The 70,436-nt window shown below is 46.5% G+C and overlaps 4 protein-coding genes and 1 long non-coding RNA gene across 5 annotated transcripts; 3 read left to right on the forward strand and 2 right to left on the reverse strand.

Moving 5' to 3' along the window:
- Positions 1–3,567: 3,567 nt before the first annotated feature.
- On the forward strand, positions 3,568–5,488 carry LOC101096931 (C-C motif chemokine 7). Its single transcript, XM_045044839.1, has 3 exons — positions 3,568–3,713; positions 4,447–4,564; positions 4,961–5,488. The coding sequence occupies exons 1-3, from the start codon at positions 3,638–3,640 to the stop codon at positions 5,064–5,066; spliced, it is 300 nt and encodes a 99-aa protein (XP_044900774.1). The 5' UTR covers positions 3,568–3,637; the 3' UTR covers positions 5,067–5,488.
- Positions 5,489–31,574: 26,086 nt separating this feature from the next.
- LOC109494108 lies at positions 31,575–36,271 on the reverse strand. Its single transcript, XR_002148686.3, has 2 exons — positions 36,154–36,271; positions 31,575–32,550 (listed from the first exon to the last, which is right to left on the reverse strand). It is a non-coding gene; the product is annotated as an uncharacterized LOC109494108 (long non-coding RNA).
- Positions 36,272–40,442: 4,171 nt separating this feature from the next.
- CCL8 (C-C motif chemokine ligand 8) lies at positions 40,443–42,503 on the forward strand. The gene is made up of 3 exons (XM_003996558.4): positions 40,443–40,597; positions 41,417–41,534; positions 41,943–42,503. Exons 1-3 carry the CDS (start codon positions 40,522–40,524, stop codon positions 42,046–42,048), a joined length of 300 nt encoding a protein of 99 aa, XP_003996607.1. The 5' UTR covers positions 40,443–40,521; the 3' UTR covers positions 42,049–42,503.
- Positions 42,504–51,054: 8,551 nt separating this feature from the next.
- Positions 51,055–52,948, forward strand: LOC101099760 (C-C motif chemokine 13). The gene is made up of 3 exons (XM_003996569.5): positions 51,055–51,594; positions 52,154–52,268; positions 52,710–52,948. Exons 1-3 carry the CDS (start codon positions 51,519–51,521, stop codon positions 52,813–52,815), a joined length of 297 nt encoding a protein of 98 aa, XP_003996618.1. The 5' UTR covers positions 51,055–51,518; the 3' UTR covers positions 52,816–52,948.
- Positions 52,949–54,666: 1,718 nt separating this feature from the next.
- On the reverse strand, positions 54,667–58,380 carry CCL1 (C-C motif chemokine ligand 1). The gene is made up of 3 exons (XM_003996570.3): positions 57,789–58,380; positions 56,473–56,584; positions 54,667–55,092 (listed from the first exon to the last, which is right to left on the reverse strand). The coding sequence occupies exons 1-3, from the start codon at positions 57,862–57,864 to the stop codon at positions 54,996–54,998; spliced, it is 285 nt and encodes a 94-aa protein (XP_003996619.1). The 5' UTR covers positions 57,865–58,380; the 3' UTR covers positions 54,667–54,995.
- Between the last annotated feature and the right edge of the window lie 12,056 nt (positions 58,381–70,436).

The raw sequence follows: 70,436 nt of genomic DNA on the forward strand, positions 1-70,436 counted from the left end.
ATTCATAAAGTTCATAGGTCCCCAAACAAACTCAACTTTAAAAACTCTTCTCCGAAGACATATTGTAATAAAACTGTCAAAAAAAAAAAAAAAAAAAAAACAAAGACAAAAAGAGAATCTTAAAAGCAGAAAGAGAAAAGAAACTTGTCACTTACAAAGGAACTCCCATAAGGTAATCAGAGGATTTCTCAGCAGAAACTTCACAGTCAGGAGAGAGTGGGATGGTGTCTTCATTACCATTTAGACCTGCCTTATAAGAAATGCTGAAAAGGGTTTTTTGAGCTGAAATGAAAGGATACTAATTAGTAACATGAAAACATATACATCACACTAGTAAAGGTAATTATATAGTCAAGTTCAGAATAGTCTAATACTGTAATATTATACTGCATTAACCACTTTACTATAAAGGCTAAAGGACAAAATTATTAAAAATAATAGCTGCAATAATCTGTTAAATGTTACACAATGTAAAGAGAGGTAATGTAGCATAACAAACATAAAAGGAAAGATATAAAGTAAAGGTTTTGTATGCAGTCAAACTCAAGCAACCAGGCATAAAATAGCTTGGTATATCTATTAGATGTATTATGTGAGCCTCATGATAGCCTTAGGCAAAAATCTACAGTGAATACACAAAAAAGAAAGAGAAAGGAATCAAAGAATACCACTATGAAAAATCATCAATTCACAAATGAAGGGAGCAAGTGAGATAGGAGAAAGGAACAAGGGAACTACAAAATAGAAAAAAGTAAGATGGCATTATCAAGTCCTTACCTATCAATATTCACCAAATGTGAATGGACTAAATTCTCCAGAAAAGGCATACTGTGGCTAAATACATTAAAAAATTATAAATAAGACCCAACTATATGCTTCCTACAGGAGACTCACTTTGACTTTACAAACACACATAGGCTCAATGTGAAAAGATGGGAAAGATATTCCAATAGAGAACAGGAATAACTATACATGTAGCAAAAAATAGACTTTAAGCCAAAAACTGTAAGCGACAAAGAAGATCATTATGTAATTATAAAGGGGTCAATTCATCAAGAGGATATAACAATCATAAATATAACTATACCCAACATTGGAGAAACTAAACATATTGAGCAAATACTAATGGATCAAAGGGGAAAAATAGATCACAATAATAGTAAGGGACTTTTATACCCCCTTCAACAACGGATAGATCAACCAAACAAAAATCAGTAAGGAAATGTTGGACCTGAAGTACTTTGGATCAAATGTACCTTACAGACATATATAGAACATTCCATCCAATCAAATGGAATGTATACAGAATGTACATTCTCCTTAATCACACACAAAACATTCTCCAATGTTACATGATAGATAACAAAGCAAAGCTTAGCAAACTTTAAAAAGATTGAATTCATGCCAAGTATCTTTTCCTAACACAATGGTATGAAACTATAAATCAATAACAAGAGGAAAACTGGAAAATATGCAAATATGTAAGGATTAAACAACACACCCCTAAACAATCAATGGGTCAAAGAAGAAATCCAAGGGAAATAAAAAATATCTTGAAAGTAACAAAAATGGAAACACAACCAACCAAAAGTTATGCAACACATCAAAAGCAGTTCTAAGAGAGATGCTTGTAACAATGGATGCAAACATTAAGAAAAAAAGAAAGATCTCAAATAACAAACCTAACTTTATACCTCAAGAGACAACAAAAAGGGCACACTCAGCCCACAGTTAGTAGAAGGGAGGAAGTAATGAATATCAGAGCAGAAGTAAATTAAATAAAGACTGAACAACAATAGAAAAGATGGACAAAGCCAAGGGCCTCTCATCAAGCCCCCTTTTCATTAATATCATCAGCGATTGGTTGATGAGCTTGTAGTGTGTGCATATAAACAAGGGCAGGTTGAAACAGCAAACGGACAATTGGTTTTCAAAATCTAGTCTTTAGATCCTTGAGATATGTATGAGAAGAGAGGTTGTGAAGACTCCTGTCTTAGCTTCCAACTGAGCAAGTCCACTTTGATTTTATTCATAAGTTTGGCTTCCCCTCTATTCTTTTTATAAGAGAGAGAGAGAGTGAGAATGTGAGTAGGGGAGAGAGGCAGAGTTAAAAAGAGGCAGAGAATCTTAAGCATGATCCATACTCAGCACGGAGCCTGACGTGGGGCTCAATTCCAGGACCCTGGGATCATGACCTGAGCCCAAACCAACAGTCAGACACTCAACTGACTGAGCTGCCCAGGCACCCCATCCCTTCTGTTATTTTACTTGTAATAATATTTTCATAGATAATCCGATATTTTAAAAACCACAGCATCCCATGATCTTATTAAGTGCTTTGTAGTTCAGATAGCCTATGAAACAGATAGTGGTTTAAAAACATGTCTGCAAATTCTTTTATGGTCCTCAAATTAAGAGATGTGGTCTATGTTCCCTAACTTTGTACCTGGGAGTCTTAAACCATCATGTAAAATATCCATATCCAGCTATGTGGAGGGACCACTGGAAAGATGGGGGTGGGGGGAAGAAGGTTCCATCTGATCCAATCCCCAGCTGTTTAAGACCTCCCAGCTCAGACACCTGACACTGAGTGAAAACCTTGAGATGACCCCAGTCTCAGCCACCATCCAACTACAATGATGTAAAAATCCCTGAGCAAGAACTACCTGGCTGAGCCCGTCAAGTCCCATATCCAAAAGCAAAATCAATTATTGTTCTTGCTTTAAATCACTGTTTTCAGATGGGTTGTTATAGCATTTAATTACTAGATATACAATTTTAGGTATTATTCTAAAAATAGAGAAGTCTACTTTTCTGCTAATGTCCTATTATCACATTCTTCTTTGGGTTTAAGAAAAGCCACCAGGGGGGTGCCTGGGTGGCTCAGTCGGTTGAGCGGCCGACTGAGCTCAGGTCATGATCTCGCAGTCCGTGAGGGCTGAGAGTTCGAGCCCCGCGTCGGGCTCTGTGCTGACAGCTCAGAGCCTGGAGCCTGTTTCGGATTCTGTGTCTCCCTCTCTCTGATCCTCCCCTGTTCCTGCTCTGTCTCTCTCTGTCTCAAAAATAAATAAATGTTAAAAAAAAAATTAAAAAAAAAAAAGAAAAGCCACCAGGGTTTAAAGCAGTAAAGGATTTTTTTAGTCCATTTTAAAGCCCAGCCAAAGTTTTACTTTCTCTGGAAACTAGGGTCCTGGAGATACTGTCTGAAAGGAAAATTGGGGAAATCCCTTACATTTCTTTGATTTGGTAACCCTACTTCCTTTCTTTTTCTACATAAAGCATTTCATTTCAAAAAAAAAAAAAAAAGGAACCCTTGGTAACAGTCATAGATCACACACTGCTTGGGCATAGCCAGCACCTCACCAACACGCCAGAGCTTGAATGGAAAGCAGGCCAGCATCAATCACATTTCTCTCTCATTTCCTAGTATGTTCCTCAGGGGAGGGCAATGGCTCAGCAGATTTACTATTCCATCCTATGATTCATTCAGAAGAACAAAGCCCTGTCATCCACTCACTTTCTTCTTATTCCTGTCTTTCCCTATAAAAGGCAGGCAGAACCCCCAGAGGAGCAGAGCAGCTGAGACCAGCTTGGAAACCTCCAGCTCTCACGCCCAAGTTCCTCGCTCCCTGCAGACATGAAGGTCTCCGCAGCGCTTCTGTGCCTGCTGCTCACAGCTGCTGCCTTCAGCCTCCAGGCACTTGCTCAGCCAGGTAAGCCCTTTTCTCCTTCCCTTTGAAGCCCATCACCCCATCTCTGGGTTCTCATAATCAGGAAAGTCAGAGAAGGACACGGAGTGAGGCGGATCACACAGCTGCTCCAGGGCAGAGCCTGGATGAGAATTCCAGCCGTGGACCCCAAATCCAGTCCTCCCAGGACTCCAGCTCTGTAATCACACCCTCCGTGTAGTTACTGCCCCGGCTTCTTGCAACAGGGGTTGGGGACTTGAATCATCAAAAAGAAGGGGACTCTGGTGGAGAGTGTGCAGGGTATCTCCAGATATGGTGGAGGGGAAAGGAGGAGACCCAGAATCTGGTCTATGCTTCATTCATCCCAGGATCCAGAGACAGGGTTCTGCAGAGGCTGCAGGTATCAGAGAAACTGACAACTAGGAACAGATTGCTCAGAGCCTAGAGGGGGACCTATAGCTGGGGTCCCCTTGACCTGAGGAACTGGACTATTCTATGAGCCTCTCCTAGAAATACCCAGATTTGTCACCAGTTCCTCTTCTCTTCTTAATGAGCTGTGGTATCCTTCCACTTTACAGTCCATGCAAGTGAGAGAGTTTCAAGACAGATTTAGGTACTTCAAGACAGACCTAGTCCTTAGAGATTTAGGGTGGGTGGCTTCCCTTTCCTTTGACTCCTCCTCCTTACTGTTCCCTACTTTTCAAATGAAAGTCCCAGCACACACCCTCAATAGCCTTTGTTGTTGTTGTTTCAACAGAGGGAATTAATAGCCCAACCACCTGCTGCTATAGATTTACCGTTAGAAAGATCCCCATCCAGAAGCTGAAGAGCTACAGAAGAATCACCAGCAGCTATTGTCCCAGGGAAGCCGTGATGTGAGTGATGTGAGTGAAGCCATGACCACCCACACCCCTTGATCTTGAGGTCCGCTCCCAGACAGTGGATTGGGTTCTATGATAAGACTGAGTTGGAATTTAACCCTCAGATGCTTAGACTAATCCAATCCCAGGAATTTTTTTTTATGGGAAAAGTGAATTCAAGAAAGTAAAGAGACTTCCCATTTTCAGCTCCCTGTCCAGACATTGGTTCAGATGTCAGTTCTTTCATCTAGGAGCCAAGATGGCTTCACCTAGGTCAGCAAAAACAGCTCCTTCCCCAGAGGCCCCTTCCTAACCTCAGGCTAATGGGCCAGGCAAGTTTTCCGTAGAGTAGGTTACACTCCCAAGCTGAATCTTCAAGGTGCTCCATCTAACTGCCCTCTTTACCCACAGCTTCAAGACCAAACAGGCCAAGGAGCTCTGTGCTGACCCCAAGCAGAAGTGGGTCCAGGATTTCATGGAGTACCTGGACAAGAAAACCCAAACCTCAAAGCTATGAACCTTCATGCCCACAATGAAGCCAAGTCAGTACTCGGGGAACAATTAATGTATATGCCCTGTTCTTTCCAACGTGCATTCTGAAATTATTCTATTACAATTCTAAGGAATATGAAATTTGTGTAATAATGTGAATCATGGTTTTTCTTAAGTAGTGTATTATGTCTTCTAAGTTGTTAATATTTTAATTTAATGGGCTCTGGAATTGGATGTGTTTCAAATGCAAACCTTTGGACACATGTCACTTCAGACGCTTCAAAACTACAGGGTGCTCCTTCCTCTCTACCTCACTGTAGTGTTGTGAGTATCTGTGCATGAATCAATGCAAATATACATATATTTAATTTTTAGGAGGGGATGTCCCTATGAAACATAATATTATTATAGAACTGAATATTTTTATATGTATAGCTCTTGAATTTTCACATAAAATATATTTTTGGATAAAACCTGACTTTGATGCCTTTTTAAAGGATAAGATAAAGCTTTCTCTGGAGTGCCAGAGAAAGGAGGGCCGGATTCAGAAGGTGCGGCTTGTGTTCTGGAGGAATGAGTATATGATAGACTCCGGGCTTGCCCCCAAGCTGGGCTCACCTGCATGTCAAGGAAAGTCAGCTTGGCTGGCGCCAGGGTTAGCCAGCTCCACAGCTCCAGATCTGACATCAGTTTCAGTCATTTGTTCAAATACCTTCTTCCTTTCCAAAGTCATTTCTTTTCTCACCATCCCATGCCCTACCCAGTGGTCTCTCCTCTCAGTTGTTGCATCAGCCTTGTGGCTGGTTGGTTTTCTTTCTTGTAATCAACTTTGAATCCAGAATAATGCAAGTATCCCCTGCATTAAGAAACCAGGGAGGGGATCAACAGATGACTCCAGAAGTTCCCTTCCACACCTAGGAACCACATGTCTTAAAGATATCTATCTCCAGAGGTTGAAGAAGACCAAAGAGGGTCAGGATCCTGTATCCAAGGCAGCATACTGACAAACCCTTGATAACTTCAAGCTGAGCTTCTTGGAAGGGGGGGGCAGTTTGCATCAAAATTGCAGTAGAAATCTCAAGGGGTCAGGAGAAGTCAGACACTTTGGTGGCAAGCAGACAATTTACTGGTGACTATTTGCTGCCATTGTTGATGCTCAGACCAAGGTCCAACAGCCCTTTCCCCCTCCTCCAGCCCAATAGTCCTCATCTCCAAACATCAATAAGGAGTATAATCTCAAATACCAATGGGGAATGACAGGAAGATGACCAGGGGTAGGAGGGAAATAGATGCGATCGTGCAATGAGACCCAGCAAAGTCGTGTGGTGCAGCCAGATACAAGCGGAGTGTCAGGTAGTAAGACAGGCAAGGAGAGATGTGTTCCGTGTGCCCAAGCCCAAACAGAATCTGATCACACTCTCTTTGTCAAGCCTATCTTTTCATTTTCAAGGAATGCTGAACTCACTTGTTCTCAATGGGCCTCTCTGGACCCAGAGTGTTAAAGAGAAATTCCAAACGACAACCAGGAACAGAAGCTGATACATAACTGGACATAAAATTTAATGGGATTCAAAAATCTGACTGGCTATACCACTCATGTGCCTGGTAAATTAGGGCAAGTTATTTTTCCTGACTGAGCCCGCATCCATGGAGATTTATAGTACATCAATGGCTCTCATGTTGGCCTTAATATCTCTAAGACATTAATAAAAAAGCAGATTTCTGGGTACCATCACCAAAGATTCTAATACAGAGTGTTGGGCGGGCAAGGTGCTCCTTCCGTCTTTGCAACTGGTTCCCAGCCCTGTCTGCTGAAGAGTGATGGGTACACTTTGAAGTTCCCTGATGTCCTCTTTCAGATCAATGCAGTCTCTGGGCTTGACCTATGCCTCTGGCTTAGACATGAGGAGTCTGAACTTTCCCATCCCCTAGACTTGAAATAGCAGAGGCTGAAAATGCCAACCACATGTTCGTGTGCTCGTCTACATTTTCCAGCCTACACTGTGTTTATTGAGGGGCCATGTGACTGGATTCTAACCGAAAAGGTGAGGACCAAAATGATGGAAGCCACTTCCCTATAAACAGCTCACACTTTAGGGCTTCTCTTCCTCTGCTGTGCTGACCTTGGAGGCAATGTGCTCCAAAAACCTCAGCTTTCAGATGGAGACAGCCCACATCCTTAAGCTGTCAGAGGAGAGCCACTTGGCCTACCCTGTTCAGTGACATGCAAAAGAAATAATCTTTCATTGGGTTAAGCCACTGCAGTTGGGACCCTGGCCTAACCCTGATTAATGGAGGAATCGGTACCATGATCGTGGGTTGCCAGTAAAAACCTAAAATGTGCAACATTGACTAGACATTTGGCAGAGGCAGTGAGGAAGCTATCTCAGGTTGAAATGATGGAGAATCTTGGTACAAAGTGCCAGAGTTGACGGCCTGGTCTGCTGAAATTGTAGCTCCAAGGAGAGAGTTTTAAAAATATGCATCCAGGGGCGCCTGGGTGGCGCAGTCGGTTAAGCGTCCGACTTCAGCCAGGTCACGATCTCGCGGTCCGTGAGTTCGAGCCCCGCGTCGCGCTCTGGGCTGATGGCTCAGAGCCTGGAGCCTGTTTCCGATTCTGTGTCTCCCTCTCTCTCTCTGCTCCTCACCTGTTCATGCTCTGTCTCTCTCTGTCCCAAAAATAAATAAACGTTGAAAAAAAATTTAAAAAAAAATATGCATCCATATTGCATATTTTTATGCATTGGTTGTTTTTCTCTGCACTTGTTAGGGTATTGCAAGAAAGAGATGAACTCAGGAAATAATTGACTGTTTTTATTAATTAAGTAATTAGTTAATTTTTGAGAGAGAGAGAGCACACGTGAGCGGGGGAAGGGACAGAGAAACAGAGGTAGAGAGAGAGAATGAATCCCAAGCAGGCTCAGCACTGTCAGTGAAGAGCCTGACATGGGGCTTGAATTCACGACCCATGAGATCATGGCCTGAGCTGAAATTAAGAGTCAGATGCTTAACTGACTGAGTCACGCAGCGCCCCAAGAACTGACTGGTTTTAACATAAAATGAACTGGAATAAAGTCCACAAATTCAGGATCTCACATTGTTGGAAAGCCATCTGTTTCTAGGCCTCAAACATTAAGAGAAGGTAATTTAAGGGGAAAAAGTAAAAGGATTTCAGTAATAAACATTCAGGAAAAAAACTGTGAGTTGGAGGAAGTAACTTAGGGCACAAATCAGACTGAAGTTGCCGCTCTGCCTTTTCAAGCCTCATTAAGAGGAGGGGAGAGAGAGAGGGAAAGGTAAAAAAATAATGTGAGAAGTATATGTAGAAAGATCCAGGCTGTGGCTGCTGGCATATATCGAATAGCCTGGTGGGAAGATATTAGAAACCTGCTACGTTCTCAAGGGCGGTAGACCATATGGCCAATAAAACCATGAATGAGCCTGCCTGAAAACAAGATACCACTGGCCGTTCCAAATAAAAACAAACTTCAAGCTCTACAGTGAAGCAAGCCACCTTCAAAGGCTGCAGAAGTCCCTGGAAGATCATGTCTCTTCTACACCCACTTCAGAGGAGGCCAAAGAATAATGTAGAAGGAGAGACCTCACAAAAGCAATCAGGCGCCAAGATCAACAAGACAAAAGAGCGTCCCCAGATTGCAGAATCTAGCCTAACCAAGGGTGAGGGACTTTCACAACATCTTTCTGGAGGATTTCAGGATCGCTACAGAGCACTGGCCACTGGTGTCACCATCTTCCCCTCCACGAATGAAGTAGTTGATTGCAAGCACCTGTCCTCTCCAAACCAGATATATTACGTCAAGGGCAAATAACTGGTCTTTTCAGTTCACGGGTCTCTGGACAGAGTGAATCCAATGCCCTCACCTGCCAGAGAAGACCACTTGCTATCCAGAGATCCTGGACATTTAATTTGATGCAATGACCGTATAGGACTTTGGGTTGATCTCTCTTGGGGATTGGTCAATTGCATTAACCTAGGTAGAGAAGCAGTGACAAAGGGCAGACTGTATAGAAACTATTAGCCCTCACCCGGGATCTTCTCCTTACTTCTCAGCCTCCTTGCACTTGGAGTCGTATGACGAGTTAGGGCCACAGGATGTAGGCAGATGTGGTAGTCAAGGCTTCCATGCCTGGTTCTTTAAAGCTCCCTGTACAATCTATCAACCCTCTCTCCCTGGCCTCAGTGAACTTGAGGGCCACGTGTTCCAGATGCTGCCTGTGATTTACAAGAAGGCTGGATTGCTGAGTCACTCCTCAGAAAAGAGCGCCTTTGGCAAGCTGCCTGACCAACATCAAGCCGTGACATGAACAACACAGAAATAAACACCTGTCGCAGTGAGCCGCTGTGAGTTTTGTCCTTGCTCTGGAAGCAGAGGCCAGTGTTACCATGATCAACTGGTTCCGGGAAATACTTTCACCAACTTTTGCCTCCGTGTTCACCATACAAAGGACTGAAGTTGATTGTCCCAAGAGGATTACATAAGATCATGTAATAAACAGTAAGCATATTTTAAATAAAAGAGCTTTGGTTTTTCTCAGGGCAACTCTGAGAAGCAGGCTTCACTTCTATTTCTTTTTTTTTTCATGTTTATTTATTTTGAGAGAGAGAGAGAGGGAGAGAAAGAGAGCGCAAATGGGGGAGTTGCAGAGAGAGGGGGGACAGAGGATTCAAAGCAGGCTCTGTGCTGACACCAGTGATCCCAATGCAGGGCCAGAACTCATGAACCGTGAGATCATGACCCGAGCCAAAGTTGGATGCTCAACCTACTGAGCCAACCAGGGCCCCCTGGCAGACTTCACTTTTAGAAATGACTTTGCAGAAGAGGAAACTGCTTGCCTTCCCTAAGCCTCTGTTGTCTCATTTTTGAGATGAACTTAGTTAGAAAACCTACTTTGTAGGTTTATTGGGATGATTAAATAAGTGAAGTAATACAGTGCTTGCTCACATTGAATAAGTTAGCACTACTGTGGAGAACGTGCTATTTCTTTAGACACATTGTTAGAATTTTTATGTTAACATATATTGGGAGTAACCTTCCTCCAAAAGTAACAGGAAACTGCAGACATCTTCAGTGACTTGAGAGAGAGAGGCAGCACACCCTACATGGTTCTGTTTGGCACAAGGGAAAACTGAGTCTAAGGGCTACTGTGCAGTGAAGGTTTCACAAGGTAGGGAGTCAAGAGTCAGGGGTTCTAGAATCAGACTCAGCCTAAAACATACCACATTGCCTTAGGGATTTTGTCACTGGTCCTCAGGTCTCTATTTTTTTTTTAAGATAGAGTTGGAATAAAATGAATGTTAATGTCTCTTTCAATTCTGTGTATAACTTTGCATTATTAGAGGAAGTCTAGAGCACAGCTGCAAAACAAGAACAGAAACAAAACTAAACTAAACTAAAAAAGAGTCCTAATTCCTGAGATCCTTTTTTCCACTGATCATTCATCCTTGGAAAGAAAGCTAGGATTTTGTTTTCACAATGAGGGACTCATTTCCTGCCCATCGCTCAGAGTCATTCCCCACCAACACCCCACATGTGTCAGGCACCAGACCAAAAAAAGTAGTGGACCTAGCCCAGGTCACTTGTCCATGAAAGAACCCCCAGGGAAGAGAGACAAAACAGCTGGTGAAGCTGCCCCCACTGTTAGAGACAGCCAGGCAGCTGGATGGAACAGCTGCTAAACTTGGATGTCTCAGATTCAGTTTATTCTTTCCCACTGAAGTGTCTATGGTCCAGGTTAAATCCAACCCCCTGGGAGGAAAACACAAAAATGGAAAATCACTTGCTGATAGGGCCCTCTAGACACCCAGCAGTTACAAAATTATTTCTACTAAGGGAATATAATCACTCAACCATGTCAGCCTAACGCCTGTGAGGTCAAAAACATTCCAAACGTGTTGTTTGGACACACTTTTTGAGATTCTGCATCTCCCACAAGTGCAACTCAGGCATTTCTGGAAACCATCCCGGGGTTGCATGTCTTTACCTAGAAGCTGGGGGAACCTGGGGAGAAGATACGGAGAAAGCCATCTGGCCAGACTTGGAGTTGTTTTCTAGCATCCCCTGGCTGGCAAAATCCTTCTTATTTCCTAATAACAACAAGAACGACGACGACGATGATGACGGACTTCCACTTACAGAGCAACTGACTACAGCCATCTGATCACTCCTCTGAGCACTTTATATATACTAACTCACTTAATTCACACAAGAATCCTCCAAGGTAGGCGTGATTCCTTCCATCTTAATCTAGCAGTGTAGGTAAGCTGTCCATGGCATCAAAGCTAGTTAGTGGCAGAACCATCCAAACTCAGGATCTTGATTCTGGGGTCCACACTAAACCATCTCACCTGGAACTGAGCAGGAGAGAACAATGAAGGTCCAGGTTTTCTGGTTCCTACTTGGTCTCTTTTTGAGTAATTATAGACCAATTATTCCAGATGGGAGCTTAGAGACCATGCAGGCCATCAAGGGCACTCTCTTAATCCCATGCCCATGACAGACATCACCAGTCAGCCTCAGAATCCTTCTCAACACACCTCTCTATGACCTGCTCCAATCAATCAACTTGGTATTTAAGTGTGCAGGAAAAACCAGGCGACCCTTGCGGTGTCTCTATGGCAATATTCAATTCTGTAATTCACCACAGTGACACCATGAAAGACTGCCTGTCCGTGCAGCATCTCCCATTAAGGGGCTTGGCGTTGTGTACAAAAAAGGATACGTGTTGGATTCTTGTCTCCTCTTTCTCTTTGATATTTTTAGCTACCAGTCGTCTGGTCTGGAACATGGGCTCAGGGAGCGAGGGCGAAACAGATTGCTGGTTTTCCGAAAGTATTTCTTGAACACTTGCGGGGTGAGAGCATGGGGGGCCCCCCACTCTGCTTCAAACAGACCTCCACCACCGTGTCTTTGATGTATGGGCTTTTGCTATTTCATTCCATTTGGGGGAGAAGAGAGTTAGCAGCTAAGCAAATAGTTTACAGATTCGCAAGAACCTCCATACTGTTTCCCACAGTGGCTGCACCAATTTACATTCCCGTCAACGGTGCACGAGGGTTTCCTTTTCTCCACACCCTCACTAACACTTGTTATGCCTTGTCTTTTCGATAGCCATCCTAATAGGTGTGGGGTGGTATTTCATGGTGGTTTTGATTTGTCTTTCTGGGGAAGGGTCTGTCACACTGTACAAACTTTCAGTTATAAGACGAGTAAGTTTTGGGGAATCTACTGTACAGCATGGGGACTATAGGTAATAATACCACACGGTATTCTTGAAATTTGCTAAGAAAATAGATTTTAAATGCTTTTACCACACTGAAAAGAGGCTATGTGAGGTGATGGGCCTGTGGGTTCATTTGATTGCCATGATCACTATATATACATATATATATACATATATATCACTATATATACATATATATACATATATATGTGTATATATGTATGTATATGAATTATATATGTATATATGTGTGTATATGACATATATATGTGACATATATATGTGACATATATATATATATATATGTCAAACTGTCACACTGTACACCTTAAATATATGCAATCTTTATTTGTCGCTGATGCCTCAGTAAAGCTGGGGCAGGAATTCACAGGAGGTCAAGATCAATAAGAACAATCTAGTCATGTCCTAGGACACTAAAATCCCAGGGTCTCAAAGCCTATGACCATGAGATTGAAACATAAGGACGAGGTTCTCATGTGCTACAGTTCTGGCGGGGCAGGGGAGGGAGCCTAGCAGGAGTTTTAGGAACCCTTCCTGGCCTGCAAATCCTAAAGGCCACCACATGAACACAGGGACCAGGGGGGTTCCTGGATGTCCTCATCATCATGCCCTTGGTTTCCCCACTTCCCTCCCCAACTACAGATGTGTCATTTGAGAAAAGGCAGAGCTTTTAAGAATTACTATCCAAGGTCCATATGCACACATTCTATACTTTGCACACAAGTCATTCCATATGCACACATTCTATACTTTGAGCCCCAGGACAAATGACAAATGTGCCCCCCTACACACACACACACACACACACACACACACACACCCTAGTTTGCCTCTTATGTCTTGTTCATTTGCTGGGACCTGGAACCTGGTCAGCAGTTAAGCGCTTCCTTCTTCATGACTTGCTCATGACCCTGGCCAGCCAAAAGCCTCCCTGGAAGGTCCCACCCTCTCTGCTCTTTTTTAAAGGTGGGCAGAGCAGCCAGTGTCTCAGAAAGGCTGAGACCAATCCAGAAAATGCCCGCTGTCACACTGAAACTTGCATCCTCACCCTCTGTCTAACAGGAAGGTCTCTGCAGTGCTTCTGTGCCTGCCTTCAGCACCCAGGTGCTCACCCAGCCAGGTAAACCCCTCCCTCCCTACGGAAAAGCTAACCACCTCCAGAACTATCAGATCAGCAAGAATCTGCAAAGACTTGCTACAAACCCTGCATTTTAAAGATGGGCAAACAGGTGCCATGAGTGGACAAGAAATGTCCCAACCAAAGCTAGAAATCCAGGTCACCAAAACCAGTCCCCACATTCTTGCCTGACACGAGTATTGAGAAAGGCACCATGTGCGTTCAAGATCTGACTGCCCTTGCAGTGTTCAGTGATGGGGCTCACAAAAGAGATGTTCTTGTACTGTGGCACAGAAGGTATTTTTGTCAGTAGCAGAGGGGAAAGAAACCTTTTGAGTGTAGAACCAGAATTTTTACCGAACTGAGATGGCTTTCGCAAACAGTGGTTTGAAGAGGGGAATGAGGTCCCAACAGAATCTCAAGGTGACATGTTTTGACTCTGGGAAACCGTGTAGGTGTTTGTATCATATCTCATTTTTCCATCCTCTGATGACTTAGATTTCTTGCATGTTTCAGTCCGAATAAGATAACGCATGCTGTGGTTGCAAACAATCCTAGGTTATCAGTAGCTTAAAACAATGAAGGTTAATTTCTCACTGTACTAAATTATCTCTAATGTGCTGGCTAAAGCTTTAGCCTCATATACTGAGGATTCTGTATTGAGGAGCAGGTGCCACTGGGGACATTGCTGCTTACTGTGATAAAGAAAAAGAAAGCTCGGGGCACCTGGGTGGCTCAGTCGGTTAAGCGTCCGACTTCGGCTCAGGTCATGATCTCACGGTCCGTGGGTTCAAGCCCTGCATCGGGCTCTGTGCTGACAGCTCAGAGCCTGGAGCCTGTTTCAGATTCTGTGTCTCCCTCTTTCTCTGACCCTCCCCTGTTCATGCTCTCTCTCTCTGTCTCAAAAATAAATACATGTTAAAAAAATTTTTTAAATGAAAAAGAAAGCTCTTGGGGGTCTTGCACGGACAAATACAAACTCTAGCTCAGAGATGACACTTGCCACTCTGTTTTCTAACTTATTGATCAAAACTGGCTATGGTTCCAACCAACCAAAAGTAACCAGGAAATGCAAGTCTACCAAGTTTCCAGAAAGCAGAGAATGGAGAATATTTGGTGAACTGTATCATGACTATCACAGAGCCACATAGCTCCTCATAACGGCAGAGATAGAACTTATTGCACCGACAAAGATTTTCCCATACCCTTGCCAGGGGTGGTGGGTCTCAGATGGGGACAGTGGGGGCAGAGACACAGGACCTCAGAGCAGATGGATTCTATCTGCACCTCTTACATCATTTCTTTGCCTTCTCTGAAATATCCTTCCTTTCTTACAAAATCATGATTTTAAATATCTACATGTCATTAGTGGCTTATCCTTTCTATTTATTTCTCCCCCAAATTCAGCTTCTTTCCCAACCGTCTGCTGCTTTAATGTGGCCAGTGTGGGGGGGGGGGGGGCCTGGGTGGCGCAGTCGGTTAAGCGTCCGACTTCAGCCAGGTCACGATCTCGCGGTCCGTGAGTTCGAGCCCCGCGTCAGGCTCTGGGCTGATGGCTCAGAGCCTGGAGCCTGTTTCCGATTCTGTGTCTCCCTCTCTCTCTGCCCCTTCCCCGTTCATGCTCTGTCTCTCTCTGTCCCAAAAATAAATAAACATTGAAAAAAAATTTAAAAAAAAATAATGTGGCCAGTGGGAAGTTCTCTGTTCAGTGATCATAGAGCTACAGAAGAATCACCAGCAGCAGAGAGCCTCTGACAATACTCACCTTCTCCCAGCCCCAAAATTCATTTCTCAAGGGCAGCGAGCAATACGGGATTATTTCAAAGTTACTTGGAGTCATGGACTCAAAGAGTTCGATCCATGGAAATTCAATCCATGAAATTTCACAACAGGAAATTTTCATGCCTAACTCCCTGCCTAGAAGCTTGTTCAGCTCACACTAGTTTCTTTGAGTCAAGAGCAAGGATGGCTTTACTGGGGCATCAAGAGTGGCAGATAACCCCCAGATTCCCCTCCTCTCTCTGTCCACTTCGTCCTGTCCAATGGCAACCCCCTTGCCCCATGGCAAATGGTCCTGGAAGGTTTAAAAGGACACAATTCAGTTAAATGGACACAATTCAGTTAAATGGACACAATTTTTGTAGAGGATCCTTCTCATTGTTTCCCCTCCATCCCACCAAACAGGCCAAGGAGGTGGTCCCAGGGAGGAGGGTGTCTGGAATGCCATGAAGTACTTGGCCCCAAACCCCAAACTTCAAACCCATAAATATTCACCTTTTTGAAGCCAGACCAGAGCCTGAGAAATGCCTGATTCATTTTCAACGGTCTTCCTAAGATTCATTCCAAAATAATCTCATCCTCATTCCAAAAGGAAGAGCTTTTACTTCATCATTTAAAAATTTTTTTAATTTATTTATTTTTGAGAGAAAGAGAGAGAGACAGAGTGCAAGCAAAGGGGAGGCGGAGAGAGAGAGAGACAGACACAGTATCCGGAGCAGGCTCCAGGCTCTGAGCTGTCAGCATAGAGCCCCAATGTGGGGCTTGAACGCATGAACCGTGAGATCATGACCTGAGCCAAAGTTGGCACTTAACTGAGCCACCCAGGTACCCCTTATTTCATTATTTTATTTTATTTTATTTTATTTTATTTTATTTTAATATATTTTTATTTTAGAGAGAGAGCACGAGAGGGGGAGAGGGGCAGAGAGAGGGGGGAGGGGCAGAGAGAGAGAGAGAGAGAGAGAGAATCTCAAGCAGACTCCAAACTCAGTATGGAGCTCAAAGTGGGTCTTGATTCCATGACTTTGGGATCATGATCTGAGCTGAAGTCTAGAGTCAGACACTCAGCGGGCTAAGCCACCCAAGCACTCTTTTTAATCATTTTAATAAAACATATTGCGTTTAAGTTATTGAAAAACTTTAAACTGATCTGCCAGGAGGGTCTGCCTTGTTTTTAAAATATAAAGCAGAAAGTCAGCTCCCTTCTTCTCTGTGACCCCCAACTCAGTCCCTTGCAAAGTATGAGTAATGGGACTCCTCTCCTCCCTACCTCCCTAGAATTCTGTAGAAGTCCTGGCGAAGATCATCCATATGAAGGTATTTTGTGTTTTTAAGAAAAAACATTGCTCTTTGTAAATCAAAGCATGACTCATAAAGTGAAAGTACATGTTATTTTAGGAATACATAAAAATAGATACTTTTTATTACAGTCAGCCATTGTAATATTTGTGGGGGGTTCTATATTGAACTGGGGAGGGAGAAAGATAGAAGTAGGGGTAAGAGGCATGGTTATGGGGTGGGAATTGTGTGCCTGACACATAGCCTTTTGGTTCCACTGGTCTTCAATGAGATTCAGGACCTCATCCTCTCCATCCCTCTGATTGTGGTACCTAAGAACAGCTTCCCAGACCCCAAGTACTTTAGCCCTTCATTCAGGAAAACCTTCACCCCATCACCACAATTCCCTTCTTGGCAGACCTCACACTTGCCCCAAGTCTCTCCAGTGGCCTATTGCGGTAGCCTGTGATATCATCCCTGTGCCTGAGCTTCTTCTTTGGATTATCCTCCAACTCCCAATACACAGCTAATACAAACATTGGAAACCAAAGGAAGTCTAGATGGCCCTTGGAAAGAAGTTGACTGAGACTAAGGCTTTCCAGGCATTTAGAGAGGCTTCATCCTAGAACTTAAGCCAGCTCTTGATGGATGGGCAAGTGCAGGGGCTTCTTGAAAGGTATTTCAAGCTACGTTGATAGGAGACAGGTATGATTTGAGCAAATGTCTGGAAATAAGGATGATTGTGACGTGTTTATCAAATTGGGTGGAAGCCCACTGGGAAGGCGATAGGGTCAGCATCTGTGTGAAGCAGTGGGGAAATTTGGGAAGGAAGGTTGAGGCCAGTCTAGGAAGGTGAGGAGTTGTGTTCCATTCATATAGTAAGAAGTAAGATGAACATGTCATATCAACGTCATTTTTATTGCCCAAATTAGGACACTTCTGAGAAAAAAAGGAAGTACCATTAATAATTATGCTGAGACGACTGTTGGTAGGAATGTTGGTAGTGCAGCAACTGGAAAACGGTATGGAGGTTCCTCAAAATATTGAAAATAGAACTACCCTACACTCCAGCAATTGCACAAGTAGGTATTCATCCAAAGGATACAAAAATTGCTGATTCAAAGGGACACATGCACCCCAATGGTTACAGAAGCAACAATAGCCAAATTTTGGGGAGAGCCCAAATGTCCATCAACTGATGAATGGATAAAGAAGATGTGGCATATATATATATATATATATATACACGGTGGAATCATACTCAGTGATGGAAATAATATCTTGCCATTTGCAACAACGTGGATGGAACTATAAGGTATTAGGCTAAGCGAAATAATTCAGTCAGAGAAAGACAAACATCATATGATTTCACTCATATGAGGAATTTAAGAAACACAACATATGAACATAGGGGAAGGGAAGGAAAAAATGAGATAAAAACAGAGAGGGAGGCAAACCATAAGAAACTCTCAAATACAAAGAACAAACTGAAGGTTGCTGGAGGGGAGGTGAATTGGGGGGTGGGTTAAACGGGTGGCATTAAGAAGGGCACATTTAAGGGGGGTGAGCACTGGGTGTCATATTAGAGAGATGAATCACTGGGCTCTACTCCTGAAACCAAGACTACCCTATATGTTAACTAACTTGAATTTAAATTTTAAAAAATTATGCTGGGACAATATATATATATATTATATTTATATATATTTATATATATTATATATTAAATATTATATATTAAATATATTAAATATTATATTTAATATATATTTATAATATATTATATATTTTATATATATAATGTATTATATATATTGTATAATATGTATAATATGTATTATATATATAAATTAACTGCCCCAAACATCTGGCCACCCTAGCATCTGGGTGCCCTGCTGGTGTAACTCCACATAGTCTGAGGCTGCCAATCTGGAGGGATAATGGCCCACTCCATCACACTCCATCCAGCAGTCCACCGCATTACATAGCTCCAAGGGGTACAATTCACACCAAAGTCCCCTTGGGTCACTATGTGTTGTGGCTGTGGCACAAGGTGACATAAAGGGCAGCATGAGGCACTAGAAACAGTACTGACCTGGGAAGCAGGTGACTTCCAATTCATATCCAGAATTGGTCTCTCCCAAGGTGTTACATTGGGCCTTGATTGCCCATCTATAATTTGGGAACAATCACTTTTTTTTAATGTTTATTTATTTTTGACAGAGAGAGAGAGACTGAGCATGAGCGGGAGAGGGCAGAGAGAGAGGGAGACACAGAGTGCGAAGCAGGCTCCAGGCTCTGAGCTGTCAGCACAGAGCCCGATGTGGGGCTCGAACCCAGACTGTGAGATCATGACTTGAGCCGAAGTCGGATGCTCAACCGACTGAGCCACCCAGTCGGTGGCTCAGCGCCCCTGGAAATAATCATGTTTTAGGGAAAGAACTAAGGGACCTAACAAATGACCTCATAAAATCTGCTCTGAGAGCACTTTTCTTGGAAAATGTCAGTTCTCCACCCTGGAGCAGGGAAGGTTGGGCACCAAGTTCTGCAGTCATGCTCCCAAGTCAGGCAGGCCACTCCCAAGTCAGACAAGCTGGCATGGCTACTGTCCATCAGACTGAACCTTTCTCAGAAGCTTCTCTGTGAGAGCCTCGGGTAGAAGCATGGTCTCCAGGAGCCGTCAGAGATGTTCTAGGGACTACTGCAGAATGGCTCCTGTCCAGAGTAATCCCTGGATCGCAGTCCAGGCACAGCAAGTCTCCCAGCCTCTCCTGCAGCCTAGCACACTTCAGCCCCGAGTGCTAATCAGGAAGTTTTAGAACTGGGATAACCCAAATGGGCAGGAAGACCCAGGCTTTTATACCCCATATGAATCTGTCATTGAGGCAGACTGCTCCTGGTAAAGGGCATGATCCTGGGCAAGACAGCACTCGCTCTGTCAGCCAAGGGCATTTCCTACAAGGAAACAGCTTAGAGCACGTTGACTGCCAACACACTCAGCAGCTGGGGAAGGAAAACACCAGTTCTGGGAGGCAGGATCTGGCAACCCACCAGGGAATCCATCAGGCCCTGGCCCTTTTGCTGCTCATCCACTCGGTTATAGGATAGATCCTAACTCATCTGAGAATCTGTTGAGGCTCTTTTCCTCAGGCAGCTTGTAAGAGCAAGGCTAGTGGAGTGAACTAGTGCCCCTCCTCACTGCTGCAGCTGGTCTTGAGACTGTAATACTGTGATGTTGTGATTTATAATAAGAAATATAAGAATATATGATGTTCAACCCTATTTTTGGCTCAGAGCTCTTACAACCCTCAGAATTTCCTGTAATGAGAGCTATAAAGGTGTCTTTTGTTACGTTAATGAGGTGACTTTTGGAAAACACCTAAGAATGGGGGCTGGTTGCTAGAGGAACCAACCACATGACTAGATGGTTGGGACTGAAAGTTCTACAAGCTCTAGGGAGCGGAGAAGGGCTGGAGCTGAGGCATCTCCAATGACCAATGACTATGTAATGAAGCCTCCATAACAACTCAGAAGGACAGGGCTCAGAGATCTTCTGGTTGTTGAACACATGGAGATTTGGGGAGAATGGTGCCCTGTAAGGTAGCACAGAAGCTCCATGCCCTTTCCGCATACCTTGCCCTATGGCTCTCTTCCATCCGGCTACTCCTGAGTTAAATCTTTTTATAATAAACCAGTAATCTTGTAAGTAAAATGTTTCTCTGAGTTCTGTGAGCTGCTCTAACAAATTAATCAAATCCAAAGAGGGCTTCTTGGAACCTCCAATCTAGAGCCGGTCAGTCAGAAGCACAGGTGACAATCTGGACTTGCAATTGATGTCTGAAATGTTGGGTTAGGGGTGGATGGGTGGTGGGTGCAGTCTTGTAAGACTGAACCCTAACATGTGTCATCTGATGCTATCTCCGGCTAGATGGTGTCAGGAGCGAGTTGAATTATGGGACATCCAGCTAGTGATGGAGAACTGCTTGGAACACGCATGTGTGCGTGCATGCACACACACACACACACACACACACACACACATGCATGCACTGAAATCAAGATCAGAATCTTAGATACTTATTAACTCTTTCCTTGACACTCATTCTAGACTTCCCTCAACCTCAGCCAACACCTTCCCTGGTCTAGGTGGCTTGACCTCAGGGTATTACTCAGACCCTCATTCCTGAGGAGTTCAGTGCCTGGTTATCATGCTCTTCTCAGGCTGTGACACCATCTAAATTGGGTAAAGGTGTACCGAGAGATATCCAAGTGGATCACCTGGGAGCCAAACATAGTCTCCTCTGCCCCTGTTTCCACCTCCTTTTGCTGGCCTGGGTTAATTACCCTACCAAGATGGTGGCTCCTTCCTCCCCTTACCTGTGGGTCTCTTAGCCTGCAAGTCTAAAGAGACAGAGTGTAGCCATAGCTTGAGGTTTAATGAGACTCTTTCTATAAACTATGGTTTTTCTTCCTCAGGGAACCAGGACTTCTGAGCCCACAGAGCCCTCAGTTGCAGGGATAGGAAACCCAAACTCCCCCAAGTGGGTCACTGGGAGTGATGGTAAGTAGGACCATTCCTAATTCCACCTATTGATACCTGGATATGCAAATTTTATGTGTTTGGAGATACAAGAGTATTTATTAGTTGATTTAGGGTATACATTGAATCCTAGAGGATGGGGCTGTATCCATACAGCATATTTTTTTTCTAAGCTGGTGCCTCAGCTATGCCTTCAATAGGCCATTCAATTACTTTACCAGACTGGAAGCTTCTTGCTGAAGAAGTTATGTAGTAGGATCAGTGGACCCCATGGTCATATGTCCACTGCTATCCCTCATTTGCTGTTAAATATGTCTCTGGGTCTATAGACATGTACTGTATGCCAGTGGATGAACACTCTATAAACCTTCAGGTAATGATGTTGGCTGAGATACTTGGAGAAATAATACCCAACCCATACCTGGAAGTGTGTGCCTACTCCAGTTAAGATGGATCACTTTCCTTCTCAGGGTAGAAGAGGTGCAATGTAATCACATGTGTATTTGCCACCAAATAGCTGGGTAGTGTCCTTGATGGATGATGCCATGTCACAGACTCAACCTTGGCCTCTGTTGCTAGTAGGTTAGACATTTAACTACATTGGTCTTGATGAGTGGGAACCCATGCTACAGGGCCTATGTGTAACGTAAACCCCTGCTATTCTGTTCATGTGCCCACTGTCCAATACTGCAGTGGCCAATGTCCACTGGTCATGTCACTCTGTTTGCTTGGCCATTCAATGCCTCTCTTGCTCTCCAAGTTCTCTGATGGACAGTAATAGCAAATAAAGGTCTTCACCTCCTGTGCCTTGTCCCATAGGTCCATCTACATGCCTCCCTACCAGCCTTTCTTTTCCCTAATCTTTCTACCTTTCTCCTTCCCGACCAACCATCCAGAGTATTCCCCACTGGCTATGAGTCCACACATATTCTAATCTCAGGCCACCTGAGTGGACAACCGGGAATGTTGACCAAAGTTGTGCCCTCTTCACTCTGTCTTTCAAGGCTACCCATGAGGTGAGCTGTAGAACAACTGCCATCCATTCTTTGCTGTATCCACATAGTGACACGAACCACCTGTGAACCGAGCTCAACCATTCTCTTCCTCCGTTAGTTCCTCCATAAGTGACTTCTCAGGCAGCCATGGGTGTGAACCGAGGGAGAGGCACTGCAGTGTGGATGACATCGGGGTGTGAGTCACCTGCTTCTCTGGTTTACTGTGCCCTCTGGCCCTGCTGGTGCCCAAGTCATATACGCGGTTTTAACATCTTAGTGGATTGCTGCTGGGCCCACCTGGCATTATAACCTGGTGGTCTGACTAAAACTTACCTCATGATGGGCAGTTTGGGCCGCAAGGTCACCTGAATTCCTTTGACCGAGGTCTTTGTCTCTTCAAGGGCTCCATCTGACACTGGGAATTTTTTTCCCCAAAAGATGTAAATTCTCCTTTTTAGGTGGTACAGCCTTGGTTTGGAATCCCAATTTCCATTTTGTGGTTCTCCTACCAAGCCATGGGCTGCATGGGGTGCAGTGGGCTTCTTTTCCCAGCACAAAAAACTCTAATACCATGAAGCCTACCCAGCGGTGTGGCACAAGCCACAGGAATGGTTGTATCACACCTGCACCTGTGCAGAACCCACTCCTGTTCAACACCCCAGTGACAACAATAGCCTTTTGGGTACGGGATCAGAGCAGTCTTCCCGAGGATAGGGGAGCTGACTCCCAGGCACTGCTCCTCTTTTTTCATGGTGGAGGCAAGAGACGTATATTCTTTTACTTAGAGGAGATTATCTGAGCTGGGATGTCCCTTTCAGAGTTGTCCACGATTACGAGAAGGGGACATGCCTTTATTACACCTATATCACCAACCACTGGATGTGGGCTGTCCCCAGAAAAAGAGAGTGTGACCCTGAAGAAGGAGGCTCCCTACAGCCAAGGGCATTCCCCAGAGAGGAGTTCAGTGCAGGCTGGTCGGCTACCAACACAGCTGCAGCTGGGGAAAAACAGTGCTGACAGGTGGATGGGGCTCCCGGCAGGGCACCAGGGCATCCCCTCCAAGGTTGCAAGCCTGGGCCTGAGGCATGATCTCTGAGCCCTGGCTTGGTTCTGCAACTCCCTTGTAAGGTGACTCTTAGAAATTCACATTTTTCTCACTGAGCTTTAGTCTACCCAACTATAAAATGGAATTCTGAACTAGATGTATGGCTTCCAATCAGCTACGCATCACAATCACTAGGGACATGTCTAAAAGAACAGGTTCTTTTTTAAATGTTTATTTATTTTTGAGAGTGAGAGAGACACAAAGCAGGCTCCAGGTTCCAAGCTGTCAGCACAGAGCCCGACGTGAGACTTGAACCCACGAACCGTGAGATCATGACCTGAGCTGAAGTCAGAAGCTTAATCAACTGAGCCACCCAGGCACCCGTAAAAGAACAGATTGTTGTCATCATTGTTGTTGTTGTTTTGGCATGGTGTCTTTATTTTTTTTTAATTTTTTAATGTTTATTTATTTTTGAGTGAAAAAGAGACAGAGTGCGAGAAAGGGAGGAACAGAGAGAGAGAGGGAGACACAGGATCCAAAGCAGGCTCCAGGCTCTGAGCTGTCAGCACAGAGCCCAAAGCGGGGCTCGAACCCACAAACCATGAGATCATGACCTGAGCAGAAGTCAGAAGCTTAACCGACTGAGCCACCCAAGCGTCCCAAGAACAGATTCTAAGTTATCTTCCCCAAAGACTCTAGTTCAGTGTGTTAGAGGGAGGGGGAGAGGGGGACTTGGGACCCCTATTCTACTTCCTAGATTTGCTTCAGCTCTGGATTGCCCCGCACTGGCTATGTATTCCCAGGAAAATTGCTTAATATCGCTGGTAAGGTGGAGATCAACATACCTGCCACTAGCCAATGATGTGAGATCCTGGGTCAATGGCACTGTAACAAAGGCGTGTTGGTATGTGTTTATCCTAGTTCAGAGGCATGTCTGCACAGAGAGGCAGCTCTCACTTTCACGAGCTTTGTCCCACACAAGGAAAGCATTTAGCTTCTCTAAACCTCCATTCTTTTATCTTTCTAATGAGCAGCTTAGGAGCACTTATCTCAGATGTTGATCAGGAGGATTAAATTGGAGAAGGCACACAAACTCTGTACTCCCTGGCTTGGAGAACAAATACGACAGAAACAACCATCACTGTTTGTTATTTACCGCACAGCAGCTGCAATGCTGAACCCTGCAGGAAAGTGAGTTTGTAGAATGTTTCTTCCAAGGGAGTTCCAAGCAACTTTGGGAAAGGCCGGTAGCACATGCCAGCTGTTTCCCTTCTGTAGAGAGAGAACCAAGGCCCTGGGATTGAGAGAGAATATAGCAGAAGATGTGGGCTCTGGGACACAGAGGCCTCTCATACCCTGCATGGCCTGAAGGATTTCGCTGCTGTCCTTGGGCCTCAGTTTTTCCATCGGAGAAAGGAGAGGATAGAAGACAAGGTGTTCTCGGGTCCTATTTAATTCCTCCTCCAGTTGTGTGGTCTCAGATGAAATCCAAGTCCGAGCTATAAAAGAAAGCGGAGAGTCTGGATTCCCAGGTTGCACAGTAACCTAATCACTCTTGCTTGCTCCTTAGGGACCAGGATGGGAGCCGGGGGCTCCGTTTCCATGACAGGGGACTCATCTCCCGCCAGAGTCATTCCTGATCACACACTTCCATGCACCAGCAACAATGTGAATCGCATCTGCCTTGGGTAAGTGCTGGCCAGGAGATCATCGAGAGAGAGAACACGGAAGGAAAACAGACAGCACCTACCTTCAGAAGACAGCTGAGCCAGCCTGAAGAGCTGCCGACCGCAGATGGCGGAAGAGATTGGGTTAAGGAATTTCACACAGAAGCTCCCCAGAGACCGTGACGCTGGCATCTGGGAGAGGATACCGCAAAATGAAAATAACAGACCAACGGCCTGGCATCACTGAACACTTGCCCAGCTGTGACACTGGCATCACGCATTTGTCCTCTGGGACCTCCTCCCTCTACCCCGCATTCCTCCTGGTTCCTTTTCCATAACACAGGCATTTCTGGCAAAGTTTGCCCACAGCAACAAGTCTCCATTTGGAACCATGAGTCCGTTTGGGGGAGGAATTATGAGAATCCCATTGTCTTAGACTTTGAGTCCCTTCCCAGCAGCTTCTTCTGAAGTCCCTTTAAAAAAAGTCATGGCTGGTAAACTTACTCTCCCTCCACGCACGCAAGACACAATGTAGGAAACGATACTCACTGACCAGCGGAAAACAGCGCAGCCTGGCTTCTAGGTGCTAAGGATGGGTTCCCTCTAGCGGACGGTTGGTGCAGATGCGGGAAATGGTGTACAACTAGGATAGAAGTCACTGTTCAAAACACCTTTTCACCCACACAGATACTGCTCTATAAGTACTAGTGAAAAGGGAATACTACGTGGCAATGAGAAAGAATGAAATATGGCCTTTTGTGGTTGGAACTGGAGAGTGTTACGCTAAGTGAAATAAGTCAGGCAGAGAAAGACAGATACCGTATGTTTTCACTCTTCTGTGGATCCTGAGAAACTTAACAGAAGACGATGGGGGAGGGGGAGGAGGGAAAAAAAGGTAGAGAGGGAGGGAGGCAAACCATAAGAGACTCTTAAATACTGAGAACAAACTGAGGGTTGATGGGGGGTGGGGGAGAGGGGAAAGTGGGTGATGGGCATTGAGGAGGGCACCTGTTGGGATGAGCATTGGGTGCTGCATGGAAGCCAATTTGACAATAAATTTCATATTAAAATAATAATAATAAAATAAATAAATAAATAAATAAATATCATTTAAATGCTTAAAGAAAAAAAAAAAAAAACCTTTTCACACATCAATCCATTTAACCCTCACACCTTATTTTAGCCCCCTTTCCAGAAGGGGAAACTAAGCTCCAGCTTCCTATACCTCATTCTTTCCTACATCCCATGGTTGATGAACAAAGGGCTTTTATCTAATAGACACCGTAGGCATTTTCCCCAGCCCCGGGGCCAGGGTGTTCTGGACCTTCACTTTGAGGAAGCCTCTAGAAGGAAGGGGCCACATTATTTGAACACCATAGCCCTTGACTTATTGATGTGACATCCACAAGAGGTGTACAGTCCCCTCTGCACACAGTCCCTATGCCATTTCCACATCCACATCCACGTCATAGGTCTTCGATGACGACTGTCTGCTGGGGCAGAGGGAACCTGGCCAAAAGCAGGGATGAGCACAGAACGCAGGGGTATCTGAGCAAATGTCCCTAAAATGCACCTAAGCCAGTATTTGCTGCAGCGTTTTTCTCCAATGCTGGAGTACACAATTTCCCATGTCTGCACCAACTGTCCTCTAGAGAAAGCCGGTCTTCAGCACCCAGGAAGCACGTGGGGGTGGGGGTGTTCACCACTGGTCCATTAGTGGTGCCTCCTATACCCTGACTTGATGTGTGTGTTGGGGAAGAGGAGTTTGGCCGGATCAGTGCCATCTCACACCACATTCCATGCCGTACCCGGGAGCTCCGGGTGTGAGACACGGGGGTCGGCAGCTTCTGTGTCACGTAGATGGCTCCACTTGCCCTGACTGATAGATTGGGATTCCCCCCTGTGGTCTCTCTCGGGGAAAGGCTTTGCCAGCCAAACCGAGCTTGGAAAAACACAGCATTCTGACATCTGTATCTGCCACCCAGCTTTGACATTCTCTGATGCTGAGATCCAACAGCCTCGTAACTGTAGGATTCCTGGAGTCCTTCATCCAGCCCAAGTTTGAGTTTAATACTGTCCAGGATTCTAACAAAGTCAGCAGGCTTCAGGAACAGAGAGGTGTTTCAGGTCTCTGGTTGGGATCCTGCCACGGTGCTGAGCCCCTCACGGGGATGCTGCCAGAAGGTGGAAACAAGAGCCGCTCCCCTCCCTTGCGACCACTTTCCCTTCTTCCTCCTTTTTCTGCAGCAGAGGAGTTTCCATCAAGAGTAAATGGAGCCCTGAAGATAAGCCAACACGAAACATCTCCTATTCTTAGATTGGGCGTGACTCCACCTCCCGTTCCTAACTCACCCCCGGAACTGGGTGGAAAATGTGCCATGCCCCGGCCCACTGCTACCCTTTCTGATGTCCTGGAAGCCATCCGGGGCCCAGCGCCTACTGTGCAGATTCCAGATCTCATTTCACCATTCTATGACCATGACCCTGCCAAGGGAAAGGCTTCCCTCCCTTCCCCCTAACTCTCTACCTCTTACAAAATAAGGGATATCAACTCTATAAAAACCAGCAGAACAGAGAACAGGGAGGCTGAGACAAACCCAGACACCCCCCCAGGTTTAGGACGTTGGGGCCATGCCCTGATGAATGGCCCTTTGACCTGGCTGGTCTCCACACAGGTCCAAGATGGGCAGGGCTGCTCCAGCACCAGGGTTCCAACACCCAGTGTCAGCTCACACCCATCCCTTCCCTCGGCTGCCCACCACTTCTCCCTCTACCAGTGAGAGACTCCCACTCGGACGACTGCAATGGTCTTAAGAGTGTTCTCCTCACCTCTAGTTCCTCCCACCCATCTATCTAAGCCCCAGAGAAATGCTGATCTTCTGTGAACTGAGACCTCAGAGAAAGGCTAGGGGACACCGATTTAATCAAGTGACACTTTTCACTGTAAAAGAGGCACCACAAGACCTGTCTTAAGGAGGGGATGAGGTGAGAGGCAAATGTTCTGCAGCATTGACTCAGGTTGGACAACGAGAAGAGGAGGTGAGAAGCAGAATTTGGCGGCAATTTTTGTGCAGGAGCAGGAGAAAGGTCTAGAAAGTTTAGGATGCAAGCTTGGAGTCATGTTTTAGAGGCTCTTGAAAGTCAATATGCACAGCTTGGGTGCAATTCTGAAGGTGATAGGGAGACACTGACCAGCAGGGAGAGGAAATGCCACCATCAGAAGTGTGTTTTGAGGAAAAGAAAGCGGGTGGCTGTGGGCAGGATGGGATGTGGAAGGGAGGGCCCAAGAGTAGGTCTCTGCAATGATTCAGGCAAGAAGTAACAGGAAGGCAGTTTTAGGAGGGATGGAAAACACTGGGATTTTACCGAAGATATTTAGTGTGAAGAGAGAGAGGGAGGGCCAGGGACTCAGATCCTAGAACTAGCTCCCCAATACCACAAGGTGGTCTTTTGGAGCATGCCCACCTGAGACCCAATTTTTCTTCCATCACTATCCCCCTAAACCCTAATTATAGAGGTTTACGTACATATATTTAAAGGGACAGGGTCTGCGTTTTTTGGTGCCCCCTAAAATTCCACTGTAGTACGTGAACTTTGCCAGCTCTTCTTTCCAAAATGGAACCCGCTTGTATGGAAACCAGCCTCCTCACCAAGGTAAAGACCAACGAGCAGGACTCATGCCTGCCAGTCTCGGGGAGAGATGGTTGCTGTGGACAGCGGCACACTCAGAAGCCAGGGGCACTGAAAAAGTCCCAGCCTGGGGATTCCCTCATGCACTTAGGTGTATCAAGTTCTCTTTCAGGGGCTCAGTTTTCCTCTCCATTAAATGGGAATGATCCTGTGTCCCAGGTAGGAAGTGAGGGAATCCGGCAGATGACCTCCCAGGTTCCCTCAGCTCTAAAAACCATGTCTCTTAGCAAAATATGATCATGTGCATTAGCTGGGGAAGAGCTGGATGGAAAAGTGTTTCAAATTTACATGTAGGGCCTGCGTTACTACAAACCCATTCCGTTGCTCCATCGTTGCCTGCCCAGACCCTGAGTTTTTATCAAAGCCCCCCAAAACACCCAAAGTCCTGGGAGCACTTAGCAAACAGGCCACTTCTTCCATCCTCATGCCAGATCCGGTCGTTCTGTGTGCCATCTGCCACCAAGATCTCATCTCTGAAATCCAATCAAGCGGGACCCTTGAAGTTCCAATCAAGGGTAGGCACACACAGATGACTAACATGTCACCATGCATCCTGATACTCAGAAATGACTCTGAGCTTGGGCAGAAGGTAGAGTATGGGTGGCCTCCGTATGCACAACCACCAATAGAATTCATTTCAACCCCTCTTTCTTGTAAAGCCAGGGCTCTTCATTCGGAAATGGTCCTCAGTCCATTGCCCTCCCACTGTGTCCATGAACCTGCAAACTCAACGCATTGGAGATGTTGGGACCTCTGAAACGCAGAGTTCCTACCGGGTAGCAGGGACCAAACACAGATGCATGACACATAATTGATCGTTGCAACCCCGGCTTTTTCTTTAGGCTATGCCTCTGCGCTACATTACCAGGACTGTTTGCGCAAACCATCTTCCTTGCATGAGACTCAGCCACCAGTGCTGAGTGCTTTCACTCTAGATTGATGGCTTCCAAACTGGCAGTGAATCAGAATTGCCAGGACTGCTTCTAAAAACACAGATTCCCAGGCTATATTGTGACACTCTGGTTCAGAACACTGGCTTATGGAGAAATACCCCTTTCAGGTTTTTAATTCGTTTCCCTGGGGACCTGAGGCACAGGCTGGTCTGGGACCAGGCACTGGATGCTCTCTGAAGTTCCTCCGTGCTCTCAGCTTTTGGTCCCACCTGCCCTGTGTTGAACTTGCAAGGCAGTCTTTGTAATGACCTGCTTGGTCAATGACCACGTGCTTCTGGTCATTGCCCCTCCTGGATCACCATTGGGCTAGCGTTGTGACCTGCTGGGAAGCACTTTACCTCTTTCTTTTGACATCTCTCTCCATTGTCTCTATGATGTTGCAATCTCTGAATAAATCTGAGGTGAAGCTGTAAAAGGTGGCCAGGACTTGTGATTCCAGGATAGTCTTCCATCTGACCTTAACATTACTTGGGAGTCGTTTCAGAAGAGCTTCCACTGCAGGAGACCTATTTCTCTCCCAAGCTCATCTATCTCCATCCACCACTGACTTATTGTCTAGACCGCAGTCTCACTGTCCGGCAGCTAGTGGAGTCCAAGCACGTGGTCGTACATGCTTCAGCTAACTGCAAACTAGGAGGAGACAGAAGGGGAGGGCAGGGCGACCACCTTCCTGGGAATGGAGCGGCCACAGAACTTGGCCAATCCTAAGTTTCGTTTTAGCTTCTCACACTGATTTCCCAAATCCAGACTGAAACCAAAAGCAAAGGAGGGAGATTGTGAAATCAGGGGGATTTACTGACTGCAGTCTTTGATCTCCCTGCAGAACTTGGCCGTGGTGCCTCTTGGTGTCTGTCCTACCTGGGAATCTGTCTCCCATTGCTTCTGCACCCAGAGCATTCTGTGCCTCTGGTTCATGTGAGGACCCGGCACCCTCATTCTTCTCTGTATCCAGGAGACGCACTACTTCCTCATGGACAGCAAAGCTCCCGCTGTGGCCCACCTCTGTCACGTGACCTCATCGGGAACCATGAAAACTGCTAAGGGAATGCTTCTGTCCAGTAGCCCACACCTGGGGCCCCTCCTCTAATCACTGCACCCACTTGTTCTGAATATGCATAACAGGTAACTTACTAAATACCTATCATATGCTAACAACTCCCTTTTCCTGTGTCAACTTGTTTAACTCACACTCATTTCACTGAAAAGGAAACAGATACACAGGTTGAAATATGCATCCAAGACCTGGCAGTCTGGCTCCAGAGTGCATTATCGTGACCACCATCCCGCTGGTCCTAGAGCAAAGCAGCAAAGAACTCTTTCCAGCCAATTCCTAGATGTCCAGTTCTCAGACTGGACTCATTTCAAGAAGATAATCATGAAGAATAAAATGAAAAAAAAGCAGGGGTCACAAGTATCTCCTGGCCTAGAAGTGGGCCACATGTCACAAAGCTGGGGTCATCCCTCGACCTGTGCCCGTGGAGGACTTCAGTAAAGAATCGGATCACTATTTCCCATAGCACGAGATAAGGCCTCACTGTCTTTCCAACCACCCTCTTGGGTTGAAACTGGCACTGAGGCCCCTTGCCATCCCTGATCTTGGGCATTCCCACATTCTATATATGAGGCAGGGTGGACCTGATGGAATCTAGTTAGGTCACATAGCTACTTAACAAGCAGGCCAGGATTCTGCCTGTTTGACATTCATCTCTTGCTTTCTACAAACCCACTCGTTGTCCTCATAAGGGACTTTAGCTGCTGTTTCTATTTCTTGCTTCCAGATGTGCCCTTATTATCAAGCCACATCACTGGAGAATAAAAGTAACCGGGACTTTTTCAATGGAATGGTGGCCTTGTGTGGTTTTTGTGTGGATCAGTGCTATGTGACGCAACGGGCAGGGACAGTCCCAAACACTTTAAAAAAAGCTGCCATCCTAGAGGCCTTAAGTTCTGTCTTCTTTAAAGAGGAAATCCTGAGTCAGGGATATGTTTCCAATGCTAGAACTTCTGTATCATTGAGAGGATACTGTGTTTTCAACACAGAGAATAAACAAAAGGTCGAAGTCCTAATGTCTCTTGTAAATAAATAAGAAAAAATAACTGAACTCCCAAACCAGGGAGGCTATCAGGTAATTCACAAAATAAAAACGTAATCCATTGAACATGCACGCCAACATATCCACCAGTAATAAAAGTTTGAACAAGCAGGTGCTGGAATGATTTCTCTTTACTTCTTTCTTATCGAGGTAATACTCTCCTACCATAAAGTGCAATACAGGTAAGTCATTTTTATACATGTATGCATTCCACACATCCACCACCCAGATCAACATTTGTAGAACTTTTCCAACCCCAGAGCCTCCCTTTTGCCCTCATATGCTCCTGCCAGTTCATATCTATGAAAGGGAGCCTCTAGGCTGAATCCTATCACTATAGGTTAGTTTTGCCTATATACATGATAATATTTTATTAACAAAGCATCGTACATTTTTAAAGAATAATGTATTAGTTTTCTACCACTGTCATAATAAATTAGCACAAAATTAGTGGCTTAAACAACATAAAAATTACAGTGCTGGAGTTGGAGGTAGGCCTTGGGTCTCATCACACTAAAATCAAGACATTGGCAGAGCTGTGTTAATTCCTAGAAGCTTTAGAGGAAGATCAATTTTCCTGATCATTTGGCTTGTTGGCAGAATTCAGTTCCTTTGGGTCATTGGACTGAGATCGTCATTTTCTTGATGGCTGTCAGGTAAGGGCGGTTCCCAGCTTCTAGAAGTTGCTATAATCCTTGGCCCAGAGCCCCCTTCCTCCATCTTCAAATCCAGTAATGTGGACCAAGTCCCTCTCACTTTGAATCTCTTCTTCTTCCATCTCCTGTCGCTGAAGCATCAGGAAAGAGTCCCACACTTCTAAAGATTCATGTGAGTACATTGGACCCAGCTGGAGAAGGCAGGATACTCTCCTCCCAGGTCCATACCCTGACTCACATCTGCAAAGACCACTTTGCCAGGTAAGGTGACATATTCCCAGGTTCCAAGGACTAGGTGAGGCTAATTAGAGCGGTGGTGGTGTCCGTTATTCTGCTTACTACAAATAGTAAATGTTGTCCAGAGTAAAACTTTCTAGAAAGTGCTATGGTGATATTCAAGCATTTTATACTTTGTGATATATCAATTCCAAACCTACAGAAATAAAGACATAGGCAGGGTTTTTTAACTGGATTTTTCATCATAATAATAATTAAAATTATTTTTTAAATGAAAACATAAACAGTATATATACCCAACTATAATGAGCTTTATATAGAGGACCAATATGAAGCCTTTAAAATTCAAGCAACTAAGGGATATCAAATGATTTGAAAGAGTATATGACCAATGTTAAGTGAATTAAGCTGTGAATATCATCATGTGTGCATTATGTCTATATATGTGTATATGGATATATGGGTATATGTATGTGTAGATATACAAAAACACATATATACATATATGTTTACATATGTATATGTACATGCAGTGAAATTAAGAGAAAAAAGAGGAATAAAATAAAAATATCAGCTCAAGTTCAATCTCCGTATTTAAAATTCAAATAGGGTGACCAGCTGTCATGACTGAGACGACACTGAGGGGTTTCCAGGGATACTGGACTTGTAGTGCTAAAAACGAGAAATTCTAGGCCAAACCAGGACAAGATGGTCACCCTAAATGCAGGTACGTTTCGTCCTCATTTTTAGGCACTTCTGTATATTTTTTATGTTTCCTACAAAAAAGAGTGCAATCATTAAAAATCACTAAAAGTCCTTCAGTGTTTTGTTCTGAGGTGGGGAAAATGCCAGCGTCTGGACCTGGGAAACATGCCAGAAGTCGTTCTTAGATGTTACAAGTCCTGGCAATGTTGCAGACGAGTGAAGAAGTGTGCTACCATCCACAAATGAGAGACCTGAATTTCAAGGGCAGCTTCTGGAGGAAGCACGGTATTCCCGCGGATGGCAGCAGCCCCTGGTTAGCAAACAAGAGTTTCAACAGAACCCTCCGATTCTGTATGACGAGAACCACCTTGGAGATCAGAATAGGGAAAACAATTGAATTAAAAACCATGAAGCCAAACTTGAACACGTGGCAGCTGCAAATTGCACGAACAATTTCTTATTGGCGATCCGTAGCCTGGAAGGTGGCCAGCATTGCTGCTACAGGTGGGCGTGTGCACGTGCACTTCCGGGACGGTGCTGACATCACATCCGCCCGCTGCCAATCACCCGTGTTGGCAGGTGCCTTGAGAGGGAGGTTTTACGTTTTCAGTTCATTCATATGGTGGAATACATTAGTGTGTATCATACTGACCTGAAGTTTCTACAATTGACTTAACGTTATGCATTCTTTTTTTTTTTAAGCTAGAATAAAAACTAGTTGTTATTTTTGACATAAAGATCATAAAACACGTTTGGTCCAGAATGTTACGGGGTATAATATAATATTAAATTAGGTAGACTACACGGTCCCACTTAAAAAAAAAACACTAATAAAACAAAACGGCGACTGTTTTGTATGTGAGGTGGAACATTTAATAGCACAAAGGCTCCTTCACAGTGCTTCATAGTTACTAATGTAGAGGTTCTTAGCCTTCATGAGTTTAATTGTGATCTTCATAAATAATGAAATAAAAATATTGCTCTAAGGGCCAATTAACACCTGTATCCGTTAAGGGCTCTATCATAATTTCCCACTTTACTGAGTTGATGTGGATAACCTTGTGTGGCAGTCATTGGTACAGTTCCCTGACATTTAGATAAAAGTCACTTACGGAAGGAGAACAAAAATAATACATCATGTTTGATTTAGAATGCCAAGAGGTGCACTGTAGATGATGAAACTATTTACATTCACCAGTCTGTTCCAACTTAAAATTTAAAAAATTAAAAAGAGTGGACTATTTTGAATGTGAAGTAAAAGAAATCGTTTAATCAAAGAATGTCACATAGAACAGTCACTTCTTTACAAAGTTTAACAGTTAATGAACTGAGGTAGATACCACGGAGCAGGTGGTAGTGACTAGAGACATCCCTTGAAATTTTCAGTTCTTATTCTTCTGTCACATGGTAGGATTAGCTTTCCATGCCATCTCGAAGACAGGCAAGCTGTATGACCCACTTTGATCAATAAAATATAAGCAGAAGTGACATGTGTCACTTAAGGCAGAGGCCTTTAGAGCTATTACAAGAATCCCCATGTCTCTGACCTGCCACAGTGACCAGGGTATTCCTGGTGACAAAGACTCCGACAGCCCGAGTGAGGAAAGACTAGAGCAGTACCAAAGCCCTCCACTCACTTATTAGTGAAGGAACCCCCGGAAGCTGGGTAAGAGGCACCCCATGTGATGTTGTGCTGTGCTGTGCTATACCACACTGTTCCAGCAGGGACAGAGTAGGGTGAGGCAGCACCTAGAGTCCACACTACCAACCCAGCCAGGAAGCACAGATCACAACAAATGCCCCCACATAACCGGCAGAGCAGGCTCAGAGACTTTAATCCACATCCCAGTGGCTCCCAGCAAAGACCCAGGAACAACTGAACAGCTCACTATTATTAAGACAATGTTCTAGTTGCCATAATAGCACAGTCTTGCCCTCACATTGAGTCCAGTGACCCTGCTTACCTCTCTTTCTCACATCCAGCCCATAGCCCCAAACACCATTCAGGAGTTTATCCTAAAATCCCATCGATTGCATGGAGTTATAAAGGACAGGAATAGACATTACTAGTTTGTTGAGTCTCAGAGATCCCCTGTGCCAAGAAAATCTTAAGCATTGAGTGGGAATGATGGTTAAGGGCTTGGTGGCATAAGCTACATATCCTCGAGCCCACATAGAATCTGTTCATGCTGTTCCTATTAAGACCCATCAAGTAATCCTCCTTGAAATCATGTACATTCCAGCTGGGCCCATAATCGTTTCTCCCTGCAAAACAGACTTACAGACACAAAACATTGGAAATCTGGGGACCTCCACTAGACTGAGACCCCACCTGTACCAGGGACCAAAGAGGCCCAGTGCATAACTAAGCATGGTGCCTGCATCTCTGAATTCTGGTATCAGTTCTTAACTAAATTTTCCAAGTGACTCTGGGCACATCATTTTCCTACCCTGTGCCTCAGTTTATACACCTGTAAATGAGACATTTGAACTAGGTTAATGGATTTGATTAAAAATCACTCAGCGCACTTCAAAAACAGAATCCAAGACATCATCTCCAAAGATTCTCACTCATTATACTGAAGTGGTTAAGGCATATCTTACCAATAATTGCCCAGAGAATCCTGATATTATAGGTGGATCTGGGCACTAGGACATTAGATGGTCCCTGGGGTTTTGGAGCACCTCACTGCAGTCTTCTACCTGGTCTTTGTCTCCTAACTTTGAATTTCAAAATGGTTTTCGTTCAGACATGACCACTGACCAGTCTTGGTTTGTCATGTAGTCGCTGTACAATCCATGACAAATCATTTCACTTCCATAATTCTTTCCCTCATTTGTGAAGTGAAAAGATTAGTGAAATTAAATGCAAATGTCTCTTTCCAATGCAATCTATAATTGTGTGACCACTGAGGACACTGGAGACTGAACTGGAAAATGAATACAGCAATTCTGATTCCCGCATGCTCTCCCATTCCCATTGCATCCCTTGAGAACCACCTAAAAATTCAGATCTATTTCCATACCAGGATACTCATTTCCTGTCTGCTACTCACAGGTTTCTGATCTCAAGCTCCCCTTTGCAGCCACTGACCTGTAGGTGGGTTGTCAAAACTGCTTCAAGAATTTGTTTGCTGGGAAAGCACTGTGGAGAAGGGAAAGGGAAGAGGCAGAATGACCACTTCCTTGAACGAAACAGCCAGGCTGCTGGACAGACATGAACTTGCATGGGCTAAAGTTTCGTTTTAACTTTTTTATGTTTGGATTTCTTGATTTCAGTTTAAAAACAAAGCAAGAAAGGGAAATTGCATAATCAGAGTGACTTGCCAGCTAAGAACTCTGAACTCCCTGTAGAATTAGGAGCCTGCTGCTCTTTGGCATATCAACACTGGGATCTGACCTCCATCTCTTCTGAGACCCCACAACATTCCATTCTTCTGGTTCATGGCAGGACGTCACTTCTCTGTTTCCAGGAGACTCTTCTTCTTTCTTCATCTAAAGTGTAGGCATTTCGGGAGGCCTGTCTTTATCACATATCTTTGTTTGGAAATGGTTTTGGAGGGAACTGGTACAAAAGACCAAGAACTACATTTTGAGTTCCTTTCTAGCTTGTTCTAGACAGAACACTCATTTTATTTGACTATTGCTAATGGCTACCTTATTGCACGTATTACCATACGCCACTCACTCTGCAAAGTAAATTTTCAGTGTTAGGTAGTTTAATATTCTCAATAAACTTCATTTCCATATAAGAAAAACAAAGAATAGGTAAATAATTTGAAATACAAAGAAATTAGATGACTTGTGCCTTCTCTGACATAGATATTAACTAGTAATCCTAGTATCTAAATCCAGACTTTTAACTACCATGCTGTACTGTCTTTCCTAGGGCTGACAGCTGAAAACACTTGTCTGCAAGTTCCTGGCATCCCAGCCTCTCTGGTTTCTGATTGGATCATTTGCAGATAATCATACATAAATTAAGTTACAGAAGAGCTTAAATATGATTTAACCCTAGAAAAGAAACTATGTTACATGGGAAGTACCAATCCCCACTGTTGTACCCATGGCAGACATCAATAATCAATCATGACTTTACATTCAATACTCAAATGAAGGCTTATTGTTTATTTGTTTTCCCAACAAACCTTTCTGGTCACCTACCATAAATCCATCAGGTTAATACATGATTGAAAACTATTTACCATCCCTGAACTTTTCAAAAATCCATACTTTATAGATGAGGACAATGAACCTCAGAGTCAAGATTAGTTCATGGTCACATTGGTCAAGTCATTAGCTAGTTATTGGCTAAATCAGGATTAGACTCAGGACATGCCATTTCTTTCTATTCATTTGATTATTCCTTTTTGATTCCCAAGAACTATGATTTCCACCATTATTTCTGTCATTTGTTTATAGATGCATTTTCCATACGAAGACTGCTCAGAGGAGAAATTAAAAATGAGGTCTTCAGGGTATTTTGTAAGACAATGATTTTATTTCCAAATTAAAAATATAAGCAAATTTGACCTGTTAGCCTACACAGCCCCATAGAGATCAGTGATACATGGTATATCTGGCAGGGGGACTGTCCCCAAAGTGATCAAAATCCTGCCATCCCTGAAGAACCAAAAGAAAACTATAGACCATCTTATGAACATAGATACAAAATACTCCACAAAATATTAACAAATAGAATTCAACAATGTATGAAAAGAATTACACAACATAATCAAGTGGGGTTTACTCCAAGTACACAAAGATATCAATATGATGATACCAATAGAAAGCATTTGACAAAATCCAACACCCATTCATGAAAAAACTTTCAGCAAACTAGGAATAAAGAGATGTGTCCTCAACTTAATAAAGACCATCTACAACAGGCCTACAGCTAACATCATATTTACTGATGTAGAAACAATGAAATGATATTCTTAATCATGAAAAAATGCTTTTCCCCTAAGACTGGGAACAAGGCGAGGATGTTCCCTCTAACCACTCTTATTCAAAATACTGGAAGTCCTAGCTAATGCAATAAGACAAGAAAATAAACAGGTATACAAATTGAGAAGAAATTGGGAAAAAAAGGTCTTTGTTTGTAAAAGACATAATTGTCCATGTAGGAAAAGAAACACACACACACACACACGCACATACCTCCTGCACAAAAAAGCAATTATAGCAAGGTATCAAGCTACCAAGTTAATACATAAAATTCAATTATTTTTCCACATACCAACAACAATTTCAACTTGAAATTAATAGCACAATACTATATATATTAGGACTAAAATATAAAGTACATTAGAATGAATCTAAGAAAATATGTATAATATCAATATGTGGAAAACTACAATAATTTTAATGAAAGATTAAAGAACTAAGTAAATAGAGATCCTATGTTCATGGATAGGAAGAATCAATATTGAAGAAGCAAAGATAATTCAATAGAAAAGGAAATCTTTTCAACAAATGGTTCTTGTCATCCACATGCAAAATAAAATAAAATAAAATAAAATAAAATAAAATAAAATAAGAAGAATATAGATACAGATCTTATACCTTTCACAAAAAGTAACTCAAAATGGATCATAGTCCTCAATGTAAAATTCAAATCTATGAAATTCTAGAAGATAACATAGTAAAAAATTGAGATGACTTTGGGTTTGGTGATGACTCTGTAGACACAACACGAAAAGCCTGATCCATGAAATTAATAAATTAATAAGTTGGACTTCATTACAATGAAAAACTTATCCTGCATGAAAGACACCATTAGGAGAAGACAAACCATAGACTGTGAGAAAACCTTTGTGAAATACACATCTGTTAAAGGGCTTGTGTCCAAAACATACAAAGAACACTTAAAACTCAATAATGAGAAAACAAACAACCCAATTTAAAAATAGTGACAGGCCTCATCAGAGACACCCACCAAAGAAAATATGCAAATAGAAAATTGGCATATGAAATATATTCAACATCATATGTCATTAGGGAATTGCAGATTAAGACAATAAGAAACAACTACCCACCCAGGAGAGTAGCTAAAATCCAAAATATTGACAATAGCAAATGCTGGCGAAGATGCAGAAAACAGGAATTCTCATTCTTTGCTAGTGAGAATGAACAATGCGTTGTACAGCCACTTTGGAAGACCCTTTGTCAGCTTCTTACAAGGCTAGACATAGTCTTACCATATCATCTAGCAATCACACTCCTAGATATTTACCCAAATGACTTGAAAATTTATGTCCACATAAAGGCCTGCACAAGAATGTTTACAGCAGCTTTATTCATAATCACCCCAAACTGGAAGCAACCAAGATGTCCCTCAATAGAGGAATGGTTAAATAAACTGATACACACATATGATAGAATACTATTCAGCAATAAAAAGAAATGAACCATGAAAAGACACAAGGGAAGCTTAAATGCCTATTTCTAAGTGAAAGCAGCCAATCTGAAAAGACTACATACTGTATGGTTCCAACTGTATGACATTCTGTAAAAATAAACATATAGAGATATTATAAAGATCAGTGGTAGCCAGAGATTTGGGAGGAGGAGCACAGGGGAGTCTCAGGGCAGTGGGATTTCCACATGATACCGTAATGGCAGATACATGAGGGGAGGCGAGTAGAAGAGGTCAGTGGTTTGCAAACCTAGCTCCTTCCCTTCCCTCTCCACCCCTACCCCACTGTATGTAAACAAAGGGAACTGAAGGTCTTTCTCAAACAGACCCATTCTACCTGCATGAAATATTGAGTTTCTCCTTATGATTTCACTGGAAAGAAACTTTAGTGTCTAAATAACATATTTGGAAACACCACCCTACAAGATCAGTATGTGCTGTCCAATTCTCATGCCCCATAACATAAGATTCCATGGCATCAAAACTTGAAGATTTTCCCGGATTCCACCATTCTGCCAGGGTTCTATCAGGCTACCTGTGTGGGGTTCTACAGGAGCTTGACTAGTTTAGGATGCCAGGGACCTGAGTCTGATGGAAAGTACAGCCAAAGACTTAAAGCCCAGTCTCAGGCCTCCTGGGCCCCAGAGAGGGCCAGATCTTTGATTGTCTTCACTTCACTATGACTTCAGCTTCTATTCTTCCTTTCCAACAGAACATTTTCCATTTCAAACATTTCCATTTCCTTAACATTCCATTGAGGTCACTTCCTGTATTTCTCTTGGTACAACGACATACCCTTTCACCTCTACTCCACATAGTCTAAGTGAATGATAGAAACTGTTCAGCTTCCTTCTTCCAGCGTTTGGAAATCACCCCCAGGATCTGGTGCCTACTAAGCATATTCAAAGTCTTACTTCATGCCCCCGCCCACACACTCTGCTCTCTATAAAAGACAGGCAGGGTGTCCAGAGGAACAGCGAGGCTGAAACCAACCCAGGAACTTCCATCTCTCACACCCAAGTTCCTGTGCTTCCCTCTGCCATGAAGGTCTCCGCAGTGCTTCTGTGCCTGCTGCTCACAGTGGCCACCTTCAGCATCCAGGTGCTTGCTCAGCCAGGTAAGGCCCTCTCTTCCTAAGGCTTACCATTTTAACTGTTGTAGGTACTACCATCCCAGCATGCTTGCTGCATAGCCTACATTACAGAGATGGAGAAAGTGAAACCAACAGCAGAGATAAAAAGAGCTGTCATGGCACAATTAGCCAGAACCAGAACCAGATGCCCAGGCCACTGAGGCCAGTCCCCATGGTCCTTCCTGACACCAGCTGGAGAAGAGACACTAAATGCAGCCACTACCTCAATGACCCTTACATTGTTTGGGGATGTGACACAGAAGGAAGGACCATTTCTCATTGTGGATGTGAAGAACATTTCAGGCAGTAGTGCAGAGGAAAAAAATTAGTGCTTGGGGTTTCAAATTTTGAATTACAGCCAGCCATGTAAGAATAATAAGGACCCAGGGGCCTCTCAGCATGTGACCCAGGTTGGCTTTAGAGCCCATGGGGACAGAAAGCTGGGAAGCAAGTTCTTAGAACTTATCTTTTTGGTGTCAGTGGTTTTGGATCAGTGGATCCTCCTAATGGCACTACCGGATTAGTCTTGTCACTTGAGGTTTCTCCATTCCAAGTCAACAATGAGGGTCCCCAGACTCCCAAAGAGGAAACTGACTCCTGGGCACCATTTCATCTGTGGAATGTGAACTAAGGCACTGGACTTGGGAGTGCCCAGTGTTCATTGGAACTTGTATGTTTGTTTTGTCTTCTCTACCTGCTTTTCCTAGCTTCCTAGCTAGCTTTTCCTAGCTTCTCTACCTGCCTTTGCAAATGAATGCTTATGATGCATTATAACTGTATCATTCTTTGCAAAATGTTTTTCAGGTTCAGTTTCCATCCCAATTACCTGCTGCTTCAGTGTGGTCAAAGGGAAGATCCCTATGCAGAAGCTAGAGAGCTACACAAGGATCACCAACATCCAGTGTCCCCAGGAAGCTGTGATGTGAGTAGATCATGCCCTGGAACCCTCCACCAAAAGTTCTATCTGAGTTACATACAAGGGAAAGATATCGGGATGCATGTCCAAATGAGTCAGATAAATATACCATCTAATCCAAAGGAACTTTTACCCCATGGAGAAACTGAGCTCACGGGAGGGAATCCATACTCTATCCAGGCTAACCTTCTGGGAGCTTGGCCAGATCATCCAAGTTCTTTCAGCCAGGAACCTGAGGGCTTCCCCTGGGACAAGAGCACAGTTTCCTTTTGAGGACTTTTCCTCCCCCACCTGTCCCCATCCAGCCCCCTCACCCAGAGAGAAAAAGCTGCTCAGGTTTAGCGTCCAACAGGCCACATTCCTGGACAAAATCCTCAAGGTGCTCCATCTAACTGCCCTCTCTTCCCTCCACAGCTTCAAGACCAAAACATCCAGAGAGATCTGTGCTGACCCCAAGCAGAAGTGGGTCCAGGATTTCATGAAGCGCCTGGACCAAAAGTCCCAAACCCAGAAACCTTGAACCTTTATACCCAGACTGGAGAGACAGAGCCTGAAGAAAACCTTATTTATTTTCCCCCAACCCTCCCCAAGGGCAGAGTGATATTATTTTTTTACAATCCCGACAATAGCACTTTGTATAATAATTTAAAGCACATTTCTTAAATATTATTTAACTATATTTAAGTTATTGATGTTTTGACTTTGTCTGATATAAATGTTAGCAAATGTAAAGTATAAAATCTGGTGGCATGTTTTCTTTCCTGTGAACTCAGTCAAGTTCATGGCAGGATGTCATTGTTCTCCCTCCAACCTGCCTACAGTATTGTCAGGTCCTTCCATGGATCATCAGAGTGAAACACTTCCGAATTCTTAGAAAGTCAATGCTCCTGTACTGCTGTGTAGTGTTGTTGAAATTAATGTTATTGAATGACTATATGGCATTTTCAAAGAAAAAAATATATGACTTTAAACTTGTTCTTTTTTTAATGTTTATTTATTTAGTTTTGAGAAGGAGAGAGCACAAGCAGGGGAGGGACGGAGAGAGGGGGACACACAGAATCTGAAGTAGGCTCCAGGCTCTGAGCTGTCAGCACAGAACCTGACGCGGGGCTCGATCTCATGATCCGTGAGATCATGACCTGAGCCGAAGTTGGACGCTCAACTGACTGAGCCACCCAGGTGCCCCTAAACAACTTGGTCTTATTTTTCATGGGGTAACATTTAGCTAGGAGGAAGAAAATGGCAGCAATGGCTGGCAATTTAGGGTTTGGGGGCCATCCTCTAAGAAGTATTTTAGATTCAACTGAGGTTCAGGGTGTTTCAGCCTTTGGCTCCAGTCTCTAACATCACCTTCACATTTCTTTTCTCATCACACCTCCTTTTGTCTGGTATCTCTCTTGCTTCAAACTTTTCTCCATAACCCCAACTTTTATCTAATTAATCCTCAAACCCAGACTATTGTCCTAGTAGTGAAACTAGAGGAAACTAGATGTCTATAACCTAGAAGCTCTTTCAAGGCTTTTCGTTAAAAAATCTTCAACAGGACTGGTCTTGAATGGGAATGGCATGCAATGGGAAATGAAAAGATTCTTCAGAGCTGGTACAAGAGGGGGAGGAAGAGAATGGATGGAGGGGGAAATCCCATCTGGCTGGACTCTGGAAAAACAAGATGCACTAAAAGTTTTGGAAATAGGAGTGAAGGACAGTGTCACATTCCAAGATGCACATGAGGAAGAATGACCTGGTATCTGAGTATGGGGTCGGAGTAAGTGAGGGAGGGCCTGAGGGCAGGCAGGCCACTGTAATGGTACAGGGGAGGTGAAGCAGGCTGGGAGTGGGGGTGAGGTTAGGTAGAATGGGCAAGATGGAGTGGTATGTTAAATGTTGGAGAGGGAAAGCATTTGACCTGGAACATAGACCTTCTCTTACAATCTCATAAGGCAACTATTTAGAGACAGCTGGTGCCCTTGAGACACAGAATTAAGCTATCTCCAGCCCCAATCTCCCAAAATTGCAAGCATCTGTTTGAAGGCATGGGACTTCCTTTCCTTAATAGTCTCTTAGTGTCAAGATTGTTTTGTACTTTGTGAGCATGGCTGGCTCCATTTTCAGACATGAGGCCCACCATAGTAAGGCACAAAGACCAGACCGCTCCCTGAGGGAAAGAGGACTATTGTTCCACTGACCCAGCTCTGCAGGGCCTGTAATTTGTGATCACGTGGAGGGATACGACAATCTGAGTACACTTGGAAGCATGGCACTTGGGATCTGGTCCCAGAACTCACCCTGACTGTATGTCACTTAGGACAATTGGATCTCTCTCTCCGGCATTAAGATGCCCCATACAAAATGGGAGGTTGTGCTGTTTCACAGGCAGAAAGTGAGGGGACCTGGCAGATGACCTCACAAGCCCCCTCCATGTCTCTTGGAATCTTGGCCATGCCTGTTAGCTAAGGTAGATTGGGGAAGTAAAGCACCCAGGATTAAAACCATTGAGCCAGGGGCACCTGGGTGGCTCAGTTGGTTAAGCATCCAACTTCGGCTCAGGTCATGATCTCGCAGTCTGTGAGTTCAGGCCCCACATCGGGCTCTGTGCTGACAGCTCAGAGCCTGGAGCCTGCTTCAGATTCTGTGTCTCCTTCTCTCTCTCTGCCCCTCCCCAACTCATGCTCTGTCTCTCAAAAAAATAAACATTAAAGTATATATATTTTAAAAAACAAACATTGAGCCAGCCAGGAGCCTAGCCTATTACAAGTCAGATATATCACCTGTCTAAAAACCAGCTTTCCACTAAAGTCCAAGGTAGCACAGTCAAGCCCAGGGACAATAAGCAGCTGAGTATCAGCTGGGTGAGAGGAGCACTTCTGGCCACAAGAGCTCCATCCATTTCTCACCTCTCTTCCACAGCCTCAAGGACAAGCTGGCTGATGACGTCTGGGACCAGGGTTTCATGAAATAGCCTGACCACAAATCCAATTTCCAATGTAAGAAGACACAGCCTAGAATGACACCCAGGCCACAATCAAAACACAATCCATTTGTTTCCCCTGAGCTTTGCCCAGCTAGCTGCACTCCAGGACTGTGTCATCATATTTCAACTTACAACGAATTTTGTTCACAACATTAAACATAAACACATAAGTAATGTGTCATCTCATTTAAGTTATTGATGTTTTACACGGCCTAACTTGAACATTAGTGCTTTGGAAATCCACATCCTTATAGTGATTGGTTAGTATCTGTGAACCCGACTTATTCCCTTGTCAACTAGGAGTGAGGACTGGGGAGGTCACTTGAAGATGATGGCCATCCTCTTGGGCACACCTCTGATTTCACCCTCAGGTCACAGCTTGCCTCAGGCTGTGATTCACTTCAGTCTCTCCACATATGCTGCCAGTGTCCTCCTCACTTCTTGCTTTCTGCCCACAGGCTCCTCTTTGTGTGCCTTCTCAGGTTGGGATTTGGCTCAGCCTACACATTCACCCAAGGCTCAGAAGTGTGGGAGAGGGAACACAGGGTAACAATCTACTGCCAATGAAGAGTGGAGGCAGTAGTTCACACACTCCTGCCACCCTTCTTTCCAGTGGTGGATTCTGGGAGCCATTCCATAGGCGTCTCAGGTAGTCCCAGGGGAATCAGTCCCCACTATCCTCTATGCTGACCTGGATTATGCATACTTGTGTTGGCTTCTCCTCCTTCTCCACCTCTGCCACCTGCTCAGCCCTGATCCCTGGGATCCTTGATCCCTTTCCATTGATCACTTCCAAATGAACTATCTGTACACAGGTCCTCGTCTAAGGCTCTGTCTTATTGAGTCATGGCTTCATACAGTCAGTATTTGTTCTCCTTTCCTTTGGTCAATGGCTGGATCTCAACAGACAAGTTCACTGGCTCAGGGCCAGGCATTTAGCTGGAAATTTGGTTGGGGTTTTCACCTGGGCTGGGGCTAGGACCAGAATCAGGGACTTGCCCAGTGTGCTCTTTGGGACCAGGGCTCGGACAAGACCGTGAACTTGACCAGCATATTTGGTAGGACTGGGTCCAAGAAGGTGGCCCACAATTCAGGGCCAACAAGATTGGGACTAAGTTAGCTACATAACTAGGAGAATGTTGACATAGAGAAGGGTGTAGAAAATAAGCAAATATATTGCAGATAACAGAAGTCAAGCCACTTATTGTTGGAGAAATTTCCATAGACAAAACATAGGAATGTCAGAAAGCTAGGGGGAAAAAGCATGTTGTGTTGGCCTGAAATTGGAAGTATTGTTGCAAATGTTAGGATTTACAGGTAGATGACAGATGATAGATAGATAGATAGATAGATAGATAGATACACACAGAGGTAGATAAATACAGAGGTAGAATGTAGATGATAGATAAATAGATGATTGGTGATTGATAGAAATACACACAGAGATCATAGGATATGTGTACGTTGAATATATGCTCACCCACCAAACCTTTTTCAAATCTGCCAAATATTTTCCAAAACTATGGTGCTAATTTACATCCACTCCCACCCACCAGCAATGTATAAGGACTAGAGTTGCTCCACATTTGGTGTTGCAACACTTCTGTCAATTCTTTTTAAGTTAGCCATTCTGATTATGAGTATAACTTCCCATAATCCACATAGTAGTGGTTTAAAATTTCATTATATTCATGACTGCTGAGGTTGAGCATCTATTCAAATATTTGTTGGATGTCTTCTTTCATGAACCCCAGGCCATGCTTTTTGTCCATTTTTGGTAATGCTTAGATTTAGATTTTGTCCATTTGTAGATTGGCTGTCTTTTTAATCATAAATTAATAGAAGTAACTTCTGTATTCCTAATAGGAATCTTTTGTCAGATGTGTAAATTGAAACACCTCTCATAATCTGTGGTTTTTCTTTCCACTCCCTTAAATATGCCTTTTGATGAAATAAGCTTCCTAATTTTAATACGGTCCATTTATCAAAATGTTCCTCTATGATTTGTCCTGTTTTCTGTAAAGCATCCATTCAGAACAAGGTTTGGTCCCATGTGGAATTTGTATGGGCTGGAAGCACAATTTAAGTCAGGCCTCACATGATTCCTGTTGGGGGCCAAATGGAAGGAATAATGTTGCAGGTGGATGGGATATTATAAGTGAATGTGGAGATAGGAGAGAAGGAGGTGTGAAGGAAGGAGTAAGCAAGCGGTTTTGCACTGTTTGCGGGGGGATGGAGGGACTTCCCTCCTCTGGTGCCACAAGGGTGCTAATCACTTCCTCTGCAGGCTTGCCTTTCTCTGGAGAGACCAGCCTGGGGGGCAAAGAGTGCCAGTTAGTGCTGGCTCACTCCCTTCCCATTGACTGCCATTCTAGCAGTCAAATATCCGTTCTGTAAAGTGGAAAGACTGTACTATCTCAATACTCCTGACAGCTTTGAAGAGTAAAGTGAGATGGACAGGGGGAAGCATAAGTACAGGGTGCTTCCTTGACTAGTTGTAGCTTTAAGCTGTGACAGATCAAGGCTTCCCAACAAGTTATTCCATGAGAATAGACTTCAATGGGTAAACCTCTGAAAATCACAACATGACATAGTGAAGCCAACTCCAGCATGTTCCAGTCTAAGACAGCAGGGCACTAAGATTGCCCAGGGCTACTGGACACTGCTTGCAGGAGGCTTGGGTCCTAAGACTCTACACAAGAAAATGATTCTAAAATTACAGGATTCTAAGTTCTGGGAAACTTATATCGTATAAAGATCATTGAGCTAGAAAAGAGGGAGCTGAACTTCTGCTCTAAACATCATTGAGTGAAACCCCAAGCCAATAGAGTTTCCATAAGCTCCCACTCTGACCAGGGAGCCTGGGTGAATTTTCAGGTATCCAGAGAATAGCGTCCATTTAGAGCCATCATCAAATAATCCCAGAAGGTCTCAGTATTTCTTTCCCTAGGGCAGAGTCACCCTGGTTATACGGCAGTAGGCTCCTCTGGGGAAGGCTTAGCAAAGATTTACAGTATAGACCTCTGAGTTTCCAGATTTAGCAAAAATACTGCCAATTGCATAGTTACACTAAAAAAATTGCTCACTGTTTATGTAAAACTCAAATTTAATCAACTGTCTTGTATTTCACCTGCAGCCTAGCATTGCAAGGGCCCTTCCTGGTCTTCCTGATCTGAAGATTTCAGGTCTATGAAACTGTTTAGATTTGATAACTGGGTAAGATGCCATGAATCAATGAATTCAAGTCCCATGAATACAGAGACTTGTATTGGGTTTCAAGAGGCCATGAATTCAAGTCCCATGGATACAGGGACTTGTACTAGGTTTCTGCCCATAAAACTTAGAATTTTCTGCCTAAAGTCAAGCAGTCCCTTAGTAAGCATCCCATCCATTTCACATCTAGGGATCTCATAACCACTGCCACTGATCCCTGCTGGCCAAAACACAGATTACCTCTCCAGCCCTGGGGCTCCTGGGGGGTAACTGTGCCCACCTTGTCTCTGCTGCTCAAGAAGCAGCACTGTCCAGCCTGTGCCATCCCAGATCCCACTCTTCCCAGTGGGATCCAGACTCAGATGTATCACAGCATGGTTCCCCAGCATGGGCCCCAGACCAGAGGCGTGAGCATCACTTGGTCACTAGTTAGAAATGGAGGTTGTTGGCACTGTGATGAGCACTTTCCATGGATTATCTTATTCAACTCTGACATCAAAGTGAGGTAATAACTAACCATCAGTTTCCTCTTAGAGGCTCAGAGAGGTAAGCGATTTACTCCAAATCACATAACCAGTCAATGGTGGATATAGGACTTGAAGCCATGACTGGCTGACTCCAGATCCCTGGCTCCTAACCCCACTCTCCTATGAGATATCATGTCCCGAAGCAGAGGGAAGGACAGACAGGAGTCCCTACAGTCAGGAGGGTTTGGATGTCCCTTCACCCACTCGATTTGTGGGTTCAGGGTGCATGTGTAGGAGTGGTCACTAATGGCAGAAGAACACACAAGACTCATTCCGTCCAATTTATTGACATAGGCGTACTTGCGGAAAATTAGGGATTTAATGTGTTAGCACAAGTACCTGGAAATGATGTTAATGCTCAGCCAGATTGGTTGATTGGAGTCTAGGCTTACAAAGAAGGCTGCAGTTAATTAATCTGTAATTCTGAGACTTCCCTGGGGTGTTAGGAAGGAGTCCAAAGGCTCAGAGAAGTGGATCTGTTGAAAGGGATCTACTTGCTCCCAGGGAAGGCCCTGGGATGCTTCTTTTGCCAAGGCTTTCTGGTGGCTTCACTAGAGATCAGAGATGGCTATGGGATGTGCTGTAACTCCATGGTTCCCAAACTTGGGTACACACCAGAATCACCCGCAGGGCTCATTGAAACACAGTCTGCCACACAACCTTACCCGTGATGATTTAAGCAACCATGATGCCAACAGACGCTCCTAAAATATATGAGCGACCCAATCCCAGAATCCCATGTGGAAGGACCATTTCCAGGAGCCATTTCTGGTACTGGGTCCAAACCTATGCCAGTGAGGGTCCTAATAAGGAATAGATAACACTTAAATTTGAGTGATCTGGGGATGGATTAGTAGAGGCTATTTAGCAAGATGTGGGCTGAATGTGGAGAAACCACAAGGGTGCATTAGTACTCTGAGGCTAGTAACAGTGTAGGAACTGACCCTTAACCCAAAGAGGAAAGGCCAGGGTATGCGCCCCCCTCCCTCCAGCCCCTGGAGAGAAGTGAAAGCCATTGAGTGAGGACTGCATCCATGCTGAGGCCCAGAAGAGGCAGCAGACCTCACCTTACTCTACTCCCTCTCTCACGCCCCAAAGGGCTCCCTAGTGCGCAAGCGCTGCCCACAGACGGCAGACCTGAAGTCCTACTCTAGAGATCCACATAGGTTGGCTTCCCAGGTCAGAGAAGAAGGTGGACCAGAAAGGAATGTGTGTCCGGGGGACAGGTTTCCTTTCTCGTGTGGTTCTTGACAAATTTTTGTGTCAAAGTTATGTAAGATGTACAACATGAGTTGGAGTGGGGGCGCCTGGGTGGCTCAGGTCATGATCTCACAGCTTATGGGTTCCAGCCCCATGTCAGGCTCTGTGCTCACAGTTCAGCCTATAGCCTGCTTTGGATTCTGTGTCTTCCTCCCTTTTGCCCCTTCCCCACTTGCTCGCTCTCTCTCTCTTTCAAAAATAAATAAACATTAAGTTAAAAAAAAAAACATGAGATGGAATGCACACTCTTTTGATATTCTCTGGAACAAAATTGTGAAAGATTAATCCATGGGATGCTTGAAGGAATTAGTTACGAAAGCCCTTGGAACCAGAGGATGTTTTGTAGGAGGATTTTCAATGACTGATTCCATTTTTTCAGTAGTTTTAGAATTACTCTTTTTTTTGGCAGTCTGGTAAGTTATATTTTTTAGGAAGTCATCCATTTCATCTAAATTAAAATTTCTGGCATAAGGGTCCAATTTTCCTTCTGGAGTCTACAGGCTCCAGGGTGACACCTCTCCCTTTATTCCTTCTGCTGGCTATCTGTGCCTTTTTGCATGTATGTTTGAGACAGACAGAGAGAAAGGGAGAGAGAAGGAGAGAGAGAGAGAGAGAGAGAGAGAGAGAGAGAGAGAGAGAGAGAGAGAGAATCTATAGCAGTCTCCACGCTCAACGTGGAGCCAGACTTAGGATTCGATCCAACAACCCCGGGATAATGACCTTAGCCAAAATCAAGAGTTGGACACTCAACAGACTGAGCCACTCAGGTGCCACTTTTTTGTATTTTTTTTCATGGTGAGTCTCAGGAGAGCATTAGCTTCGTTGTAGGTTCATCAAAGAACCGACTTTGAGCTCCATCAATCCTTTCCAGTATATATGATTTGATTTTCTATTTCACTAATCTTAGCTCTCTATTTCCATGCTTTTACCCTCATTGCACACAAGTGAAAAACAACTTGCTAGAGTGGAAAGACCCACAAGAATAGAAAACCTAGGGGAAAGCATTCCAGGCAGGTCCAAAAAGTAAGTAAGGTCTGGGAGCTGGGAAGAAGCATGGGGAACAGAAGGCTCAGGCCACGCCCCTTGGCAGGTGTTTTCCCAGAGTCCAAGCCCATTCCCCCTCCCACCGTGCACACGGGGATGTTCGCCCAAGCTCAAGCTCAGCCAGAAGCTCACTGCAGTGGGGAGCCAGGCCCAGAAGCAAGGACCCCACTTTGTTCTACTCTGCAACCGCCTTCTTGGCAACAGCTCTAGAAACTCAACAGTCCTCCCTGAAAACAGGGGTCCTGGACAAATCAGTGGACTTCAAGCCATATCTCTCTGGGCCTGAGTGGCAGAAGGGGGCACCAGTAGGTGACAAGAGGAGCCCTTGTCATCCATCAGAAGCTGGCTTTGATTGGTCTCAAGTACGAGACTTCCACATAAACCCGCCCGGAGGAAGACTTCTGCAGTTCAGTGGCAGTGATTATATGTAAACAGACCAGCTCTCTCTTCTGGTGCCGCCACTCACTTCCCACAAGACTTTGGGGCAAGTTACTTCATGTCTCCGCACCCCAGCATCTTCATCTGTAAATGGGCACGATGATACCGGTATACACCTCGTCAGGACTAGATACATCGCCCATGCAGAGCCCTCACACGGCGCTCTTTCTCTGGTTGCAGAGAAAGCCAGGCCCTGGAACAGCTCCTGGGAGCACTCACTATGGAGAGTGGTACCACGTCTGTCTTCCCACTTCCTCTCTGTGGCCTGGGCAGCTGGAAGGAAACAGTACCTGCCCTGCTGCAGCCACAGCTTCCTTCTTGAAATTCCTGGAAAACGCTGGTAGCCAACCCCCAGCTCAGCAGATTCAGGAGCGCCCTGCATCTCAACTTGACCATGGCGCGGCCCAGGCAGTCGTCCCTCTGGCGGCCCCTGCCCTCTCTGCTTCCTTATAAAAGGCAGGCAGGGCCACCAGCATTGCAGAGAGGCTGAGACCAGCCCAGAAAGTTCCAGATCTCACGCCCCAGCTCCCTGCGGTCATGAGGGTCTCCGCAGCGCTTCTGTGCCTGCTGCTGGCAGCTGCCGCCTTCAGCCTCCAGGCGCTCGCCCAGCCAGGTAAGCCCCTCTCTCCCTCCTTCCCGCCCTCTCTCCTTCTTTTCCTTTTCCTCTCCTCCTAGGAAGCCCAAAGCCAAAGTGTCCCACTTCTGAGCCTATCAGAGCCCTGGGAATCCTCAGAGCTTCACTTTAACGTCTAATTTTAAAGACAGAAAGCTGAAGACCAAGCTGGGGACAGAAGGGTCCTACACGTCCACCCCCAGCCATTGCAGAGCCAAGATAAAACCTAAGCCGTTCACCCCAAATCCAGGGCCTTTTTTTTGACCCTGGCAGACCTTCGCAAACTCGGCACATGGAGCACCAGAGCCAGGACCTGTCACACTGGCCTGCCCCTGTCTGCAATGACGTGTCTGCACCACACAGCTGAGAGAACCTTGAGCCACATGGTCCAGGTCTCACCCCACCTTGGGGCTTCGGGCAGGAGCACTGGACCTGGAGTGGATAAGATCCATTTCTGCCTCTTTCCTTTCCTGTCCCCAAAGATGCTTCCTGCCCCTATTCAAGCTGAGAAAAACCTAGCACCTCCGAAAAGGCTTTTTCTTTGTGACTTTATCTCTAGGTGCATTCAGTGCCCTGTTCCCTTGCTGTTTCACGTTTAACAATAAGAAGATCCCCTTGCCGAAGCTGACGACCTATCGAATCACCAGCAGCCACTGTCCCCAGACAGCTGTCATGTAGGTAGAAAAACGCTGCTCACCCGCTCCCTGACCCCACCCCACCCCACCCCACCTCATTCCCACATCCCCGCACCTGAAGTGCCACCCCAGAGGACAGGCATCAGACCAACCCGGGATCTTATACTCAGGGGGCACGATTTTACCAGACTGTGATTACACTGAAAACAGGCCCAGAGAGGGCTGTTTTCCCCCCCACACCCCCTCCCACCCCCGATCCCCGAATGGGCTTGCAATCTCACAGTTGCTTTGTCTGATGCCAGGCCAGCTTCTCCGGGGCCTCCAAGAACAGCTACTACCTCCAGAGTCCCCTTCTTTCCACACACCCCCCTCCCTCCTGTCCCGGGGAGGATCCCTCACCTGGAGCAGGTGGGCCACGCAGGGTTTAGAGCACAGTGAGTCCTCTCTGGATCTAACTGTGCAGCCCTCCTGCATCCACAGCTTCAGGACGAAGCTGGCCAAGGAGATCTGTGCTGACCCGAAGGAGAAATGGGTCCAGGAGTATGTGAAACAGCTCAGTCAAAAATCTCGTGCCCTGAAGCCTTGAACTCGTCCAGCCACACTAAGACCAAGCCAGAGTGTGAGAAACGACGATTTATTCACCTCCAGCCTGCCCGGCTATACCCTGGACTAATTTTACTGTAATTTTCAAACAGGGTGCTTTCCATATTGTGATGCAAAAAAAAAAAAAAAAAAAAAAAAAAAGTACCAGGTCTTAAGTAATATTTAATGTTATTTGAATTACTGCCGGCCTTGGGGTTGTTTTTAATATTGGTGATCTTTTTTTAAAGCAAGGCCTTGAGCCAGCTGCTTCCGGTCATAAGCCCCAGTTCCCTGACCTATAAGCTGCCAGCAGTGGGTCTGTCTCTGCCTAACTCCCCAGCCATTGTATGGGCTTCCAGATCTTGGGTTGCTGCGATCCGGGGAGGGGAAGACCTTGCGAATGTGAAGTGTAGCTAACTAGGTTAGTGCAGAAAGGAGAAGGCCATTGGTAAGATTGTGGTCTTGTTGCAGAAAACACATTTTGTTTAAAATCTCCTAAGGGTGTTTTCTTGGGGAAGCGTCACTTCCAACCAGTAGGGGGCGCTCCCAGGCTCATGTGGCTGGCGGAGGGCGCTGGAGGAATGCGCCGACCTGGGGAGGCCCTCGCGAGGTTGGTGGCTGGCCGACCTGGGCTCATCGGAGTGTCGCAGAGGGCCTGGATCAGCAGCCCAGCATGTTCTAGAACAATTACTCCGGCCCCAACATCAGCTTCTAACTGGTCTCTCTGCCACCATGCCTCCCCGCTCCAAGCGGTCCTCAGAGTAATACAGACACTACGTGCACCTGACCTCCAGGGGAAAACGAAATGACCCGGTCCTAGTTGGTAGCGACCCTGAAGGATGCCAGGGCGCAGTCACGGCAAAGATTCTTCTAGAGGAAGCACAGGATGGAAAGGAAGGGAGAGGGGCTGGAGTTTGGGGTTCCGGGGACGGAAGAGGTAGAGTCCTTTAGAAAGGAAGGTTGAGGCGGGGCTGTAGAGGGATTGGAATATCAAGGGGCTGGCGGGCGGGCGGAGTTTGGAGTCTGTTCTGAAGGCAGGAGGGAGGGGCCGAAGGCCTCAAGAGCCATAGAGAGGGCAGAGGCATGCCAGGGTGGGTGGCCTGTGACCCTGGGCTGGGGGGAGTTGGCAAAGGAGAGCTGAGAGCAACTTACTGCCCTGCGGTAGTCCTTACAAGAGAGGATGGGAGGAAGCAGGGCGGTCGTGGGGGCAGAAGGGAAGAGGCAGTTTAAGAAGAGTGGGCCAGACAGACACTGTGCTGCCAGGGAAAGGAGAGAGGCCTCTTTTAGAGCAGCCATGAGAACTCCCCTAAGGCCACTCCTTTAAGGGCGCCAACCCTGAGACCCAGAAGCCACACCCCTCCCTTGCTGTTCTCCCCGGAGTCCCACACTGCACCAGTCGGGGCCTGTGATTACCCCTTTGACAGGGACGGGGCCTCCGCTTCCCCTATGTGTCCACCTTGCATGCTGTGTCAGGCCGTCACTTGCCATCTTGGGACACACGGGAGCGTTCTGGCCTGAGAGGCAGGAGCCCCAGGCTCTACCACCAGACCTGACCCTGACTCGCTCTGTATCCTCTGGCCTATCTCTGTCCCTCTCCAACCCTCAGTCACCTCATCTGTAGAATGGGCCTAGCAACATCTTACAGGCGGATGACCTCACAAGATCCCCTCCAGCTAGGGCAGCTGTGACTTTGGGAACCCCAACCCTGAGTTCCCATTTTCTGCTTCACCGTGCCTTCCTCCCCGCCCCCCCCCCCCCGCCAAACCTGGAAGCAGAGAATCTACATCACTGTCCTGAATTAATGTTCCCCCCACGCCCCAAGAAAAGGCAGTCAGCTGAGACATGCAAGTCATTTATTGTCTCTGTTGATAAGAAGTCAATTCTTCTGGCACCAACCAGTCTTCCCCACCCCCACCCACCTGGCTCCTGGCCCCAGCTTCTCAGTGCCAATCAAGTTTGCATCCGAAATCCCTGTGGGATCCAAGAAGCCCAGGGAGGCAGGAATTGAAGATTCTAGCATTTAAATATATAAAGTGCAACAACATAGCTTATTAAGACTGAGTGAACCCTCTACGACCTTGCAAAGCTGGGCAGAAGGACGGGCATAGGGTCAGGGGCTGAGGCGGGAGACAGGTGAAGCCATGCGGTCTTCAGAGTCCAGTATGGAAGGAAATCCACTCGTGTTTACTTTAGCAGGCATGGTTTCTTGGACTTTAAAGATTGCTTAACCCATCGGGCTGTCGGCAAGACACAGGTCTCTCTGCCTCCCTTCAGCTTGATTCTGTGGGAAAAGAACAAAGGAGGAGCCCAATCACCTTGAGTTGCCCCCTGGGTGCCACACACAAGTCCCATCTCCCCCTCCTTGCTGCTGGGTTCCCCTAAGCTTCTCTCTCTGGGCCTGTAAAATGAAATTGTGGCATAAGACCTGCGGCTTGTACACTGGGAAGAACTCCCAAACCTCGGGAAGAGCTTATTCAACTGAGTTTCTCCCTTTTCTGGAGAGTGTGATTTGTTGTATTAGGGCGGGGTAAGGGCTACAGACACTCTGAGGATTAGCTAGTATGGAAATTTCCATCCTAGACTATCTATGAGGGCCCTCGATCCAACTTTTCATGTGTCTGTGTCCATCTGGAACCCTCAGTCATTGCTTTAGATTCACTGTGTGTGTGTGTGTGTGTGTGTGTGTGTGTGTGTTTCTTTTCTAACCTGCCCACCTCTTTAACTTGGCTGTTGTCCAACCAAACTATAGACCAATTCTAACTTTAATTATCTGGGTGACCTCAGACAAATATCTCTACTTCCCTGAACTTCACTGTTCATGATAATGAAAATGGGTGCCCCAAAAGGGTTAGCCAAGATCATATACGTGAATGCTTTCTAGATACTGAAAAGCGGGGGTAAGCTACCTCAGTCTAACTTTCTTTTTTTTTTTTTTTAATTTTTTTTTTCAACGTTTATTTATTTTTGGGACAGAGAGAGACAGAGCATGAACGGGGGAGGGGCAGAGAGAGGGAAACACAGAATCGGAAACAGGCTCCAGGCTCTGAGCCATCAGCCCAGAGCCCGACGCGGGGCTCGAACTCACGGACCCCGAGATCGTGACCTGGCTGAAGTCGGACGCTTAACCGACTGCGCCACCCAGGCGCCCCTCAGTCTAACTTTCTAATGACCCTATGATGCGACTGTCATCTTAACTCCATTTCACAGATAAGGAGTGCAGAGGAGTGCCCAGACAATGAGGTGCAGAAGAGTTACCCGCCCAAGGTCAACCAAGATTATAGGTTGGCAAATCCCGAGGCAGGAAATAATTGTGACCCCCTCACTTTTCCCACTACACAGTAATTCCTGGAGCTTTTAAGCAGTCCCTTCTTCTGGACATAAAATATCAGGATATAATACTTGGCGCCTTGGAGTTCCAAGAAACCCAAGTCACTGTGGGAGCGCAGGGGCATCCCTCCTGGCACCTGCTAAGAAGCGCGGCGCTCCCCCTGGCGCCCATGCTGGGCTCTGCACACCTAGATCTTGGCGGCCTGGCTCCAGGTTCAGAAACCAGAATCTGGTGGAGCATCGCCATCTAGCGTCTGCCATTCTAATTCCAGGTGGGCTGATTTCTGGTCCCTGGAGGAGGGAGTCAGGAACTGACCCAGGGAGGGCCACTCACATTAGACTACTGCGGGAGCACGCGGAGCTGGTGTTTTTGTAACACTGGATTCTCTGCGAGGAAATCTTCTTCTCCACAAACGTGAAGCAACAGTTGGAGGACGATACGTGCACTGGAAGAAAAACACACAAAAAAATGGTTTGCATCTATTTCTTAACCTGGACGTTGTTCCTTTTATCCAAGTGGTTAGAAACAAACAAACGAACAAACAAACAAAACATTTTGGGACAGGCCCAGGCTTGGGGACTACATCCAGCCCAGTGCAGTGCTGTCTCATCAGCCACCTAGTTCTGTAGGTAGGCAGAGGGTCAGGACATTGGGGTTCAGATCCCAGCTCCCTCCAATCCAGCTGTGTGGCCTTGACCAAGATGAGCCCCCATCTGGGCCCCAGACTTCCCATCTGTCAAATAGGACTTTTTGGACTGATTTTTAAGAAGCTTCCAGTTCTGACATCCCACCATGAGTGTATGGTTCTGGCCCAATATTTGGGTTCAAGGGCTCAGGACTCCATATTCTTGGGGCCCAGTGAGCCTGGTGCACACAGGACAACTGTGGTCTGTGGCTTTCGGTCAAGACTAAGAATGGTTCAAGGAGTTCAAACGGATGAGGTGACCAGGGAAGAGCTTTCAGGAACTGAGATGCTCTCCACCCCCTCTCTAGAATGCCCTTTACCCAGGCCCTCAGCCCTGTCCAGGCTCCACCCCCAACTCGGCCACTTTACACACTCTTTGCCACCCCCCACCCCCCAAGAGACTCAAATTCCAATCCTGGCTCCTTCCTCCTCGTTTCATTGTCTACGCAGCGTTTTTCAGGTGCCTGGAATTAGATCAGTCTTCTTTCCAGAGCCCCGAGGGCAAGCATTACCAATCCCATTTTGCCAGCAGGGAACGCAGAGTTTGAGAGGTAAAGTGACTGGCCTGAGTCACTGGGCCAACACTTGCCCGACAGTGACTAGCCACCCGTTCTAGTCTCAGTCCTGACTTTACACTCTGCCTGTTATCTGTTCCCCGGTAGAGGCAGGACCCAGTCCCTCCTCTGGGCCTCAGGCCTCCTGGCTTGCCTAAATAGCCTCAGAGCTCCCTGGATGAGGCAGGGCCTGCTTCGGCTGAGGCTGGCAGCTGAGCTGTGGCGCTGGCCTAAACACCTTCTCCCTCTGGCCCCTTGCCCCTACCACATCCAAGTCCTCCATTCACCCTCTTCAGGAAGAATTCTTCCAGGAGGAGGGGAGACAGAGGCCTTGAGTTCAGGGTGAGCCCTGCCCACAAGCCCAGAGCACCCTCCCCAAGGAGGAGCGTAGTGACGCCAACCACACTCACTGCTCCTGCTGTCCGCCTCGCGCAGCCACATCCCAGCCAGCAGCAGGCACACCAGGGCCACGGTGATGAGCTTCATCCTGGGGGGTCTGGCTCAGACCTCCTTGCAGCGGTCTCGATGTGTCTGGTGAAGCTAAGAGCTCTTCCCTGGCCCATGCTGCGGGGCCCAGAGCTTTTATTCGATGACCTGAGTGGGGTTTCCCAGCCCCTGGTGCAGAGGCGGGGAAGTCACAGGGAGGAGAGACGCTTACTCACGCCCAGTGACCACATGGAACACTCCTTTCCCCACCTCTCCTGGGTAGTGTGCAAGGTATGGGGAAACTTCTCCGAGTGCAGGAGCAGATAAGGATCTTGAGAAAATGAGTAGGAGCTGTCCCAGCTGAGTGGGAAGTGGAGACAGGAGAAAGGAAGTTGCCTGTTTGTGGCTTCTCTGACCCCACATCCTTCTGGCCCGGGCCGGAGCGGCTGGCCCGGGACATGGTGGAGAGGAGGGCCAGGGCTGAGGCATACCTGTGTTTTAGCCCCGTTCTGCAGGAGAGAAGTTGCACAAACTCACATATCCCAAGTCACACGTGCGCTGCAAGGTGGAGAGAGTGACACACGTCCCGAGGGTGTGCCATGAGAGGTAAATCTGCTATGTCACGTGCCTGGCCCAGATCGTTGCCATTGCTATTTTTTCAATCACTCAACACTCCTCAACAGCTTGCTCTGCCCTAAATCCTCAGGGAGCCCCAGGAACGACAGCTACCGCTAACGGGCGGTGCCTCATCTTGACCTGGCTGCCCTTAGACTCACGGATTAACAAGTAAAAGCCACACAGTGTGAGGCCTGCAGTGGATGTGCCATCTGGAGGGGGACGGGAAGGACCAGGAACTGCCCAAGGGCATCCAAAAGGCCACCCAGGGGAATGTTCTTCACGCAGAGCCTCCTGCAGAAGGGCTGAAGTAGGAAGGGGCGTGCCAACAGAGGAAGGGGCTTGTGTAAGGACAGGGAGGCATGGGGGACCACACTCCTTGAGGGTGTGGGGGTAAGGAGAGTGGACTGAGTAGGGAAGTGGCAGGAGAGAGATGCGGCTGTGTAGCCACAGAGTGGCCAGGTCATGCCAGACACCGTGAGCAGTGCTTGGCACAAACAGCACATAGTAGTTGCTCCAGAAAAGGTCGCGGGGCCGAACCCATGTATTAAAACCATGAGGCCGACGTGCATTAAATGACCAGAGAGGGCTGGTGAGGCTGATATACTTTGCTCGTGCACCCTCTAGCTCAGAGATCTGCGTGGCTCCCCATTGTCATTTGGATGGAGCGCAGGTGCTCCCCTGGACATTCATGGCTCCTCGTGCTGTCTCCACATTTGAATATCTGTAATTCCCCCACATGCCACAAATGTCCCTACTGCTAAGATCTTGCTCCTACTGGGACTTCTACCTGCAGGGCCGTCCTCACGGTCTCCCTCAGTGGGCTTTCTGCCCTTTTCAAATGCCACTGTCCCTGTATAGAGCCTCTGCCGTCCCCAGCAGATGGGCACTCGGCCTCCTTCAAAGCCTCCTGGATCACTCCCCCGAAGGTCTTATATCCCTGGGAGTCTCCCACCCCAGCCCAGTGTGTTCTCCAAACTAACACCTGGGTGGGAGTCCTGACAAGTTGGAATTGAATGGGCCCTCAAAGACCATCTGCAGCAGGCACTTTTAAAGCTTCCTGGGACAGCTTTTGAAAAAAATGCAAATACCAGAATCTGAATCAAAACTTGGTGCCTCTACATGTTGAAGGAAAAAAAAAAAAAAAAAAACCTCCGGGACATTCAGACACCAGAAGGATCACGGGTCCAGTATGGCTCCAGTAGGAGCCTCAGAAAGAGGAAACAGACTTGCCCAAGGTCATACTGAGAATTTGTTGTGGAGATGGGACAGCAGATGCTGAGGTCATCTGCTCATCTGAGCTCCATGCGTGGCCGCCTCTGAGAACACATTTCCAGCAAGGACCACAGCTAACGGCTGCTCTGCTCCATCAATTCCCCTCCATCCTGCCACCCAAAATGCCCTTGAAGTAGCAGAAATCACTAACCCACAGTTGCCGCTCTCTTATTCCCTTGGTCCTTACAGAATGATGCTTTTGGATTCCTCTCCCATCATTTTAGTAGTCTCCCTGGGGGAGAAGGGAGATAAAGGTATTGAATGTAACCATGTAATCCCGGGGCTCTCACTCACTTAGGGCCCGGAGAGAGGCTACCTTGCCACCCAGAAAATTCCTCCCTCTTCCCTTCCTCCCAGGCATGCTGCCTGGCCCACTCAAGAAAGGGACGGAAACTTACTTTCCCTCCTCCCCCTCCCTGTGGCCACCTCGAGCCCAGGGTGGGAAAAGAGGCACAGAAAGGCTTAATCATTCCCTCCGAGGAACATGGCATAGAGGTGCAACCCTTTCTTAGTTAGAAGCTTGCAACCAGGAAGTGCCTGCAGGAAGGCTTTCTTATCAGTTATCTTTTGTGAAATAGGTGCCCATTGACTGAGGATGGTTAGAGACCAGACAGAGCTCAGCTGGTGTGGATCTCTCGCAAGTGCCTCACTTAGGGAGGAAGCATACCGTGGATTCTAAGAGAACTGGGTCAGATCTCCGCCCTACCTCCTGTTAGCTGTGTGGCCTCAGGCAAGTAACTTAACACTTCTGAGCCTTCTTTCCATCCTTATGAAACCCACTGCCAGCTGGACGGGTACAAACTCCCCCCACTGTTTTGAAGACCGGCTCCCCAAACACCTTAACCCAACTTTGTGCTATTTGAAGGAGCAAACGAAATTTCTCACCTGGTCTTGGAACAAGGGAGAAAGAAAGGAAGAGGGGGAAAAAAGGAAGGAGGAGAGGAAAAGAAAAGAAAGTTGAATCATTCATAACCATTGTGAGGCACCCACTATACACTAGGTCCTGGGGACACAGGGGACACAAGGCAGACACCGGCCCCGAGCCCCACGGGGAGCCTCACTCGGGGAGGCAGGTATGGAGAATTGTGGTAAGTTGTGGTAAATGTTCCAAAAGAGGCACAGTGTCCTGTGAGTTGCATCGTAGGTGGAAATCCTTCCCACGGGGCCTGACACATAGTGAAAGGTGCTCAGTAAAACCGCCCTCCTCTCCTCTTCACCCCTCAATCCTGGACCCTCCGAGGTTCATCACATGACCCCGGCAATGCCACCACCTCCCCACCCAGGGCTGCTCCCCCAGTCCCTTTCCCTTCTAATCAGTGCTGCCCAACACCCAGGCAAGCTTGCTGTGGTCGACCCCGTGAGCACAGCGTCCCCTCTGGCCCCAGCCCTGCACCAGCCTCACGTCAGCAAGCACAAGGCCAGCCCAGGCAAGGTCCCCCCAGTACCCAAATACCTTGGAACTCACAGCCTTGCCTGGTATTTTCCAGTGCCTCTTACACTCTGCCTAGGTCCCCTCGTCCCCTATTGCTCTCTAACACCCAGCACTTTCCTTCTTTTAAGGCAGTCTCTCTTATCTCCTTCTCAGTGACAATGTGAAGGAGACATTGAACTGCTCTCATAGCAACAGGCGAACCTTGGGGACCCGAGGAATGTCACAGCGGGGACGATCGCCGGCTTTTCAACGTGCAGCCACAGCCACTGAGCTCCTGGGCTTGACAAGAGCTCGCACCGCGGTGCCGGGGGGGGGGGGGGGGGGGAGTACAGATGTCTTGGCTCGGCTTACAAAGTCCTGCGCGATGTGGCCGACAGAGCGCCAGCTGCACGGCACTGTCACTGTTCTGCACACACGCCAGGGGTTCACCACCCCGCTGCTTGGGCCGCCTGTTCCGTCTCCACCTGGCTCACTGCCTGCGGCTGTCCCACCTGAGCTCGCGGGGTGAGCCGGGCTCGCTCCTCAGGGTAGGCGACTCTCACTGTCGTAACTGCCTGGCGGTCCACACACCTGCCATATCTGGAAGCTCCCGGAGGGCAGGGTCCCTCCGTTGCGGGCTGCCTTTGATGCCCCAGTGCCCAACACAGGGCGCGTGTGCAGTGACTGTTTGCTGAAGGAGGAAGGAGAGGTCTTATCCGTATCATCGACCCCGGCCAGCGATGAGAAATGTTGGCCCTGGGCCTTATAGGAGCTGCACAGTTTGAGCAAGTGACAGAGCGAGGGTGGGGAGCTCCGGCCCCAGGGCTGTGCGTGTTTGTACCACCCCGTACTGTCTGTCTCCTGCCTCACGCACATGGATAGGCATCAGGCTGTTTGCATCAGTGCTGCTGGCACTACTCCTTGGTGCCACATCTCAGTTCCTTATGTGTTCATTCATTCATTCATTCATTCATCCATTCGTCGGGCAGACATCTTCAAGGACCCACTCTGTCAGCCCCTGTGCAGGCAGTCAGGTTTGGGAGGAGACCTGACTGCCAGAACTAGAGCCTAGAGAGGGAAACAGACACGAAAACCAGTAAGCAGCACAGACAGGCTACAACTGCCATCACGCAAAAGCCACAGGCTGTGCACGCCCAGTCCGGCTGGGGTGCCGTGCGGCATTTCAACGGGGGCAGGGAGGGCGAAGGCAGTGTTTGCCAGGCGGGGGTGGACAGGATGGGTGCAGTGAGTTCTGGGGAGATGCCCGGTATCCACTCCCAGCTCTTCTGTGCTCCTGCTGGTGTGACTGACTTCTTTCAGGTTGCTCAACCTTGAGCCTCCCCCCCAAATCGGGATAATAATAATATCTGTAATAGGCTTGTATGAAAATAAATGTGACATATTTCTTAAGGGAAAACGAACAATTGCTTCACAACGATGGGTAGCCAGTGTGTAGGCTGGTGTTTCTAGAGCATGGGGGAAACCATGTAGGCTGCAGGGAATGGCTGGGAGGGAAGCCAGCAGGACTGTAGGGGTTGGTTCCACAAGATCCTGTTTATGAGACTTGGGCCTTGGGACTTGACTCTATTGGCAGGAGAAGGTCTTAAGCAGTCTTTTGTGCAGGAAAAAGGTGCAGCCAGATTTTTGGTTTGGACTGAAGGCTTTTGTTGGAGGCCAAAGGAAATAAGGAGCAGAAAAAGGCAGGAGGCCTGAAGGTTTGAACGAACCCAGAAGGGGTGACAAGTGAGGAGGCTCCATGTGACAATCAGGATATGAGGTCTCTGGGCTCTGCTGCTCATTTTCTGTGGGACCTTGGGCGGGTCACTGCCTCTCTCTGGGCCTCAATTTCCTCACCTAAAAAGTGAGAATGCTGACCTAAGTCAAGGACTCGTTCCCCACAAATGGGATTCATAATAGGGTCGTTTGGGAAGCTTTTATCAAAAGACACATGCTTGGGAGGGAGGGGTGTATTCTGAATCCAGGTCAACTGGAGGGTCTCGAAATGCCTCCCCAGGCAATCCAGCCCCACCGCTGCACCCCATCCGAAGCCCCTAGCCTGGATGGCCACTGAGACCCCCTCTGGTCTGGCATTTAATGGCTCTCTGAGTCTCCAAGTTCAGGCAGACTCCCACCCATCCCCCAAATAGCCCCCTCAAACACCCCCAGTGGAACTGGTCTTTGGATCAAGCCTGTTATGCTGGGGTGGGGGTGGGGGGGACTTCTGGTGAGGAACCAGGGCAGCAGAGCCTCATTGGGCTAATGCTAGCCCCTGAGCCCTTTAAGACCGCCCCCCACCCCCGACTCTAGGAGTCATGGGCTACATTTAAAATGCCTCATTTGGAACGTAGAAAGCACCCAGAAGTCAGAAGCTCAAAGAAGCCTGGGAGGCATGACATGGGCTTGGATCGTAAACATGTGGTGGACTCAGTTTCGTGGTCCCTGAGCTGTTTGATCCTGGATCAGAAATATCCACCTTGCAAAGTCCCCATGAGGATTCAAGGACTTGGCATGGATCAGGTGTGCGCCACAGATAGCCTGGCGCCTGGTGGAACGTTAGCCCCTTTGCCCTTCTCCCTCTGGGCCCCATTCCCCACAGAGCAGGGAGAGCTCCTAGGAAGAATTGGGGTGGGTCATCTCACATTATGGACGAGGATCTGGAGGCCCTGAAAAGAAAAGTGAGATGTTACATGGGGACTCAGTGACAGAGGCCCAAAGACAGCCCCACCTCTCAACTGCCAGTTCAGGCTCTTCCTCTGTGATTTTCTGGCCTTGTGCTCATGTTCAAAGAGCTGTACTATGGCCAAAGAGAGAAGGTGGGCATGATCAGGGCCCCTAAGATGCTGGAAAGCCCGCTGCCCACCTGGAGGCCGGGGCACAGTGCCAACTTTGCAGGGAATGGTGGAAAAAATGCCCCAGCATTTCCACCTTGCAGTGCAAAGATGCAGGGACAGGAAGTGGCAGCAATTTGACTCTACAGTATGCCCACCAAAACCAACAAGGCCACTCATGATTCAGGTGACACACCCATAAACTGCTGGGAAAGCCCCCTGGGGAGCCTTTCTCTTCCTGTGGTGGCAAGTGGACAGCCCGGGCCTCACCACAGCCCACCGCCCAATTCCCACTACATCCTGTGCCCAGAGCCCTGTGAACCCAGGCCAGCTCAGAGCTGGCCCTCCCCCAGGGGTGCTCCCATCACCGGGTCTGGCCCCCTGGGCTCCTGAGTGAGCAGAACTGACGACAGATTGTGCCCTGAGCCCAGACTCCTCATCCCTCAGAATGGGAGCCATGCCTCGGACGTGCTAGCCAGCAGAGCTCGGACATCCAGGTCTCCTCGTCTCCACCTCAATCCTCTACTGTGATGGAAAGAGCACTGGACATGGGGTCCAGACACCTGAATTCTAATCCAGGTTGCAATTTACTGCACCTGGTCAATTCTAATCATCTTGAAGCTCTGAGGCATCATCTCTGAAGCTGGATTCACTATGCTCTGTCTTAGGAGGTTAATACGGAGCCGTGTGCAAAGGCCTCCAGCACAGAGCCCGACTCATCTATCGTCGTTTTGGGGAGCGCTCTGTGTTTCCTCCCTCCCTGCTTGCTTTGTGTGAGGCACCTTCATAGCTGCTCTGAAGAGGCGATTTTAAACTGGCCAAGTCCTGTTTCTCCACCACCGCTGGCTCTTTGAGCTTTGTCAGAGGTGGGTGCATTTCAGGAGCCAAGTTCACATGGGGAGCATCTGAAGTCAGGGCTGCTTCCTGCCAGACGTAGCCAAAGTCCTCAGTCTGTGTGTCCCACCACCTGTTCCCATGGCCAGCATAGGTCACCTCATTTGCGGGGTCAAGTGCAAAATAAGGGATCCTTGTTCAAAAACGAAGCATGTCAAGATGGCAACAGCAGGGACCACACGGAAAGCATGCCACGAAAGCTGCCCTGTCCCCGTCAGCCCTCTGGTCGTGTTTCTGCAGCATGTTGGATGGACATCTGTTGGTTTACCCCCTGGAATCTCCTCCAGCCCCCTCTGGGTCTCCTCTACCCAGGTTTGGAAGGTGACTTTCCCAAATCATATCATTATGGTTTTATTGTTCCAAAGTTCTCAACGTAAAGACATTTCCCAAATGAGCCAGAAGCATGTACTTCACTTCCCACAAGCATGTTCCGAGAGACACATTACCTTCAAGTCACAGCCCCAACTCCCCTGCAACAGAGTCAAAAACAAGGACTACTGCCAGCAGCCAGATCTCACATGGCATAAAAGGGACTGGGCAGAAGGGGCAGATGTGAAAATAGGTAGTATTCCTTCTGCTGATCTGAGGTCCATCCTGCCCACTATTTCCAGCTGGAGCTAGAAATCTCCACCAAAGACTTCTACCCAGATGTGATGTGATTCGGCCAGATGGAACACGTTGGGCACCCAGCATATGCTAGGTGCTCATGAAAGGGATCTGTCAGCATTTCCCCTTGCCACCTTCACTGGACGGGCCCTTTGAGATCCAGGTGTGATAAAGCAGCTAGATGGCACTAAGCCCCCTACGCCCTCTTGCCCGTTCTCTTCTTGCACACAATCTTACCAGCATCTTCAAAAGGGAGAGGAAATGGGTAGCTTGGCTTTTGTCCCAGCTCTGCCGCTCTTAATCTCTGCCAACCTAAGTGTCCTTATCTAGAAGGATCCCAATCTTCCCCTTGCTTAGCTGATCAGAGGTCATGAGCCCTGCAGGAGACAATGGCTGGGTACAATGGGTGTTTGGCAAAACAGATGACTACCAAGCCTCGTGCCCCTCTACCATTACTGCCTCTCACTTACGTCCTTCCCCAGCCAGACAGCTGTGATGTTTCATCCCTCCCGGCTCCAGTTCCTCTCCGCCCACCTTTTCTTACACCACACATTGGACTCTGACCCTATGACATCACGGAAATTTCAGTGGCCAACTTTAGCCACCCATGACCTGCTTCTTGCTAAATGCAAGGCCCCGTTGGCTTTGTCTTGCCTGACCTCTTGGTACCCTTGACTGTGTTGACCCTTCCAGAAGCTTCCTCTTGCCATGGCTTCTATGACAGGCCTTCTTGGATTTCCTCCAAACCCTATGGCTGTGATGTCAGACACTTGGTCAGAGGCTCCTTGCCCTCTGTTCATCCCTTAACCCTGGTGTTCCCTTAGCCCTCGAGGAATGGTGGTGGTTAATAGCTAACTTTACCGTGTGCCAGGCACTTCTCTAAACACTTCACACGTGTTAGCCCTTTTACTGTTCCTCAACACCCTGGAAGTAGAGGGCAATACCCCATTTCACAGATAGGGAAACTGAGGCACAGAGAAACTGCCCAGGATTACTCAGCTAGTCATCAGGCAGGTGGGATACAAACACAGGCAGTGGGACTCCAATTCTGAACCAGCACTTTGCACTGCTTCTCAGCACAGATTACCCCTCCTCAGGAGCTGCCCAGACATCTAAACTTATCCTGCAACATTCCTCCTAATCTGGCCACAACCTATACCACTGTATCCCCATATGTATACTCTATGCCCCTACCCTGGATTCCCCACCCTGGTCTTTGCTCTTCAGCCCCTCTCTAAGTGGAGTAGCCCTATGCCTGTTTCACCCCCCTGGTAAGTGTCCACTCTTGTTCAAACACACCTGCTCTGCCAGGCCTTCTCCCTTCTTCCCAAAGCTCCACTTCTCTGGATCCCGGGCACTGTGGGCTCCCCCCTGTCTTCCACCCACTGCCTTATAACAAAGCTGTTCATTCCCAAGCCTGCCTTCCTGTCTGGACGCTGAGCTCCTGGCTCAACACAGTGCATGCGATACTGCTAACGAATGCGGAGGTGACCTAGGGAGCTGATCCATACTCAGATGGAGCTGGAGACTTTAACCTTAAGCTTAAGCTTAACCTTAACCTAACCTAAGTCGTGTCATTCAGGTCCATCACGTGCTCATATGCATACAACCATGCACACGCACACTTGCTCCCTGGCTCAGGGGCCCTCTTGGCAGCCCCAGCTTCTCAGGGCATTGTCCCTGCTCCTTGTGGCTTTCCAGGCATCTGAAAATCCTGCCTTTTCCACAGTGTCTCGACCCAACCCCGAGATGCCTGAGTTTTGCCTTCTTCCATATTCTAGTCATTTCATGGGGCCACACAGTTACAACCTGACCACTGAGACATATCTCATGTACACAGGACTCTCTCTAAGCGGGAAGCAGTGGGTGCCAGTCACAATGATAGTCTTTATATGTTCACGGCAATTTGTGGCTTCCTTGGTCCCTTACACCCATGTGTAACTCTGAGCCTCACAAGGTATGGAATCATTATTATAAATCTATTTTACAAATGAGGAAATCAAGGCTCACAGAGATTAATAGCACACACATGCTTGCCTCTACCTGAATGCCCTCGGCAAAGTGTTGGGCCCGATGAGGCCCATGTCAAAGCAGGTTCATGCCAGGTGGACATAGGATGGGTCAACACCCAAAAGAAGACAAGTTTTCTCTAAAGGACTTCACACAGAGCATTCTTTGTGGCCCCTGCATCCGCATTTCCAGGGTCAAGCCCCTGCTAACATCTGACCTGTGTCGTTAAGCAGGTAAATGCACTATGGCTTTGCTAGTTCAGGTACAGGCATCGGAAAGGCGAGTTGAATTTAAGATCGTTATTAAGTAAATATGGTTTTCTACCTTCAACCATTCATAATTCCTTCTAATCCCAGTATTATCAGGTTGAAGGCACTTAGAAGATATGCTTTAATGGAGAGTTTATCGGGATTTGTAATTAGCAGAGCAATAGTGAGCTCTTTAAAGTAGCTGGAAGCAGATTAAGCCCACAAAAGAGAATCATCCACTCAAAAACACAATTGTAATATCCATTTACGTGCCAACAATTGCTGTTCAATTATAAATGCGTATACTCCAACAGCCTCTGTAAATCTTACTCCTGATGCAGTATATGATGCAGTCCCTCCCAGCAACAAACATCCCTTAACTAAGTCAACAAATACTTAAAGGATGCCTACTAGGTGTCAGACACTCTCCTATGTCCTGGGAACCAGGATCCAGATAGCACTTGCCCTTGTAGAGTTAATACCCTGCAGGAAAGACATAATTTTCAAGGCTAATTATATAAACAAGATAATTTCAAATAGGATAAGTCATTGAAGAAACATAACAAAGGCACACGACTGGGTGGAGATGAAAAGACTATCATCTGAGCTGAGACCTGAATGACAAGAAGATATGAAGACAGAGGGGTGAAATGTGCTAGGCCGGGAGCGTCTTGTGCTGAGGCCCAACATGGCGCCTTAGCTTACACCACACTCTGAAGAAGACCTGAGACAAAGATTTAAGTGACAGTGGTTTATTTGGGAGGTGCAGGAAGGACTACTAAGGGAGTAGGGTATAAAATGAGGAAGGGGAAGACTAAATAAAGGGTATCAGGGCAGCTCCACGGTGGGTGACTGGAACTCAATCTCCAGGGGATACCGTGGGAGACAGCGCAAAGCAAGGTCCTGAGCTAGGCCACACAGGAGCGAGGGAGCAGGGGTATTTACACGCCAACTCCTGTCACTGGTGAGGGCTGCTCCCTGACACTTCTGTCCAGCCAGGCTTACAGGAGGAGCAGGTTTGCGTGGCTGAGGTCAGCTGGCGGGCGCTGAAGGTAGAATGTCTAGCTGAGGGATGTGACCAGGGTGCTGGCCACGTCTACCATGCGCAGAGACCAGCCTGGAGTGTTCCAGAAAGAAAAGTCAGTGAGGGGGGGCATATGAAACGTATTGGGGGACATTGGTAGGAAATGAAGTCAGAGAAAGGCAGGGAACAGCTCATGTGAAGCCTGGTAGGCCATGATGAGTCTGAATTGTATTCAAAGTACATTGGGAAGGCAGCCAAGAAATTTAGTCAGGGTGAGGAACCGACTTGAAAAATGTAATAATAAGGTTTTTCTCTGAGTGTTATGGAAAACAGGTTTTTTTGGAGAGCAAGAGAGAATGTAGGAGGACCAGCCAGGAGGGAATGGCAGAAGTCCATGCAAGAGGTTCTGGCAGCTTTTGCTGATGGGAGGTGGTGCTCAGTGGAAGGACCCAAGTGTGCTGTAGCAGCAGAACTGACAGAGGGAGGGGTTCCGTGGCAGGGAGAGTCCAGAAGGATGGAGCTGTGGCTTGGGCGTGCGAGACAGGAGGGTTACCAGAGGAGCAGGCTGGGCCAAGGGACTAAGGAATTGCGTGACTTAGATTGGTCACTCCCCCTTCTGGCCTCAGTTCTCTCATTTGGAAAATAGGAGAACAAACCAACTTCTGAGGATGCTTTTAACTCTAATAGTCTGTGATTTTAAAATAGCAATCAAAACAATCTTTTTCTTTTTTAACATTTTACTTCTTTTTTCCCCCCTGCGATGCAAATTCTTTTTTTTTAAGTTTGTTTGTTTGTTTGTTTGTTTGTTTTTGAGAGAGAGAAAGAAAGAGATGGAGATGGGGAGGGGCAGAGAGAGAGGGAGACAGAGAATCCCAATGCAGGGTTTGAACTCATGAACCTTGGGATCATGAGCTGAACTGAAACCAAGAGTCAGATGCTTAACTGACTAAGCCACCCAGGGGCCCCTGGGATGCAGATTCTTGAAGTAATTTCATTTTTTTTTCATGTTTAGATCCTTATTATTGGGGCTTAAAAGCCCTATGGGCTTCTCCTTGACCACACCTCTCCCTCAACCCCAGAAGTAACCATTATTCTGATTATTAATTATAACACTCTCCTGATTCTCTTTATTGATTTTATCTATCATCTATCTATCTATCTATCCTTTTTTTTTCTTTTTCAGTTTTGCACTTTATATAAATGGAATCCCAGGGCACTCTCTTAGATGACTTACTTTTCTTTTTCTCAACTGTATGTTTTTGAGACTCACGCATATGATATATGCAGTAGTTCATTACTTTTCTCTGCAACATAGTATTCTACTTACGGTAACACAATCTGTGCATTCTACTGTTGATGGACTTTTGTCTGTTTCCAGTTTTCACTCTTTAAAAAAATTTTATTTTAATTCCAGTACAATTAACACACAGTGTTCTATTAGTTTCGGTGTACAATATAGGGATTCAACAATTCTATACATTACTCAGTGCCCGTCATGATTAAGTGCTCTTAATCCCCTCTTAAACCCACCCATCCCCCTACCCACTTCCCCTCTGGTAGCCATCAATTTGTTCTCTATAGTTAAGAGTCTTTTTCAACACTTCTTTTTGATAACGCCATAAACCCATGTGAACCACCATGCAAAACAAAGCTAACACCTTGTAAATAACCTCCTTCCAACCATATCTTCCCTCTTCTACTCTCCTTGACTCCTCCAACCC

Source organism: Felis catus, chromosome E1 (assembly GCF_018350175.1).
Source record: "Felis catus isolate Fca126 chromosome E1, F.catus_Fca126_mat1.0, whole genome shotgun sequence".
Classification (NCBI taxonomy): domain Eukaryota; kingdom Metazoa; phylum Chordata; class Mammalia; order Carnivora; family Felidae; genus Felis; species Felis catus.

Excerpts from the sequence above, each read along its gene's own strand:
- LOC101099760 (XM_003996569.5), top strand. The coding sequence starts at position 51,519 with ATGAGGGTCTCCGCAGCGCTTCTGTGCCTGCTGCTGGCAGCTGCCGCC. Across the intron at positions 51,595-52,153 it reads CCAGGCGCTCGCCCAGCCAG|GTGCATTCAGTGCCCTGTTC; the intron begins GTAAGCCCCTCT and ends CTTTATCTCTAG. Across the intron at positions 52,269-52,709 it reads TGTCCCCAGACAGCTGTCAT|CTTCAGGACGAAGCTGGCCA; the intron begins GTAGGTAGAAAA and ends CTGCATCCACAG.
- CCL8 (XM_003996558.4), top strand. The coding sequence starts at position 40,522 with ATGAAGGTCTCCGCAGTGCTTCTGTGCCTGCTGCTCACAGTGGCCACC. Across the intron at positions 40,598-41,416 it reads CCAGGTGCTTGCTCAGCCAG|GTTCAGTTTCCATCCCAATT; the intron begins GTAAGGCCCTCT and ends AATGTTTTTCAG. Across the intron at positions 41,535-41,942 it reads TGTCCCCAGGAAGCTGTGAT|CTTCAAGACCAAAACATCCA; the intron begins GTGAGTAGATCA and ends TTCCCTCCACAG.
- CCL1 (XM_003996570.3), bottom strand. The coding sequence starts at position 57,864 with ATGAAGCTCATCACCGTGGCCCTGGTGTGCCTGCTGCTGGCTGGGATG. Across the intron at positions 56,585-57,788 it reads CGAGGCGGACAGCAGGAGCA|TGCACGTATCGTCCTCCAAC; the intron begins GTGAGTGTGGTT and ends TTTTTCTTCCAG. Across the intron at positions 55,093-56,472 it reads TGCTCCCGCAGTAGTCTAAT|AATCAAGCTGAAGGGAGGCA; the intron begins GTGAGTGGCCCT and ends CTTTTCCCACAG.
- LOC101096931 (XM_045044839.1), top strand. The coding sequence starts at position 3,638 with ATGAAGGTCTCCGCAGCGCTTCTGTGCCTGCTGCTCACAGCTGCTGCC. Across the intron at positions 3,714-4,446 it reads CCAGGCACTTGCTCAGCCAG|AGGGAATTAATAGCCCAACC; the intron begins GTAAGCCCTTTT and ends TTGTTTCAACAG. Across the intron at positions 4,565-4,960 it reads TGTCCCAGGGAAGCCGTGAT|CTTCAAGACCAAACAGGCCA; the intron begins GTGAGTGATGTG and ends CTTTACCCACAG.